Here is a 72,089-nt window from a genome sequence, read left to right as displayed (position 1 = left end):
GGTAAAGTCCCTGGGGAGCTGATCTAGGGGATCCTTTGAGAAAAGTCACACTGAATATTGCCTCTTTGACCAAGTGCGCCTCCTTGACTTCCATCACCCAGAGACACGTTCCTTTCCTTGAATCTCCTGGAACACTCATGAAAACAGATGCTTGGGGTGCTGGCCCCATATTCCTCTAAAGGAGCCTGGGCACATCGGACCCCAGAACATGCACATTTGGGGTCCTGCTCCAGAACACCTACTGCATGAAGTATATACGCAGAGGAAATCTATGCAGTACAGAAGGGCAATACATAAGTGGTAAAACTGAACGGAAATTTTTACAGAACACTTATCATGTATCCTGGCTCGAATGCTTCGCCTGTATTTGATCATGCAATACTCACAACTTCCCTACATGAGAGATACGGTTGCTCTGATCCACAAAAGGCAAAAATGAAGGGGAGATATGGTACCCAGCTCATCCAAAGGGAACGGCAAAACCAGCTTTCATACTCAGGCTTGTTGATTATGGAGGCTACGCTCTTAACCTGCACATTGTGCTTGGCATGGGTTAAAGATTTATTTTGAGAAGTTCAATAGAATAAGAAACTGGTGTTTCTTACGGTAATGATCTGTTGAGGAGATACAACTTAAAACGGCCCTTAAAGGAGGGGTCAAGTACTAAGATACAGAGACTTAAGATAAAGTATGAAGGCTTAGAGAAGATTCAGATTAAAATCCTTGAAGAAGATGGGATTCCAAGGGATTTTCTAAGTGATGTTAAAGGAACTGAGAACTTCCAGTTTTGTGAACAAGAAGTTGATACAATCACATTATAAAGGTATTCTTTCATGAAGGGCACTTCCCCAGAGGGTGAGAAACAGCAAAGTACATAAGCTAACACATTAGAGATTTCAGACTTCCATAGTGATGAAATGAAGTGTTGAAGTAACAAAATGTTTTACCAAGAAAGATGACCATGTTGTTTTCAAGGGTCTAAGCAGAACAGGCATTCTCTAATCTCGTGGAGACCTGGAAAGTCTCTCCACTGCGATGGTGGGGTTGTCCAACCCCACTTTCTAGCTGAGCAAGTGGTATGCAGGTCTAATTCTGTCCGTATAGGCAGATATGCTTCCTCATTAAAAGTGGAGATGTAAAACGGGCGAGTCTGTTCTAAAAAGGTCTCTTTGGAGTATCATGCACCTGAAATCTTCAAGTGATGTTAACAGTATATTTTTGTGTATGTATACAAGTGTGTATGCTGCATGCTTGTATATATGTATTTATGTGTATGTGTGTGCAATTGAAAAAAATCACAAATTTCTCTTTTCACATTCTTTTACGTGGATAGCATGGTTTAAAGATGATAGGAGCTAGGTAGGCGCTAGTCACTGGCAAAGGCGTCTCTCTCCTTGGAAGTGCATGACTGAGGTAGGGAATGGTGAGCAGTACGAGACAGCAGTTGACCTTTCTACCTGGCTCTGCATTCGAAAGGAGGACAAGAAAGGCTGTTGAACACATTCATCTCCCTGCCTCTGTTACTTGAAGTGGGTAATCAGCTTAACACTACAAGGATGGTGTTGAATGCATGCTGATTTTCCTTTGGTATTGATTGCTGTGCTTTGCCATCCTGTTCTCATTACTGTGCACCAAGGCACCACCTGGCACCATTGTCTATTTTAACTACGCACACATCAGGTGATCATTCTTTTTGCAGGTTTTCTTTTCATTGTATATAGTTGCCAATACATATGCCTAGAACATAAGACATGGCTTATTGGCTTAAGTAACATAGTTCATATTTTAAAGTACTGTTTGATAACAATGATACAGTTTCAGACAGAAGTTTTCTCTGAAATTCAAGAGCTGATTTTTCTAGACTGCATTTTTTTTTCAAGTTTCTTCTAAGAAAAGTGTTGTTTCTCATTTTAGGTGACACTTCGGTTCCTCGACAGATAAAGGTAAAAATATAAGTTGTAGGTGCATCGTGGCTCATGTTATTTGCATAAATATCTGTATATGAGCAACCAGAATATGTATATATGCTTCTTGAATAACAATTATAATGAGAATTATCATTGTCAGTTTTCATAAAGAAACATTTGCATAAATGGGACCCCTGTGTCCACTCACCCACTAGTCTACAGGCACCAGGCAGGCGACAGGTGGCTCCCGGGTAATCAGCAAAGCTTGGCTCCCGGGTAATCAGCAAAGCTTGTTCCCTGCCTTTGGGGCACCCGCGATCCAGGCATCCCTTTTGCAGCTCCAGCACCTGAATTACTCACACAGAGAGTGTCTACCAGCCTTGTCACTATCCTTGTGAGCAGTGCCCATCAAGTCAATCCAATCAAAGCTCTACCCCAAACAATTCCCTGCCTTCGGTGTTAAGTGCAGGAGGGCAGCAGCCTTCTCTGCTCCTCTAGCTCAGATTCTGTAAAAGGATCATCTGTGCTGCCTGCCCAGAGTCTGCTAGTCTGAGAAAGTCCATCGGTCCAACTTAGTATTTTTTTGGACAATGAACCAGTGAGAGCCAAGGCCCAGAGTATCCTGAGAGCCCCCAATCCCAACTTTTACTAAACATCAGGGCCCAAGGTTAGTCTATGTCTCCCTGCCTGCTATCTAATGTGCTTGGGACCACAGGCACAGACCTTCCACCTCTCCCCCAGTACACCCATGCTCATGTGAAGTCTGAAGGTTCACATCTACCTTGATGCTTCATAATTTGCCAGGTTGGTCCCCCAAGCAGCCTCACTGCACTGCCCTGGCTTAGCGCCCAGACCCCACCATGCTTTCCTCCCGTGACAATCCACCTTTTCCATGACAGTCACTTATGGTAAGTCCCCTCTTCGCCCAAGACCGCCAGCTCTTCAGCTGATGGCAGATGTCCTCACATGGAAACTGGTCTTCAGAAATTCCTCAACCAGAAAATGTGGCAATTGCTTCTTCAGAGAGAAACCGGAAGGTATGAACCTCTCCGGAGATGTGCACTTTACTTCAAGACTGAAAGGATGTCCAATTTAAAAACAGTGTCTGCAGGGATGAGTTACAGCTTGGGAACTATTGCTATGCCTTCTAAACTAGGTGAAATACACTCGTTGTTGATGTATCTAATCAATCTAAAACAGGGGGTGGCATATAGCTCCGTGGTAGGGTGTGTGCTTGGCAGACATGAGGTCCTGGGTTCAATCCCCAGCACCTCCACTGAAAAAAAAAAAAGAACTTTATTGAGATAAAAATGGAGATATTTAAGAAAGGACTCTCACTGGTTGGTGCTTACTGACTACAGTAATGCTTATTACCCTGGGCTCTCTTCCAACACGGTGTGACCTGCTGACTGCTCTAAAAGAATAATTTCTTATGCAAAGGAAGAAGCTAGTTTTAAAGGAAAAGTTTCACACTATACATCCCTTCCCCCAAAACACATCTACACGCAATTATTTCAATTCTCTTAGGATTTGGCCAGGACATGATATTTAGAGTTTCAAGTAAGCTAATACTATTATTCTCCATTGCTTTATGTTCAAGACTAGTACAGCCAATGAATTGAGTGATTTTTATTTTCAAAAAAAAATTGGGGCACCTTGGAGATTTGCAGACATTTATCATTTTTCTTCTCTCATAACACGGAAATGGATTTTTTAGTATTCAATTCTCTTATTTTTCTCTACATGACTTGTAGGCTTCCAACCAACCTATAACTACTAAAGAAGCAATGAGGAAGGTGAAGTTTCACAGAAGGCCCCATCTTGATCAGCAGGACCATGGCACTTTCTGAATTGTTGGTATTCATTTGGTGCTTCCAGTAGACCAAGAACTAGAAATTTGGGTTGCAAAGTGCGTTGAAAGAAAAAAATAATGACTAGAAGGCAGTGAAAAAGATGTTGCAATGGGCCTCCTCTCATTTGCCTTCTCTCCTCAAGGCAAAGAAGGAGATCTTTGGGTTTCCCTGTAGCTCTGACCTAGATTCGTCCTGCCCCTTTCCCATCAAATTACCACGGCACCGGGGCAGAGATTCACTGAGGTCAGCACTGCGCTTTTGCCCACGGTGAGTGGTGTGTGTTATCACATCAGCACAGTTAGCTGCAGAGGAGGCGCCGGGATACAGGAAGCCAAATCTTGAGATTTCTTTCTTCAAGAACCTCCCATCAGATACTATCACTTATTATCTGGTTAATTTATACTATTCATCTTGCTGAAACAAAACCATGGCCAGGGTTTATCACTGACATCTCTTTGACCAGCCTCGCTTCCACCATCAAATCAGTGTCAACGCACGGAGTGACAATGCACCCAGCCTCATCGGAAAGCCTTCTCTCACGTGGTCTTGTAGCTTTGGTTTATTTCCCTTTCCTCTCCCCACCTCCACATTTTTCCTCAGATTCAAGAGGTAGGTTCACGTCCTGGTTATGTCTCTTATTAGCCGTGTGAACTTGTACACATCACTTATAATACTGAGTTTCTGTTTTCGGGTGAGAAAAATGAAGAAAAAAATGCTTGCTTCACAGAGCTGTTATGGGAATCAAATAAGATATTTCTATGCGAAAGTACTTTGTGAAGCATACAGAATATGTACTCACCTCCTACAACCGGGGCTACTTCCTCAAATGTGTAGGCATCCTCTTTCCTGTCCTATATCAAAATACCCCTAGTAAACCACATCTTTAGTAGAATTCATGGGACCTGTATTTGTTCCCTGATAAATGAGCTGCCTGTTAGCATGTACCACGGGGGCCAAGTAGCTATTTTTCCTATGTTCAGAATTTTTTATACTCTCTACTTATTTTTATTAAGCAAGTCTCTCTCCCAGAATCAAAGTTAACATATTCAAAAGCAGTTACTATGTCTTACACTTTGGTCCTGTAGTAAACAGAGCTCTGGGTTCCATCATAACCAGATTAAGTCTTCACTTGGATTAGTAACAATGCCGTTGGAAGATGTAAAAAAAAAAAAAAAACTAGAAGCCAGGAGTTTGAAGAGGAATACTGTTATTGTGCTTTATAAAATGAGAGATGCATTTTGGAGAGTAAAGGGTCCAATCGTTCCCCGGCTGGCGTTACCATGCCAGCCCATCGCTGCCTCTTGTTGCTATTAGCCTCTCATAATGTAAAACATTTCTTCATTTCCAGCAGATAATACTTTCCGTGAAAAGGTAATTTTTGAAGTCTATTACTTGCATTCTTAGTGAAGAGCACGATGCGGCATTTTGTTCTAACATGGCATTGAAATTGTTTGAGTAGGTACACCACGGAATCAAATACAAAATGTCAAAATGGTTTCCATTAACTATGCACATTTGCACCGCTTCAGTTAATGGCCGTGTTTTTGTTCTTCCCCTTCATCTTTGCATCTGTAAGATGAAATGATTCAATTGATGTAACTGAAAAGTACATTGAAAAGGTAGAGAGCAAATCACAAAAGCATCAAGCCACAATTCCACCCACGTACTTTACTTTATAATGAAGTTTACTAATGGTAGGAACTGTCGCCAGACTTAAACATCAGTCATTTCAGCAATTGTAGTTAATGTGAATATCTCCTACCGAGCAATGTTTTACAAAAACATGGCAAGGATCGTGTATTATATTGAACTGAGATGTCATAATGAAATCTTAACTAGGAGCTATTATTGTAATATATATTATGTTAAGAGAAATTTACTTCAACTTGGAAAGATGAGCATTATTTCTTTCAACATCCTAAGTTCAGATAAAACCATTTTACTTGGAAGAAAGTTTTTTTTCCTTTCTAGACTTAGCAAGAGCACAAATAAACACCCACTACTCATTCCAAAAGGTGTTGTGTTTATGTATCTGGGGGATAAATACACAAAGAAAATAGAATTATTTTTCTTTGATGAAAAGTTAACGCTAGAAAGAAATTTGTGGTTCATACACAGTATATGTTTTTAAGCCCCGAATGTATTTGAGTTGTTGCTTTAATCTATCTTGGGAGAGAAGAGATCTTCCCAGTGGCAAAACCCTAAACCCAAACCTACGCAACTTCAGTCACAAGGTGGTAGAGCCCAGGGCAGTGAGACGCCTGGGCCAGGTGGCCCTGCCTGCTGAGTCATTAGCAGCAGCCTTACTGCCTTCCTTCCTGAAAGTACCAGTTCCCGTCGGTGACGGCAAATCAGGCACCGTAACATCAAATGAGATCAGCACCTGAAAACTCTCTCATTTTCCACTGCCCACCCCACTCACAGCAGCCTCTGCCCACATCAGAGGTGCTTAGCAAACCTCTGAGGGGACTGGGGGACATTTCACAACCTCGTACCCCCACGATGAGGGAAGAAGCGAGTTTTCATCGCTGAGCATCACGTCCTCTCTTCCCTCCTCTAACAGAAAAGATGAGATGAGAGGCAGTCGGCTTCCCATAGCACTGCCTCTGCCCAGAGTCCACAGCAGCGCCAGAGAGGTGAGGAGGAAAGAGTAACTGGCCACGGGATTCTTGTCCTCTGCACACATTCGGGTCGCGGTCCCCACATTCACCTCACAGAAGTTTTCCTTAGTAGTTCTGGTTCCCAGGAGTTCTCTGTGCTTATGTGTGCATTTTCATATTTTAACAGTTTCAAAAATGCTGCCAGATGAAGCCATCAGATTCCATGAAACATCCAGAACAATTAGTCTTTGCCACCAGATGGCAGTGTGATATCATCCATGTATTGAAAGAGGTGGAAGGGGGAATGGGCCTAAGGGAGTCTGGATTTGTACCATCAAGCCATCCCTGAAATTAGATATCATCTCCTTCAAATATTCAATACTGATACACTTAAGATAAAAGGATCCAGAACTTTGGCAAAAGAACGCTATTTTGCTTATCTATTGCTGTGCAATAAACCAACTTAATAAGACCTCCGGATAAGGACTGTACTATTTACCACGTGTCTGTGGGCTCGCTGCACTCAGCTGGGCTTATCTTCTGCTGCAGGGGTGGAGCTGAGGTCTCCAACGTTGCACTTCCAGCTGGGACCTGGGCTGGGGCTGGAATTTTCAAGAAGGTCTCTCACCCTCCAGAGCCTCTCCCCACCTGGCTTATCGCTCTTTGAATCTAGCTCAAGCTTCCCTACAGCCTGGTACCTGGCTTCCAAAGGCAGTTTTCCAAGACTTTTTCTTGAAAAGACAGTTAAAGTGTTTATAAAGGCCCGGCTTGCACCTCACTTGCCAATGTTCTATTGGCCAAATCAAGTCAAGAGGCCAGGCCCATTGTCAGCGTGAGAGGGGCTCCACGTGGGCATAAACACCAGCAAGGGGATGGTCTATTATAGACCCATGAAAGCATCCACAGCTCAGCCAGCACGAAGAATTGGAAAACTCCTCGATTCTGATTTGTCCTAAGTTGACCTCTTCTTTTTTCAGTAAATCATAGACAAGACCAATGGTGCTGACAAGCTTTCAAAATGTCAGAAAGATGGACCATCTGGCTGCTCCCTCCAGTGTTTTCCTCCTTGCCAGAAGGGCATAATTCCAGGCTCTGGCACTAGGATTACAGAGCCCCAAACTCAGCTTTTAAGGACATGCATTTTTTTTACCATTTTTTATTGATTTATAATCATTTTACAATGTTGTGTCAAATTCCAGTGTAGAGCACAATTTTTCAGTTATACATGAACACACATGTATTCATTGTCACGTCTTTTTCTCCATGAGCTACCATAAGATCTTGTATGTATTTCCCTGTGCTGTACAGCATAATCTTGTTTATCTATTCTACAATTTTGAAATCCCGTCTATCCCTTCCTACCCTCCGCCCCCTTGGCAACCACAAGTTTGTATTCTATGAAGGACATGCATTATTGATCAAGGTAAAAGGGGACACTAGGGCTCGGTAAACTCACAAAAGACAACATCACCAACCAGATGTGAATTCAGTAGTTTACAGAGACAGACCTACCTGGCCCGTGCGTGGAGGCTAACTGCAAACCCAGTCCTTGTGGGTAAATCCCCGCCGGGGAAACAAATTATAAAAGCAGAGACCATTCTGTGAACACAAATCTGGAACAAAGGGAGCTGGACAGTCTCATAGGATATTTCCATTAAGGCTGATGAATTGTCTTTCTCAGTCCTACAAACGTCTCTATTTTAAGAACTGGCTCTGTTCTGTTGAATTACAGCAACACTGCCTTGTAATAAGACTAGAAAACCACTGATAGAACATTATTTTCAAGAGCAAAGACTATGAACAGGATTAAGTATGAAAGTCAAAAACTTTTTCTCAACATTCCATGTTGCATAATACCAATCATTTTTTCACCCAAGACAATATTCATATTGATTGTACATGACCCAAAAAGCATTGTTGACACATAAGTTTAGTTCAGTAATGAGTGCACTTCCATTTGTAATCTGATAATCCCCCTGGCTAACAGGGTGCCATAGCCAAACAATGCTTGTATAGTTTGGTTAACATCTGCCAATGACTGAACCTAAGGACAGAATCCATCGACTGTTCTAAATTTGCTTCCCAGCATCAAGATTAAACTAAACAGCTAGGCCTTGCATCCTCTAAGACAGTCTATTAAATTCATTTACACATAAAGTTTATATACTTTACAAATATCACTGATTCACGCTGCTAATGTTCCTGACCTTCTGGTGAACTAGAAACAGAATGGGGAAAGGGACATTTACTGAAACTCTTCTGTAAGAGTTCATGTTTTCGTTTGGACATTAAGATGACATGCACAGTTTGAGAAATGGGATATGTGGATTTTATTGACAGCATTTCTTTATATGAATCCTTTAGGCCAACCTCTCAAAATTCAGTTTTCAGGAGGGGAATGCAATTTTTCTATGATGACTGCTCTTCCTCCCATGGCGAAATATTCTTCGTGGTGTTAAGCCTGGGATTACGTGATTCGTTAGATGAGGATGGAGAAATAGTCACTGTATCATATGTAAAAGAGCTTTGTCTCTTTAAATATTACATATCTCATATGTCAATATTCAAATGCCAGTTCTCGGGGCATTGCTATACAAGGCTCTCTCAAGAAATGCATTTATATGAGCATTTATTGAAGATTATGTTCACAGCAGTAAGAATCACATCAACTCTTTCAGGCACCCAGTTCTCAGACTTAGACAACTCGCAATAAAAACTCTCACCCTTGAGCGGTCTACCATCACCTCCAACTCCACATGTTGGGCTGGAATTAATCACTGATGTTCCTGATGTGCTTTGAGAAGCACCGGGGGGGTCTCAGAGCCAGCCAAGAAGCCACAGAGTCAAGAAGGAATCATGTAGAACTCGAGACTCTGCCATTTCCTTTCAAGCAGAGAAACCTGGTTTCTATAATGAGTTCCCCTTAAAACCTTATCACGATAAGTGGGATTAAATGTTGAGCCCACAGTAAGTGCTCAATAAACATTTCTTCTTTGTTTCCTTCCCTCCGTAACCCAGCCCAGGATCCAGTCTATGAACAGTAATATTTTTCCCTAGTCTTACAGTCTTGAGACCCTGAACTCCTCCCTAGCAGTTCCTTCCTTCACGCCCAATCGCCAGTCTCTACTAGGCCCACCGGTGCTGTTTGTCGCAGGTCTCAGACGCGTCCTTATCTCACCGCTTGCTCTAATGCCATCTTCCAATATTCTGGGGCTGCGAGCCCTGCAACAACAGCCTGAGGTCTGACGCTCCGGCCGTGGGTCTCTTCCCGTCCATCTGGGCGACGCGGCCGCGCTCCGCAGCCGGGCTGCGCCGGGGCCCTTGCAGCCGAGTCCGCCGCCGAGGCCTGCGGGGCTGCTTGCGGAGCTCCGGCGCGCGCGGGCGCTTCGAGGGAAATCCGGGGCCGTGCCTGCCTCGGCGCTGCTGGGAACTGCTGCAGGGGACCCAGCGGCGCCAAATTGCTAGCTGGTGCCCGCAGTTGCGGCTGCTGTGTTCAAATGTTCAACGCACACCTTAGTGGGGGTTCTCCGAGAATTACCTAAGACCCTTCTCTCAGGAGATCTTTCTAAAAAAGGGGGAGGGGGAGAGAGACGGAAACCTTCGTTTGTCAAATAGGTCTGAGAACCCCATATAATGTATTATGCTCTGAGTGTAAAGCTAGGTATTAACATCTCAAGTCTCTGATAAATATTATAGTTAAGAAACCTGCTTACCTTTTTTTAACCTCTCATTTTTTCGGTGGTTTTTATTCGTATCTTCAGCAAAGTTATTAAAATCCCGCAGGATTTGTGTCCTCGGAAAGCTTCGTAAACGCTGCCTTAGTAAGCACTGTGGTGGACACGAACACAGTATGTTAAAGGGTCATTGTCACTGTGTTACCACGATTCAGAACTTTCCGGTCGATTAAGTCTGAAGCTCCTCTTCTGTAATTCAAACTCCTTTACTATTTTCTGCTGTCTCATGCCCCTTCTTATACTGATGACAGTGAGAGCCACCAGTTGCTGAATCTGATACTTTGGGAAAACTAGGTGCATTTTCATTGTCCTCATAAATTTCATGGAAGTGGGGTTAGAGGAAAACACTGACTTAGAGGAGCTAAAGGCCATTTAGTGTATAAAGGGCAGCATCACCACTATTTCCAGTATTAGTAGGCGTCGTGTGCAAAGTCAGAGGACGCTTGCCTTGCCTCTGCCCAAAAGACAGAGCTAAGGTCCTGGTAAAAGTAAGAAGAGGTAAATTTGAGTTCAGTATAAAGAAGGTCTTTCCAACAACAGCAGCTGCGACAAGATTGTGCAGGCTTCCCTGGTGCCTGGGGCTATTTATTTTGTCATACTTTCTCAGAATATTCGAGAGGGTCCCCATGCACCTCTTGGAGTTCTTAGACTACATGAATCCTACGTTTACCCTGCAACCTTCCCTGTCATGATTGCGGGCGTTACATGACACTTGGAAGTAGACATTTAACAAGTAACGTTCATGCCCACACGCACTTAGCTCTTCCTCATCTTCACTCTGAGTATGCTTGTTCAAAGAGTCTTCTTCAAAGATTCTGGTATTTGGAGTGTTCTTTGGAAGAAAGAGTCAAATATTCTCAGCTCAGGACATTAAATCATGGGGGCTAAAAATGTTCTGAAAACATACATGGATTCCTATCTTAAAAAGAAACACATGAGTTTGGGATTAACAGATACACATTACTATATATATAAAATAGACAAACAGCAAGGACCGCTGTAGAGCACAGGGAACTATATTCAATTCCTTGTAATAACATATAATGGAAAAGAATCTGAAAAAAAAATAGATGCATGTGTATGTATATGTATAAGTGAATTGCTTCGCTGTACACCTGAAACTAACATTGTAAAGCAACTACACTTCAGTAAAGAATAAAATTTGTTTTTAAAAAAAGAAACACAAAAAGCAGCTCTGTCCCAGGGGACAGAACCCATTAGGGAGAAAATTTAGGAGCTCCCACTAGGTGCCCATGTCCACCAGCAACCGTTCCTTGAAGAGCTCAGCCAAGCCCCCAGAGGTCTTGTAAGGAATCCCTGACTCCTGAAGGAAGCACTCTGCCCCTTCTCACAGCTGCTGTGAGTCACATAAAACATCACCTTGGCTCTGAGACCAGACCTTAATCACATATCGGGACGGAAAACACAGCCTTAAACAGGCTTAAAATCCAAATTCTTTCCATGCCCCTGTGCAAGTATTAAAAAAAAATACCCGCACCCTTTTATAATATAGATTTGTGAAATGATGAATACGCTGCTATCATTTATGGTTTCCTTTCAGAAGGGACCCTTATTTATAAATGAATGGTTCTGTAATAACCCAATGGCACCTTCATAAATCTCTCCAATGTGCGGGACTCTGTAACACATCTGATGAGAAATGTGTTTACTCTTTCAGGATTAAAAATAGAAAAACACAATAGAACAAGTTCATTGGCAGGTTCAGGTGGCCACTTAGTTTATAATAGAATCAGGAAATGAAAGTGCCCTGTGGTTCAGTAAAAAACTCCACTAGAACCCATTTTTAGCTAACACAAGCAGGGCGTGTTACTGAGCTCCCTCAGTTGTCAGCATTAAAAAAAAAAAATTAACTGTATACCTCCTTTCAGCCAGCTAAATATTTATTCAAATCTTCAGCTTGTTATTTCTTCATTAACAAGGTTTCCCCTGCTGCTCAGCAGAATATGTGAGGAACTTTGCAAATGTCAGAAGCACTCGAGTTGAATCAACCAGGGGAAGTGATAAAAAAGACTCATAATCAAGTGGAACCACCGCAGTGGCACATTTCAAGCTGGGAAATAATAGATCAATACACAGGGCTCTCTCCCTCGGGATAAGGCCGCTGTTTGTTCTTATTTTGTGATTTGTTTTTACTCATCGGATCACAAGTACAACGCGTGTCTGTGTTAACCTGCAATTTGTAAATGATCATTTGTGTTCTAATCCCCAGAACGCTGCCGCGGAGGAAAGAGGGTGCAGGTTTTGAAAGGAAAGCGGAATCTTGGGAACAAAGGAGAGCAAAATAAAATAAACAAAGCGTTTTAGGCAGAGAATCAGTGCCTTGGGAGCTCCTGGTTAGCCTGCGAATATCTCGTTCTAATAGTAGATCAAGCTTAAGGACACAGGGTTTGTGAAACGTGGGCAAACACAGCAAAGATGCTCACAGAAAAGACAACTCTTTCTTTTTTAACATTTTTTAATGAGTTACAGTCAGTTTACAATGTTGTGTCAAATTCCAGCGTAGAGCACAATTTTTCAGTTACACGTGAACATACATGTATTCATTGTCACATTTTTTTTTTTGCCGTGAGCCAAGAAAAGACAATTCTTAAGCTTCAGTTTATTCTGACCTTAGAAAACTACCATGTTCATTTGCTTGGTGTTTTCTTTTTTAATTTTTTTATTATCTTGAATTTGTAGATGTTTTATGTTTACGTTTGTGGTTTGGTAAGGGTCTTGGTTTGTGTAAGCTTTCCTGCTGTTGTTGGTCTAATACAAAAATCGTATGAACTCATCTTTTTTACATGATTGCATCTTAGTTTTAGCACCATCGTCCAATAATAAAACACACCCTGGTCGATTTATCTTGAAACCAGTTTCCTTACATTATTTCAGATATTTATTACAACCTAATAGTTCCCAATTATTAAAAGCATCTGGTTTATAAACAAAACCACAGCAAAATATATGAAGACTGCTATTTCTTCATCCAAGATAGCAACATGATAGCAAAAGAGATGTTTCCAAAATCACAAAGAAGAAAAAGTTTCAATGCGGAGGTAAATAAATGAACCTGCAAAAATGTTGCAGTGAGGGTGCACATCTTCCTAGATTATGGAAACTCCGAGCATCTATTTGGCTCTTTCCAAATATAAACAGACTTTTCTAAACTAGAAAGGTGTCATTTGCAAAATAAGACCCACCATGAAATGAAGCGAAGGGCTTGGCACCCAGGTGCCCTTCATGGCCAGCCGATGACAGTGATGATGATGTGAGAACTTCCACTGTGTATGTGAGACTGAAGCATGGGGGACACTCGGCTGCGCCCTGCCTGCCAAACCCAAAACTCACGGCGTCACTGTTCCAGCAGGTCTTTTAAGTCTTTCCGTCCAGGAAGAAAGGAGGCAGCCAGCAGCCAGGGCCCAGGGGAAGGTTACTTCTCAATCCACAGGGTCCACGTTCATCCACAGCCCCTGCAGGGGTTACCCCCACCCAGGCCTCAGAGCTCGCCTGGCCCCTCTGGAGAGGGTAGCACAACGTGGTAGACGATGGGTATAAAATGAGGGCAAGTTTTGCTTGTTCGTGTTTGTTTGAATTGAAGCACACTTGATGTCCCATTTTCTGTTAGTTTCAAGTGTCAACACAGTAATTCAGGATTGGTATCGTTTATGCCTCATGGAAAGTTGAAATACTGCCATCTGAAGAGCCCGCCTGCAGATGGGACACACCAGCTCCAGCTCCCCAGGCCAGGGTGACTGCTGATGAAGTTATAATGTAGACTGGAAGGTCGGGGGTCTGGGTGAGGAGGGGAGAAGTAGCTCGTTTAATGAAAAGGGAAAGGGTCATTCAAGGGGCGGAGTTTGGTCGCTCCTCTACATCACAGGGATTCATTCTGCATATTAAATAAATGAAATCTTAACACCACTTACGAACAAAACTCTTGCAAAGTCGTCTTAGGACAAGGTCTGTGTCTGAGATTCTCCGGGGCTGTGGCTAAAATCAGACCATGCTTGACTTCACATCATCCCGTCCTTTGCATTCACACTTTCCTCAGTTCTACAGGAAAGATCTCTAGGTCTGTAGTTTTTGCCCACCAAAAAGCAAAGATGTTTTCCTGGACTCCAGCGTCCGGGGAAGCTCTGCCTTTACGCGATGTTGTGAGTGACTTTGTAGAATAAGCTGGTTTCTTTTTGTCAAATAAGCTCTCTTTCAAGCTGGCCGAGAGTTTATTTTTTACTTTTTATGAAGATTCTACAGTGAGCCTAATGGCACAGAATGGGGCCCAGAAATCATTTGTAATACTCAACCGCAACATGGATTTTATTTTCTGCCTCCTTCGAAATAAGTCTTTTCTAAATATATTGTTGAGGACTGACGGCACATAAAAGGGAGCTATTAAGGAGAACCACGGGGTGTCCGTGATGGGAAGGGCTGATTATCCCTGACAGCCTCCAACCCTGGAATTCATGGAAAGGGAAACCGCACATATTTCAGCGAGACTAGCCGGCAGATAAATTTTATGCCACGTTGCCCTTCTCCCCTCTTTCTCTTCATTCCTCTCTCTAAAATGGCACATCTGTTATGAGGTGTTCTTGGAAGCTTGCTGATGTCATCCGAAGCAACGTAGTATCAGACGCATCAGCATCTTCTTAAAAGATAAGCTTGCTCTGTGCTACAGCAGCTTCCTCATCAGAGCAGGTGGATTTATTCACATGCTCCTTTGCATGGCGTTACTAAGTATTATTCTGTAGCAGGACAATCTGGGAAAAGCTCCGTGCCTTCCAAACACTGAAATGCAGGGAGGTCATCGGCAAAACCCCATAAACGAATGTGAATCTCATCCTTCCTTCAGGTTTCATTCTGTGACCTTGCACCCAGATTCCATGAATAGAACATTGTCCTCACAGGGCAGAGGCTCAATAACTGGACATTTTCTGGGTCCCTGAATTCATACAATGAGATATCAACTCCAATCTGCGAGCACGATGCTCCAGTGACTGCCGGGAATGGCTGCAGTATTGATGCCTTTCAATGGAGTTCACATCATTCACCCAGCAGCGCTCAATAAAACGATACTGTAGTTAACAAGTTTTATAACACAAAGTTACTTTAAAACATGGAACTAATCAGAGGGAAGCCTGTTTATGCATGTCACCACCACATTTAATTGTCAATAAATAAACAAAGATTTGCTTCACCTATTGTCATGTATATCAAGTAAGTCATTAATCTAAACTAATGAAGCTTAAGATATATGACAGACAGTTTTTATGGAGCGCCTTCATAATGATATGTTTGCTTTTCATTTCAATGCCAAGAGCCCATTATCAAGAAAGCAGCACATTATGGTCCAAAACGCACTGAAATCTACAGCACGACTCTTTGTTCGGGGTTCGCAACAAGCGGCGCCTGCACTTACGTTGTCATGTACTCTTTGCAGTGAAAAGCATTAGAGACGAATAAAGGGAGGTGGGGGGTGGCGATGCATCTGATGCTCCTGCTCTGGTGTGGGTGCCCCTCATTCTGCCATCAGATTTTTAAGCTTACCTGGAAGGAAAAAGGAAACTCAATCCAGCCCGATTCATACACACACCCATTTTGAAAAACATGAGTGAATATGTATCAGAAACACAATGAGTCCTAATCACTGCAGAACTCCCTGAATCTCCAAAGGGCACACACCCGGGATGCCACGCCGCAAATAGTTGCTGGGTGATAGAAGCAGGCATTCGACAATTATTTCAATATTCATGTTCATCCTAAACCCTTGATGGTTTCCAAAGATGAAGAAATCATTTCTTATTCTGCTTCTAGTGGAGAAGAACCATGTAGATGAATTAAACATCTGTCAGACCATAAAGATTCCTTTACCCAGTGACAAAACATTCAAAATAGACCCTTTGGGCCAGTGCCACTAAGAGACTATGGCAGGTACCAAAGACCCAACGAAAGGCTCTGTCCTGTCCCACTTTGGTTTACATAAATCTGGAGAAATATGCCTTAAATGGGACCAGACTATAAGAAGACGCAGCAGATCTGTGAGCAGGGCAGGTCAAACGGCCGCAGTCTGTGGCTCAGGATCTTGACCATCTTTTTTCCTCAGTGCACTCCCAGAACCTTCCATGGTTCCTGGCCCATGGTGGGTATTCGGCGAATATTTGCCAAGTCTATAAAAGCAACCATGATATAAGGAATGAAAGGATATTTTAAAGCTTTTCTGGAAACATCTTTTTCTCCTCTCCCATCCCCTTTTATCTATTCTTCGAGTGAAAAATGCCTCCACAGTCAAGTGCTTTCCCTTCTCTGTCTTCAGGGTCAGGCCTGAAGGGCCTCGATGAAGTTGTAAGTCCATTCCTTCTTGAATTTTCTACCTGCTCAAATCAAACCAAAATTCAGTTCATTCCTTCAAGAGAAGCTTACGGAGCATCACAGGGCACGTGGGTCCTCATGGCGCTCAGAGACGTACACACAGAGAAATGGCAAGCATTGTCCGCGGCTTTTAGAGCTCTGTGCTCACAGGTGCACAGGGGAGCGTGATCATGAGCAGAGGGTTCAGGGAAGTCTTCCCAGGACACACGCCAAAGAGGTCAAATTACCACTTTTTGAAGAAGACATGATAGTGAACTTTCAAAAGTCTTGATAGGTTTTGATAGTGAACTTTAAAAACTTCGAGAACCAATGATAAAACTAACACAAACATTAAAGAAATTAAATAATCTCTCGGGATATAAAATTAGCTCACCAAAGTAAATAGCCTTCACAAACACAAAATGACACCAGTCAGAAGATACACTGAAAGAGAAAAACCCACTTACAGCAACAAAAATAAAAGGTACTTTGAAATAAACTTTAAAGAAAAACTTCAAAACTGTCCTGAAGCAGAGAGAGAGAGAGAGAGAGAAACCTCAAAACAAGAAGAGATTAGCTCTTCTTGGATAGAGCGATTTAGCATCCTAAATATATGCCACTTCTCTCCCAAGTTAATATACTAATTCAGGGCAATCCTAAGAAAATTACCAACTTTTCTTTTCTGGAGCCACATGAATTAGTTCCAGAGTGCATAAGGAAAAACATCCCCTAGTGCCTAGGAAAATCCTGAACAGTAAGAATAAGAAGAGGAACTACTGTTACTAGATATTAAAACTATGAAGATCAGTCATTAAAACAGCACGGGTCAGGTATGTAAACAGACAGATAAACCAATGGGGAAGGGAGTTTACAAATTTAAACTGGAACGTCTTGTGACAAAGCAAGGAAGCACTCAAAAACAAACAGGACAGATCCAAACAGACACCAGCTTAAAAGGGCTTCCACTGGCCAATTTTTTTTAATGATTTGAATATAATAAAGAATAATGATTCTAATGGATGGATCCTAATATCCATAAGGATAGTAAAAGGACAAGGGAGAAGCTAAGGAAAGATCTCCTTTATATAAGAATACAACTAATGAACTCAGAGAAATGACAGTGTGGGAAAGCGGCCACTTTCCATCTCAACTGTAATAATTTATTTAGGTAAGGCAAAGGATAACTTCGTGGGTGCTAAGCCATTACGTGACATATGATCGAGGAACATGACATTGACATGTTCTCAATGTGTTATCTCACAATTTAACCATTACAAACGAAAAAAATACTTTTACACTGGAAAGCTCTGAGAGATGTCACTTCAACCAAGTGATCAAACTTAGTATCACCAGTAATTAGGTGACCAGTAACCAGAGTTCCCAGTTTTTCTGGAATATGCCTAGTTTTCACCTGATGTCTCCGAATACTTATTAACTATACCATTTTCTCCTCTCAAAGGAGTCCCAGTTTATGGCAAGAAAACAGACACACAGATCAATGGAACAGGATAGAAAGCCTGGAAATAAACCCAAGTATTGTGGTCAATTCATCTACAACAAAGGAGGTGAGAATATACAATGGAGAGAAGACAGTCTCTTCAGCAAGTGGTGCTGGGAAAGCTGGACAGCTGCCTGCACAAGAGTGAAATTAGAACACGCCCTAACGCCATATACAGAAATAAACTCCAAGTGGGTTTGTTAGGCAGTTAGATAAGTGGGGGCACCGGGCAGATAAGGAGGAGAGGGAAGATGGTCCGGAAGATAGTGCTATGCCTGCCCACAGCATAAGGGGCTCTACTTCTCTAAATGAGTGCCAGCAAGAAACTGGTTGGGACCTGATGGCCACAAACATGCAGTAGTGACAAGGACCTAAAGTTCTACCTTTAATATAATTAGCATCGTGGTTTAGGGCCCCCCATGGGTTTTCTGTGTGCATCATGGGTAAGGACATGTGCAAAAAGGGACGAGCACAACTAAGCACTCCAGGGGCAAGGGCTGTCAATCAATCAAGAGATCACTTCTAAGTGAGGGTATAAGACAGACAGACAAAGACCAAGGCTGCCATCCATTCTTGGAGGTGCACTTTTGCTTTGCTAATAAAATCTTAACTACACAATGCTTTTACCTCCTGTCTGAATTCTTCTTTTGAGTGAGACAAAAACCCAGGTCTTCCCCTTTGAGGGTAACAGATTAAGACCTAAACGTAAAGCCAGATACTGTAAAACTCCTAGAGGAAAACATATGCAGAACCGCCTTTGACACAAATCACAGCAATTTTTTTGGATCCATCTCCTAGAGCAATGGAAATAAGAGCAAAAATAAACAAATGAGACCTAATTAAACTTACAAGCTTTTGCACAGCAAAGGAAACCATAAACAAAACAAAAAGCAACCTACAGACTGAGAGAAAATATTTGCAATCGATAAGACCGACAAGGGATTAATTTCCAAAATATACAAACTCAGACAGCTCAATATCAAAAAAAAAAAAAACCCAATCAAAAAATGGGCAGAAGACCCAAACAGACATTTCTCCAAAGAAGACATTACAGATGGCCAACAGGCACATGAAAAAGATGCTCAACATTGCTAATTGTTTGAGAAACGCAAATCAAACTGCAACACAGTATCACCTCACACCCATCAGAATGGCCATCATCAAAAAGTCTATGGGCACTAAATGTTAGAGGGGGTGTGGATGAAAGGAAATCCTCCCACACTGTTTGGGGGACTGTATATTAGTGCAGCCACTGTGGAGAACAGTGAGGACGTTTCTTAAGAAACTAAAAATAAAGTTACCATATAATCCAGCAATCCAATCCCACTCCTGGGCACAGCCAAAAACTCTGAGTCGAAAAAATACATGCACACCAAAGTTCATAGCAGCACTATTTACAGTAGCCAACACATGGAAGCAACCTGTGTCCACTGACGAATGAATGGATAAAGAAGTTGCGCCATATATATATATATATATATATATATATATATATATATAATTCAGCCATAAAAATGAATTAAATAATGCCATTTGCAGCAACATGGCTGGACCCAGAGACTACATTCTAAGTGAAGTAAGTCAAACAGAGAAAGACAAATATATGTGGAATCTTTAAAAAAAAAAAGATACAAATAAACATACTTACAAAACAGAAATAAACTCAGAGACATAGAAAACAAACTTATGGTTACAAAAGGGGAAAAGTAAGGGAGGGATAAATTAAGAATTTGGGATTAACAGATTCATACTGCTATGTATAAAATAGATAAACAGCAAGGACCTACTGTACAGCACAGGGAACTATATTCAATATATTGTAATAACCTATAATGAAAAGAATCTGAAAGTAAATAAATATATATGTATATATATATATTATATATATATATATAATATATATAACTGAATCTCTTTGCTGTATACCTAAAACATAGTAAATCAACTATACTTCAATAAAAAAGTATAAACAGTGTCCCAGATTAAATGATAAATTATATGGTCAGTCTTCTGATAATGCCTCCTGATGTGATGTAATCAAAGTCACACAGACCACTTATATAGTATTCTTGCCAAAATGTTTAACTCTTATTTAATCAGAAGAAAACAATCAGATTAATAAATAATATGGAGAATTTTGCAAGACAACTGCTTTGGAGTCTTAAGAAGTGTCAGCATTATCAAAGAAAAGAATCTTCGGGCATGCTAATTGTGTTATGGGTGGGTAGGAGAATACCTTCTTTCTTAGGAGATAAAAGCTCATATATTTAGACAGCAAATACTTGGGTTTTGCTCTTTTTAATCCAGTTCAACAAGTTCTATCTTTATTTTTATTTTTAAACAAGTTCTATCTTTAAATTGGAGTATTTGGACCATTTATATTTAATATAATTATCAATGTATTTGGATTTAAATCTATCATCTAGCTACATATTTTCTATTTGCCCCCTCTATTATTTGTTCTCTTACTCCCCTTTCTTTCTTGATTTTTTGACTGAATACTTTTTTTCCATGTTCTATTTTATCCCTTGTCTTGATTTAATAGTTAAATGTCTTCGTTTACTTGTTTTACCGATTGCTCTGGGTTTTATGATATGCATGTTTAACTTATCACAGACTGCCTTCAAATATTACATCATTTTGTGTATAACGTATACTTCCATCTCTCCCATTTCATCTTTTGTCCTATTGTAATTAATCTTTCAATATGTGATTATTTTTTTGCTTCAAACAGCTAAGAACATTTTAAATAGATGAAAAAAGGGAGAAAAAAGCCTTTTACATTTTTCTCTTCATTTATGCTATTTCTGCTGCTCTTTATTCCTTTATAAAAATATGTTTCCACTTGGTATCATTTTCCTTTAATCTGAAAAACGTTAACACTTTTTGTAGTGCAATCTTCTTGGCAATGAATTCTCTCAGGTTTAATTTTATTGAAATTAAAAAAGTTTTAGAAGGCTATTTTTAAGAAATACAGAATTCTCATTTGACAGGTTTTTTTTCTCCTTTCAACGCTTTAAAGATGTTGTTCCATACCCAACAGCACTGAGAGTCTCCCATCAGATCTGTGGCTTGCTCTGGACGTCTGAGATACATCAGTTCTCAAGGATGCAGCAGTCCCTGATATAATGAAGCTCACTTTCTAAGTAAGGGGAGACAGGAGATAAACAATACATCTAAATAAATAGTCTTTTAGAAGATAATGGACAAAATACAGCAGGAGGGGAGGGACCTGGAGGATGGCAGAGGTGGTTACAGAGAATAGTGTGTTTGGAGGGGGCCTAACTGGGGAGATGCCATTTGAGCAAAGGCTTGAAGGAGGTGAGCCACATGGATACACAGGGGAAGAGGGCTGCCCCAGAGGAAATAGTCAGAACAAAGGCCCTGAGGCAGGGACAAATTTGGTGTGTTCCAGAAACAAGAGGCTCAGGGTAGCTGCAGGGTAGGGAGCAAGAGGGCCAGCAGTAAGAGATAAGGTCTCAGTGCAGGAGGGAGACAGACTGGGGTCAGAGGGTGTCTTTAGGCCTTTGTAAGACTCTTGCCTTTTACTTTCAGAGAAATAAGGAACCACCAGACAGTTCTGAGCTGGGGAGGATGTGATCTGGCCTCCACTTTAAAAAGATAATTCTGGCTTCTCTACCAACTGTGGAAGGCAGGGTGGGAACAGTGATGCCGTGGGGGAGGCCGGAGGAGTTTTCCAAGGAGAGATGGCAGCGGACTGGAACAGGACGGTAGGGAAAGGTGCTGAGATCTTGTGTACCAATAGGAGGACTGGCTTAAAATAAAACATGGATATTTCATCTCTAGCGTCAGTTGACAGTGCTCCTAGGTGGTAGGTGTGTGTGGTGGGTTATCCACACACAATAGGTAATAAACTTGTGCTTTAAATTTTTTCATAAATAGCATAGTCTGAATCCATTTGTCACTTTTTTTAATCCTAACCTGAAGTTTGGGGGATTCATGCACACTTAGTCTGTTCACTTTATGTTCACTACTATGCTTCCCTACCCAAGCTGCAAATCGATGCACTGGTCCATGGCATAAATAGACCCCAACATATTATATAACACCACATTGACAGAACAATTAGCTGTTATAAATGGTGCAGCAATGGACACTTTCCCTTCTACAACACATAGGCAAGAGTTTCTCTCAAGCACGTAAGTAAAATTACATTGCAAAGATATAACATAGGCACGGCTACAATTCTGTTAAGTATTGCCAAAACTGCCGCTAAAATACAAACTGGAGCATCATTTTATACATCAAATAATTATAAATCATGTAAGTTTCCCGAAACAACATTATTAAATAAAGTTTTGTACATTCATAGGACATAAAATCATGTAACCATAACAAATCTTTTTAGACAACAGTTAACTAGGAGAAATGTTTATTATACAACTTCATATTTAAACAGCGAAAAGGAGAAATAACACCATAATTGATGTTATTAAAAGACTGACATTTTAATGGGCCTCTGTGTAGAAAAATGACTGGAAGTAAATATTGTCAATATATTAACAGTCATTATTTCTGAAGGTTGAGATAATGTGTAATAATTTTTTTCATATGTTTACTTTTCTGTGTATTTTAAATTTTGTACCCAAATGTGTATCCCTTTAAGTAAATTACAATGTTTGTATTGTTATTGAAAGAACTTCACGATAAATATTAATATTTCTTAAAGAAATACAAACTAAGGCTTATGTACAGTAAGGCAAGTTTCAAGAAAAGTTTTTTTTGTAAAGTCTCATTGGTTTCTTCACCCACTGGCGTCCACTGCCTTAGAGCCCCTACATCGTATGTGAGTACAGTCAGCTTCATGATTTGACAGTATTAGAGAATATCTATTATATCTAAGAATAAAAATGCAGTTTTCTCTTCCAGGATATAAACACCATCTACCTCTTTCACCCACAGCTGTACTGTATTCTGCTGCTAATTCTTTCTGGAGAACCGATTCCCTACCCTGTCAAAAGATTCAGGGGGACAAAAATTATGTCACCTGGTTGAACACCCCAGTGCTTCACTAGAAAACGGAAGCCGGTCAAAATTGTGGACTTGGTGGAATACCCCGATGCTGATGCGTCCCATTTGACATGAGGCGGACTCTCTTCTTCCGAATGGAAGCAATGGGATATTCATTCTGTCCTCAAGAACAGAATAACACCTAAAGATGAAATGACACCAGGGAATAGGTGTGTTTCAGCTGTCTGAACCTCTCTCTTTGGAAGTGTTCTATCCTTTAGTTTTGTTATGGAAATGTCATACAAATGCACCATCTACAAAAAACAAAAAGCAAGAAAAAAAAAAAACCAGATAGTACTACTGGCCTTTCAGTTCTGTCTTCAATACATAGAATTTAAACTATTTTTAAAATCGTCCTTGCTTTGTCCAGCAATTTACTCCCTTCGCCTTTACTTCTCAACTTTCATAAGATAATGGAAAGAAACCTCCCTATTTTTATAGGAACATTTATATACAATCTTGAAGTCAACAAGAGGGCCACAAAATCTATTTCCATTAGTGTGAGAAACAAAGAAGGGCTTTCAACCTAGAAATGTCAGGCACCATTACTTTCTGTACGGTGCGAAAATGCTACATCTGTTGATGTCAAAGATAGCAATGTGTTCATCTACATAGGGACATTGATGATTGTGGGATGGTTCATCAGACTCCTGGCAGGTCCACAGATGGTCACTCTCATAAGTAGCCAGCAGGAAAAAAAAAACATGCAAGATGGAATTTTTGCAACAAAAATCATCTAAACTGATTTTTAAAAATTTACCAGTTGTGGGGAGGGCTAGATGAGGAGTTTGAGATTAATAGATACACATTACTATATATGAAGTAGATAAACAACAAGGACCTACTGTAGAACACAGGGAACTATATTCAATTTCTTGTAAAGCAGTAATGGAAAAGAATCTGAAAAAATATATATATATATATATATATACACACACACACACAAATACACATGCATATATGTATGTATATGTATAACTGAATTGCTTTGCTATACACATGGAAACTAAAATTGTAAATCAACTATACTTCAATTAAAAAATAAGAATTAAAAAAATTTACCAATGAGCTTACATTTATCATTAGAATATTTTGCAAAGAGCCTATGGTAAGTGGAGGTGATCTTCGTTTCAGTAAAATGGCAAATTGCATCATTATGGGTTTCATTGAAGGTGTGTGTGTGGGTGATAATGTGTATTTCATGTTTCTACATGACAAAAGATACATGTAGCACAGTAAAATGCCCCGATGCAGGACTGAATCCTTGCTGGCTATCAAAGCAAGAATTCTCTTTATAAAGATAAAACTATATTGAATGAGAACTAACAACACAAAAATACACACTGAAAAATTTAAAGGTCATATTTTTAGCTGCCTTCCATACAGCCTGTTGGTAATTTCAGCTTTTGCCCAAAATGTCTGCTATGTTTGAAGCATGTTAGTTGTATCTGGATTAAGGACAAACATAAACAAGGTGTTTGAAAGCATTGTCAATACACACAAATAAACACTTGAAGTATTGTGCTCCGTCTGAGAGAGAAGCTTACCTTTGGGTTTTCCAAGATTTCTAAATAGGTAGGAAAAATACTGTCCAGCCTCTGTGCCATCAGAGATACAATGCGATCTTTTTTCAAAGATCCGAATACCAGGCCTCGGTCTTTCCTAAGCTCAGCCACAAAGAGTGTCTAACACCAAAGACATGACCGGGTCTCTGGGACAGTGGGACCCGGGAGCTAGTTCCAGACTGGGACTCCCACTCTGCTTTTCGACTCTCCTGGCAATTCATTAACTCTACAGAGCCCACTTGTCCCACACAAGACACGTGGCTTCTCATAATTCCAAGCCTTCAAAAAGGATTACTATACCTTCATTAAGTCCAATTTAAAAAAAAAATGGGGGAAGACTGATTTGCATCAGTTTGGTTCATATATATCCATTCCCAAACCAATGCCTGCAGCCGTGGGATTAGGTCCTAAGGCTGTCTCAGCCTCACCCAGTTGCCTGCTCTTCACACAGTCACTGCGGCTGGGAAGAAACCATTCTAGAAAAAGATAAATCCACTAAATCTCATGGTAAAGAATTCGGGGACGACCCTTTCCTAACAACAGGTGAACGCTTTTCTCAGAGGCTGGAAGGGGCGCTGGCAAACCTAATAACATATTTCAATAGACAAATAAATGCATTCCTGCCAACTTCAACTCATCAAAAGAAATGTTCATACAATACACTGAATTATATTTCCTTCCAATTAGTCAGGCTTTTAAGAAAGTAAGGAAATTGGAAAATAGCTAAAATTCTTTGAACACAAATTAGTCTTGCCTAGGCAACTCTTATAGGACCCATTTTCATGGACTCCAATTTAAACTGAGTCAGATCATAATTATCTGGTCTAGAAAAATAGAAATCTCATGTCTGCCCTGCTCTTTAATCTTATTTACTTCAATTTTCTTCTTTACCAATCTATTTCAACAAATCTCATTCTCACAGTTGCCTTGAAAATGTAAAAATCACAGACGCATTAGATACTCTATAGGATGTTTCATAGATGTTACTAATAAATGTGTCTATTTTGAAAAAAGTAAACTGTCTGTGATTTCAGGGATGTTTACTCCCATCCACTGCAAGCGCATTTGATGAGCATGATTGCCACCATGACCGTAAGTCACATCATAAACAGATTGTTTATAGATGTGAAGTTCATCCTCTTCAACTAAATTGTGGATTCTTCATTTTAAATATACTCTACACTCTGAAAAATTTTGCAGCATAGTTGTGACCAAAAAGTCAATGGGTCTTATTGTTTTGCAGACAAAGAAGATGGTGAGATAAAAATGCGTGCTAAGAAAAATATATATATATGGTACTGATGGACATGCTACTAAGTAAAACTAAATTCGGTTCCTGTTTAGTAGCTTAAACAGCCTTCTACCAGCAAGATTCAGAACTAGCAAGTGTTGGCCAAGGCCTTTCTCAAACAAATAAAAGGGAAAACAAGAAGGTCACATTTTATTTTGCAGCTGGTTGTTTCTGTTGGCTCACTGTATCATGGGAGTTTTCTAAATTACTGTTTCGAAGAGCAAGTGCTCATTTGTGCACATCGCTCACCTTAATCTTCTGATTTTCTCAGAGACGAGTAGAGCTACATAGGAACATCTGTGAACGCAGAGGGGGTGGAAACCTCACTTCCAACATTCTGGGCCAACTTCCCTCCCGTTACAATTCTATCTCAGGATCAAGGTCATACAGGAAACCCAGCAGGTGTGACTCTTCCCCTCTGATCAACTCACTTTGTTTTTCTATTTTTATGCTCTCTTGAGCGCTGTCGAATTAACTTCCCTAATGGTTCTAAAACTACTGAGTGAATATATTCAATGAGCTCCCATCCATGTTGATGGAGAGGAAATACGATGACCGTTGGAACTGCTCCTAAGAAATGAACCAATACTAACAGCTTATTGGTAAGAATATGAGTCTATTGCGCTGTAGATGTTCTGACCATCCCCTCCAGCCTTTTAAAGAAATGATGGTGATGGAGGAGCAGCAAGCTGCGGCAGGCGTTCCCGGGAAATCCAGAGGCACCTCTTCCTCCATGTAAAGGCTGTGGCACAACGTGCCCATGGTCCCAACCTTACAAGCTCCTGCTTAAAGGGCATGCAGATAGATAAGATCACACCAAGTCCTGGCTAATAGAAAACATTTCTTGAACACCTGCCTTGTGCCAGAACAGATCTGCACTTTCAAGAAAATTGCTGCAAAACCCTTCAACAGTCTTCCATCTCATTCAAATGAAACCCTAAGTCCTGGCAGGGTTCTTCCTCCGCTTCATCCCCACCCCAGCTGCAGTGATGTACTTCCACATGCCTGCATGCTTCGACCTTAGAATTTGGGTGCCCACGGTTTCCTCCACTTGGAAAGCTCTTACCCCAGATATCTACGTGGGTTGGCCCTTCCTTCCTTCCTTCTGGTCTTTGCCCAAATGTAGCCTCAGTGAGGTCTTCTCCAACCATATTTCCAAACTTGTAGCACCCTCTGTACGTCCCAATCCGTCTCTCCACTGCAGTTTCTTCTTTAGTGCTTGTCAGCCTCTCACATAGCATATATTCTACCCCTTGTGGCCTGTTGCTGTCAGTAGGACAATAAGCTTCAGGCAACTGGAGGTTTTGGTTTGTTTTGTTCACTGCCAGCTCCCAAAGGAGTGCCTTGCATATGACAGCCACTCAATAAATAGTTTTGAATTAACCAACTTATGAATATATGTTCGTTTCATAATGACTTTACGAGGTTAGTATTATTTCTTTATACCAATGAACAAAGAGGCCCAGAGATTACTCTAAGGTTCCAGAATGCGTAAATGGGAAAGCCCCTCGGTATCTCCAGATTTCTGGTGTAGGACACAGTCCTTTCTGGTACAGCTACCTGGGAAGCACAGCCCAAAGTCAAGGTGAGGTGGGGTGAAGACAGGAAATGGACATTGGAAGGCGCATCCATGTCCCGAGGAGTCGGGGCGGGGCACGCACGTGGCAAGCTGGGTGAGTGAGGCTCAAATCCTGTGCTCATTGGCAAGTGGCTGGAAAATGTTTTGGGTTGCAATCTTATAAATTTAAAATATTTCTAAATTATAAATATGCCCCTCTCTGATCAGCACTTATCTACTTACAATCTAGGGTTGCTTCCATGGAAAAGAAACTGCTCGCCTCTCATCTGACTTATGTAGCATGAACTTCACTATTGGTATGAAATGAATGCTTATTTGAGTGACATACTGGCTGCATTATAACTCTCGTGATTGCCTGGCACATAACTATCTTCTGAGTTTCATACCAATTGAATAGTTCCATGTGGCAGGATGGGGGAGAGAAAACCCGAAATGAATAAAATATTAATCTCACATATGCGGCAGCTTTTTACAGTTCATCCTGTTTTCTAGATTCTGTACAACAGATTCATGCAGACATTGATCAGATTTTAATCACACTCTACTTGCGTATCTGATCTTTGCAGAGAAGCACTCCACTCAAACAGGTGGGCCAACTTTTTTTTAGTAAAGCAAGCTTATTTGGTTTAACAGAAACAACTGACTTTTTTCTGGTCCCTAAATCCTACTTCTGCCTGGTTTACGTTCATCAGGTTACTGAGTCAAGGCTCTTTGGCTTGAAAGTGGCAGAAACCCAGTGGGGCCATGTTGAGCAAAAGAGGAATGTAGCGGCAGACACGTAGGATAAAAAGATCAGAGCGCGGGCAGGCTTTAGGTACAACTGCAAAGAGAAATACGGACCCTCCGAGGCTCTGCATCTCCTGCCTTGCTTTGCTTCCCCTGGATACGTGGTTGTCTCTGGGCTACTTCTTCCACGTATTGAAAATATGGCCACCAGCTGCTCCAAGGCCTGATACCTCACCGCTTCGCCACCATCTGGGGACTCTGTCTTTCCCTGTTTATGTTTGCAAGGCTTCCAGGAAAGGATTCAGATGGGGCTGGTTTGGAAGCCCACTCCTGGATCTCAATCTTCTATGACCACATTGGAGTCAATAACAAAATGGCCACGCCATGCAGACTCCACGAGTGGAAAGGGGTGTGGAAAGGAGGGTTTCTCAGAGGAAGGGGGGTGCTGTTCCCTCAGACCCCAGGAGAGGGAGGATGGACAGGGAAGCTTTCTGGGTGACAAAACAATCCATATCACCCACACAGGCCCATGTTTCCAAGTTCCATCATGTACTACGCACTCTATCTTGCTAAATTCTCCCCACAAATTTCCTACAGTCCACTAAATCCATTAAATTCCATTAAAGTACCAGAAAAAGCTTTTGTCAGATGCTGCAGCAGAGCCCGAAGCCATCAATAAGTTGGGCTCCTGTGAAGATCTTCGACAGCTGGCATTCAAATATGTCGGTTTTACTTTGAGCCCTTTGACTCCATTGTTGCCAACCCTTACCACAAGTTAACGAGAGTGGAGGGCATACAACTGAGTCTAAACTGCTTCCTGAAACAAGCCTTTATGTAACTATTTCTCTAGGATGTCTATATGCACGTGCTCCCTCATGCTCCGTGCTTCTCTGTGCACACGCAGGCAGACCCAGCAGTTCTCCCGACATCTCACATTGCAAGATGTCAGTATCATTGTGCCATACATTCATTCTTCTGGTCTACCCACAGTGGACTGCTAGTCACCACTGTTGAGGTTAATAATCATGACATCTGCGGAACATCACAGACTTGTGAATATTAGCCCCGGCCTTAGCATCATTTTCTTTTATGACCTACATGGAAAATATTCGATCCAGAAAAACTGAAGAGACATGCAAAGTTCTATTTCTCTTTCACCAGAAATAAGTCACAAAGTAAACTACATTCACACGTACTTACACACACACACACACACACACCTCTCTGTGCTTCATAGTAACTACGTTAAGGAATTTCAGATCAGCTTGAAAGAAAATTACTGTTTCTAAACAAAAGCTTCGAGACTTTTTTTTTCAGATTAAAAAAAAGTCCATGAACATGCTCAGCATCTGACAAAGTTAATGTTGATTTTGTTCAGTTACATGCTTCACCTTACCCAGTACATATTGGAAAAACTGAAGCCCAGTAAGAACTACAGATTTATAGAAGTGGGTGGAATGCACCAACCGAAAAACTGCACTTGCTGTGCGACAAATGACTGCTCTTCAGAATACAAAAACTTTCCAAATAACAGCTACAAACAAAGCAAGAAAAATGCCATCGGTTAATCAATACCCAAAGAATGTATTCCATTTCCATCTCAACCACAGAAATTCCTCTAATAAAAGGAGACACAGACATAGACACAGACACTGGTAAGTGCATCATTATTCACCCAGTTTTCATTATTTGTCATTCATTAACCTCCGGATGTGACACATTTGCTAGGAACTGTACAAAAGAAAGTCTGACCCAGTTTCCACACCTTGGGCTTACAATCAAAAAGAAACAGTGAGGAGATATTCAATGAGACCAAAAAAAAGAGAGAGAGAGGTAAAAAATGACACAGGGAGAAGAGAAATTCAAAGAGAAAATTTAAGCCATGGAGAAAGGGGCTGTTAAAATATGAATTCCTTTTTGGGTTTAAATCACCATCAAATATTAGAAAGCAGCTCAAATGTTCAGGAAATATAATATTCCAGTGAATCAAAAAAAAAGGAGGAAAAATAAAAGAAACTGTAAATCCCTTCAGATCAGAGGCAATGGTTTATTCCTTTTTTAATTCTCCACAGCCCCTAATAGAGGAACACAAAATACATAGTAGGTTCACAGTAATTATTAAATAAAAGAATGAATGAAATCATTCTTTAAAGCAGTGTGGCTGAAAGACTTTTGTGAGGCACACCACACCTGCGAGGTGGTCTGTACACAAAGGTTTTCATGGTCAAATGCATTCACCAGTGCTGTGTAATATCATATACAAAATGCATAAGGTCCACAGGTGAAACTCTTAAAGAAAACATAGTGAAGCGTATCTTTGACATTGATCTTAGCAACGATTTTTGGGTATGACACCAAAAGCACAAACAATAATAGCTAAAATAAACCAGTGAGGCAACATCAAACTAAAAAGCTCCTGTACACCAAAGGAAACAATCAATAAGTTGAAAAAGCAACCTGTAGAATGGGAGAAAATATTTGCAAACATGTATCAAATAAGGGGTTAATACCTAACATATGTAAAGAACTCATACAAATCAATAGCAAAAAGGAAATAATGCAGTTAAGGACCTACATAGACATTTTTCCAAAGAAAACACATAGATGGCCAACAGACACATGAAAAGATGCTCAACATCACACATCATCAGGAAAATGCAGATCAAAACCACAGTGGGATAACATCTCACACTTGTTAGGATGACTATTATCAAAAAGATAAGAAACAACAAATGCTGGTGAGGATGTGGAGAAAAGGGAACCCTATATACTGTTGGTGGAAATGTAAATTGGTGCAGCCATTATGAAAAACAATATGGTGGTTCCACCAAAGAAAAAAAAATTGAATCACTGTAACATTGAGCAACCCCTCCTGGGTATCTGTGCAAAGTAATCAGAATCAGTATCTCAAAGAGACAGCTGCACTCCCCTGTTCATTGCAGCATTGTTCACAATAGCCAAGATATGGAAACAACCGATAGATACCTGAATAAGATAAACTGTAATTTACATCATATCCCCCACAGAAGAAAACTGAAGATAAGTAACTTTACTCAGATCACACACCAATAAGATTCAGGAATAGAAACAAGGGAACTGTTTGTTGTCTCTTTCAGAATGAATCAACAGATACTCATTTAGCACTTCTATCATAGAAACCAAAGAAATGAGATCAAATCAAAGAAATGTGAGTCCTAACCACTTTTGAATGCTGAATCCCTGATAATATCAACAAACCAACTTGAGGATAAGGCCGTAGAGAGGACCGCTCGCCACAGCACGGCAGAACTACCTTGACAAAGTTTAAGTAGCGTCCTTGAGGGGACAGGCAGAGTCAGGAGATGTACGGGGTTTTAGAACCTAGTTTAAGACAGACCTTTCAATGTGCAGGCTTGGCAGGGATTAGGTAGAGGTCACAGTATAATAGTTAGGATTGGTAGACAAAGCAACGAAAGGACATTAGTGCACAAGTGGAAGAGTTTTGGGGAGTAATCAGTTATCTGATGTTCTCTGTTCAATAGTTGAACAATGTGATATTCATTTAAATGGAGTTTTCAGAAACAAACTCATAGACATAGAAACCAAACATGATTACGAAAGGGAAAAGAGGGGAGGGGTAAATTAGGAGTTGGGGATTTACAGATACGTATTACTATGTATAAAAGAGATAAACAACAAGGACCTGCTGTAGAGTACAGGGAACTATATTCGACCTCTTGTAATAACCTATAGTGGAAAATAATCTGAAAAAGAGTGGGTACACATATATGTGTAACTGAATCATTTTGCTGTGCATCTGAAACTAGCCATGTTGTAAACGAACTATACGTCAATAAAACGACAAAAATTAAAACATGAAGTTTTCCACAAAGTTCCTGATACGACCTGTAAAATTATTTTATATCCCTGGGCCAGAGTTTCCTAGAATAGTGAAGTTATGTTGAAAAAAACACTGGAACAATAAAGTTAAGTTAGTGAAGACAGCCAAATAGTATAATCATGTTAATATAAGTGACAACCTGTGTGAGTACAGATGGTTTTGACTCTTACCACAAAGCAGTATTATACATACAGTAGAAGGAACAAATATTTCGGAGTCATCCAGGCTCAGGTCTGGGGAAAAAAAAAACTTTCCACAGATTAGGTCTGTGGGCTCAGCCAAGTCACAAAACCTCTTTCAGTACCGCCACACAGTATAATCTTATTTAAGATGCTTTGTAGAAAGACACAACCCATCAGACCCAAGGAAAGGAAGAAAACAGCAAAAGCCAGGAGCATTTTGAGACGAAGCTGGAATACAGAAGTAGATCTAATTGCACATTTTGGTGAAGAAAGCATGACAAAGGAACATCTTTATCATTAGCTACAAACCCCCAAGTAGCCATACCTTTCATTTTTGTTCTCTTTAAGTACTATTTTTTAATGAAATAAGGTACAAAATAATCTTGTAATTATGATTAAAATGAAAGAGAGGGTGAGATAACCCATCACAATTTGTTGGTTAATAATTTTTACCCTGCTTAGCAAGATGAATATTTTACATCAAACATTAGAGTCAATTGCAATCACAAGTACTACTAAAATTCTGTTAGAGTACTGACCCTCCAAGCTGTCGTGATGTCAGCTAGCCCCAGGCGTTAAAGAATATGCACTAACTCCATCTCCTTTAAAGTGTTCGTTGAGCTAAAACAAAATCCCCTTACGCATAAGTACAGACTTCCTTATTGCTTCAAATGTGGAAAATACAGGGAAAATCAAATACAAGTGCCATGGTCACCAACTGAAACGTGAGATGCTTAGAAATATAAGATGACCAACCTAATGAAAAGTGTGCAAGAAAGGAAGACATTTCCTTCTGAGGGGCAAAAATTATGTAAAGAAAAATATAAGGAAGCTAGTTATTTGATCATTGAAATGGTATAATTTTTTCACACACACACACACACACACACACACACACACACAAAATTGGACCAAAAAATTCCTGTCTTACTCTGGAGAGGGGAGAAAAAGCAATAAATAAAGCAATTTTGCACCGTGCAAAATTGCAGCCTATTGCCAAATTTAAATCAGAAAGCAAGAGGGAATAGGGACTTTGGAACATTAAGCTCTAATACCATTGAGAAAACTAAAAGGTCAGACACAGAGACTCACTAGATTGACTTTGGCAAAACTCACAAACTTTGTCACGACAATAAAGTTATTAAAATTGAAACTGAAATTGGAATGGAAATAGTGCAGACACCAAGAACCAGAAAAACATCACAGAAACTAAGGAGCCAAACTTTTCCCTAGAGAAAGTGGAATTAAAAGTCATTGCTGTAATGAAACATGAAGAGGTTATGTTTGGAAATATGTCAAAGAACCTTTTTTATTTAAAAAAAAAGTTTTAAAGGCTATTTAGTAAAAATATCAATTTACTGAAAACGGATATTCCCTAGATAACCAAAATGTGGGTTTCGTGGCAATCAAGTGTTGATCAGGCCTGAAGAGTTAGAGGTGAGCATGCAATTACCAATCCTGAAGAAAGTGTTTAAAAAATGAAGTCAGACCACATTTCAAGGGGCCTCAGAGTGTTAATTCACTTCACACACTGGGCTGTTTAAAAGAAAACACAATCGTTTCCTCCCCATGGCATTGGTTTTGTCCAAGGCTAGCTCTAAAGAAGCAGAATTGCTGCCGATCCATGTGATCTGATTCAAAGAAATACCAAAATCCACCCTGCAAAATACAGCGCCACTATCTGCCATCACCTCATTCTCTCCTTTCCTTTGGTCCACAAGTATTTCCTTGAGATTCACTGCATACGTTCATTCGCTTTATGGCTTTTGGAGGACATCAGAGATCATCTTGCATATAGATCTCCAGCAAAAGAGTTGACAGTAGAAACTGAGGGATGTTGAAAGTAAGACCAATTATCTCAGTGTGTAGTTGTTCTGAGCATTTTATGTCTTGCGACAAAATATGCTTCTCTGTCCTTCCCATGATACTAGCCTCCCATACGCTAGCAACCTCTCTTCTCAGGATGACTGTCACTGTCTCCTCTCTCCCCAAATCCCCAACACAGAACACGCTTCCAAGCATTTCTAGGTATTTTAATTGGCTGTGGTCAAGTTCTAGCTAATGCAATGAAAAATACTTTTCTGCCCTGACTTTTCTATCCAGGCAAATTTATGGAAGGCAGTTTGACCACCTCCATTATGTCATCAGACAGCGGCGATGTTTTATAGTTCCTCTGGAGAAAGCAATCTGCAAGAACTCTATCACTGTTGCTTGGAAGGTAGCATCTTCACAGTGCTTTTAACAGCTGTATCACTTTTTACTGGGCTTACCTAGAAATAGTTTGAAGGTCCAATCATCACCGGCTAATAGCAGGGAACACAGTGGTAGTCAAATTGAGATCTCAGACGTCTCTATAAACACACCTGAAAGCGCTGGTCACCTCTCAGGGTACCATCGTAATACATTTACTTCTACAGAAGAATCATGAGAATTAGTTGTAGTAAATCAAATCTGTAGCATCAGATTGTAAGGACTCCTATATTCGATAAATCTCTAAGTCCTTAATTAGAACAAAGTAGGAATTATTTTAAATTGCCATGTCTTTGGCAAGATTTTAAAATTAATTACAGGTGTAAGAATATAATACATATACATATATACACATTTATACAGATATATATATATATATATATATATATATATATATGAAACCATAGATATGCCAAGAGAAGCTATTTTCTTGGCAACTGAACATAAAGAATTCATTCTGAAAATTGTATCTGTAGAAAGTAAGATTGTGTCCAATATAGACAGCATAAGTGAAATCTTGTGAATTGCTTTGTAAATTGTACACACAGGAGAATGAAGGGGACAGGCATAAGATTATTTCCTAGCAAGCTAAATGTACAAGCATCAGGAATAAATGAAGATACGAATAGAAATATAGCACATAAATACATACAATAAAGCCATACGAAAAATAGCTTTAGGTAAGCCAGATTCCATGGCCATAAAACTGAATTCTCCTGTTAATAAAAAGTTCTCCCCTAAATTGGCAGCAATAAATTCAAGAAGAAGAAGAAACTCCAAGTGGAAGTAGCTAAAATCAGATCTTTGATAAATGTAAGTGATTCAATTAAAAATACTTAATATTTACTGACTAGTCCCAATTTCAGTCACTTGGGAAGGGGAACAAGGATACCACTTTAAAATGCAGGTTTCCAGCCCGCAGGGCTTTATTCACAGGGAAATACTTAAAAGTCTCTGCATCAGGAGATGGAATTGGCTTTACTTATTTTCACCTTTATTTGTAACTTATTCTCAAGCGGTTCTTTTCTCCCATATTGAAAAGAAATTCCTAGAAACAAACCTACTGACAATGTGAGCAAGTCAACATTCCAAATAGATCTCATCTTTAGCACCTTTTACAATGTGCAGTATATCAGAATATACTGGCTAACAACACTCAAACCAGTATTTTTGATGACAACATTGGAGAAACTGTAGTGTGAGTCTTCAGGAGCTTGGCCCAGTGTCACAGCCATCACCACGTGTGCGCTCTGACAACACAGTCAAATGTTTCAACACGCTTAACACTCCACAAAGCCTATCACCTTAGACATGTCGACGACTAACATGCACTGAGTGGTTTCTTCACCCTGAGGTTAAAGGAACGTCTCTTTTTTAATTGCAAGTTCGGGGGTTTTTATTTATTTTTTGATATTCTCCCCATTAGGTTGCAAGTCAGTGAAAAGTATAAAATGTAAAACAAGAACAGCAAAGTTGGTGCCATGAAACAAATAGCCACTCACTCTGCTCCTTGATGGAAGCAGGATGTGAATACAGAGTCATCCAGACAACTACTGCTGTGAAAGCAACCAATTAGAAGGGAAAACATAAACTCAGAGAAAACTCCCAATTGCTGTTCTCATTCACATCCACTAGGGTGAAGGTCCACTAGGCAAATGGACCATTGTTCTTCTCTGCTTCTGGAAATAGCCTCCTGGGAACCAAGGAGAAAGAGAGACCCTTGGAGTAGCCGATGGCTCATAACAAGTGCCTCCTCAGCCCAGACAGTGACTTCTCAGGCTTTTTGGATGAGTTTTGCAGAGTAGGGAACCAACAGCAGTAGGTGGGAGCAACTTTAGAGACTGAGAGGGACCTAGAGGCTGGGATATGGAGCCTGAGCCCGTCACTGAGGGATGCTGGAGCAGTAGCCAACTCGGATGGGAAGCAATTCATCTGACCAAGATGCAAACTAACAAGTAAACAACACACATTCATGTCATTTTTGTAACAGACTGATAAACACAAGAGAATCTATACCTTTGCGAGAAGAAGCAAAGGAACACTTTCTGTAAGTGAACACGAGATGTTGAAAGCAATACCACCCAGAGCAGTAGCCAAGAGGAAAAATAATGTGTAACCAGATCAAATGCAATGAATGGATGAAAGCATTTCTTACAGTCACCTCGAACCTAGTAGATAATTAGCAAATGCTGTTAACGCTCTCCACAGCAAGGTGAGAGATGCACTTGAAAGTTGACATCAGCAGAAAGACAGTTTTTCCACCCTTACTCATGGGTTACTACTGTTCTAACCATCTAAATCTTGCTTTTAAATCAAAATCCTGGAAGAACTGTACGCTTCCCTCATGACTCTTTCACGACTCACTTTGTATCAGATTAAAAACTCACTGCCAAGTACGATGAAGTTCTACAAAGTAAGCCAGTCCTCCCGAAGATGATGCAAACCAAGTGAGACTCTGGATCACCGTGGATGTAACATTATGATGATCATTCCCTCGCTCACTCATTCATTTATTCAACAGCGTACCTTCAGTGCATACTCATGGCATGGCTAGCGGAAACCGAAAAGTAGGAGCGTGGAGCACATGATGAGATAATATATGTTAAAATCCTTTGAAAAGAATAAAATGCCATAGAAATGACACAGGTGATGATGATGGTGGTGATGATGATGATGCTACAATCATAGCCCATTGGGGAAAAGGCAACATAGTCTCTTTAAATAAAGGAAAATCATGTCTGTCTATTAATATAAAAAGTGTTCATTTATTCGCATAACTTATTTGGATTTTCCAATAGCTAGCTTTTCAGGCTCTGTAGACAGTCAATTTTTCAGGCTCAAATCAGTTGACATAGTATTATGGGGAATGCTTTGTTTGGATGAGACACAGGTAAAAAGAATCTATGTCTTGGTATAGAGAAGCACTAATTAGAATAATCTTACTTAGCAATGTTATAAATCACTCAGAAGAATTCAGGGTGAAGTCTTCCTGTTTGCAGCAACTCTCAGCTTCCAAACAATGACATAACAAGCTGGCTGGCATCAGTTAGATCTTGTGAGGCTGTGGCGTGAAAATTGACAATTAAATTTAATTATTAGGAATAAAAGGGGGCATAGAAGGAGAAAATCATGGAACAATCATTTTGAGAGGATGGGTTCCAGCGAAAAAACAGAGAAGAACCTGGAGTGACACTACCGTCATCGCCTGCTTGTGCATTAACGTGGCCTTTGCTCTCAGACGCTCCTTTCTTCAATTGAGTTGTGCGCGTCCTTGTTTTGACAGGCATTGTCAAAATGTTCTAACACGTTTTTGGTTTGCCATCAAAATGAAAGGTTACTATGAACACAGAATGATGTGAAAACAAAAGAAGATTTCCAGGTTGTGTATTAGTGGAGCAAATATTTCCTGTTGGAGGAATGACTACAATTGCATATTTTCTTTGAAAGCGACGACAAAAAGCATTTTGCAATGTAAGCAAGCGAGGTGCTCACAAATGGCTGAAGCTGGGGTCCATCTTGCTCCTGAGGAACATGCACAAAGTTGGCTGGTCACACACCAAGTAATGTGACCAAGGGCAGCCGATGTCACTTGATCCCTTCAAATACAAGAAAGAAATTTTAAAGTAAAAATAGGTTAAGGAGAGCTGATTTTGCATTCTCTGAGTCATAAATAAGACACCAAGTCTTCTTTTAATTGTCAGCTCTTCTCAAAGCTTTCTTGGGGAAGAAGATGGTATTTCTTACCATCAGTGGTGTATTAGAACTAGTAAAATACAGTCGGTGAATGTCTGGGGGGACCTCGTGTGAAAAGTGTTGCAAATGCACAGAGAGAAGAGCAAGGTGGGGGGGCAGAGGCTGCAGGGTTGAACCAGCAAAGGGTGAGATGTATATCCAGACAGGCAGGGCCACACGGCAGTTTTGTTGCTGTTGTAAGAGCGATGAGAGCATTTCCAGCAGAAACAGGGGTGAGGGTGGAGGTAGAGGGAAGAGAATCACATGTTTAAAGCTCACTCTGGCTGCAGTGCAGAGAAATGGCCCCAGTGGGTCCTGAGTGGATGGGGGACAGAGGTCAGCCACAGTGCTCCAAGCCAGAGGTGGAACAGCTATCACTTGGGAGGTGGCAGTGAGCAGAGAAGTAGACATTGTCCCGACTGCGGTATTTTAATAAGTATGTGTAATAGAGTATTTTAAGCTTTTCTACCTTGACTCAGTTGTGAGGCTCCAACTAGAGGCTGGTCAGTTCTTCCTGAGCAGCTGATTAAGTCCATCTCCCCAGCCCCCTCCCTTAGCGCCATGAGTGCACCCGCCCTGATCACCCCAAGGCAGGTACCGGACCACCGTGGACAGCTCCCACTCCGCAAAGCCCACCGAAATGATTCAAACCAGCCAGTCCTAAGCCTGCTGACGCTGCCGGGCCTGTTTCTTGCTGTGGACACCACAGGAAGGGCTCTTGCCCCCCTCCCCTCGTTTCCCCTCGCTCCCTCTGCCTCCTCAGTGCATCCGCCATGTGGCCCCGCACGTGTGCTGCATTCTCCCTGGGGAAACTTGAGCATAACCAACTGTGAAACTCTAATTTCCTCTCTCTCTATGTACATCTGGCCTCACCACACCTCACTCAAGGTAATATGGTTAAAACCATATAACCCTGTTAAATCCAAAAGGTAAATATTTAGGCAAGTCTCATATAGTCAAAATATTAGATAATGGGGGGAAAGGACAGTAGAAATTCACGGTACAAACAAATGTGACTCAGAGACCAAATTTATTGAAAAACTTCTAAAGAGAGATGCCCCGTCTCCAAAAAACCAGTTACAATCTCCGTTCCTACCAGATTTGCAGACAAGTAGCAGAATTACTTGGTCTAATTTTTTTATTTCATTTTATTTCTCCTGTCCATCAACCAGCAAAGATGCTAAAGAACAGTGAACATTTACATGTTCCAAAAGCAAGCAGAGAGGCAAGGAGGAAGAATAAAAGACCTGTTTCATCTTAAAATTAGATTAGTAATATTTGAATAATTGTGCTTTGACTAGAATAATAGCATGGCTCCTGTCCATAACAGACCTTTGATAAAAGTTTGCTTGAGTGGATAAAAGAACCAGCAGATTCTTTAAACACAAAAAAGTCATTAAATTAATATTAATTATGGGATGGAAAGTTCATATAAAATATATAACTCAAAAATACATTACATTCAAGAAAATGAGACATGTCCCTTTGACATGTGTTCATCTGTTAAGATCCCTAGAGTTGTGTTCACAGTTTAACCCAACTATCTTTATAGATCTACATATATGCATATTCATACACTTGAATAATTTTGCACATATTCAGTTTGGGATGTATTTATTCAGGCTGATCACACTGCAAAGTCTGAGGTATCTGATGAGTATAAACCCAACTACAACACATGGAGGATAAAGCCCACGTTTCTAAATCTGTTTGCAATTCTGAGAAATTCTGCTTAGTTCAAAAGAGTTACTTCTGTTGGCAGGGATCCAACTGGGGTTTAAGATATTATGACATATACACTCGGAACAGATAAAAGCAAGAAGAAAGATACCAGCACTAAATAAGAGTGTCAGGATGAATTGCACACCGTTCTTCGGGATAGAATTTGGTTTTACCTGTGGGGAATCATCCCTAATATATAAGGCAAGAAAGGTGTAATTTAATATCTTAAACCAGCATTTCTGTACCTACAAGAAAAATAAAGTTAAAAATGAAGATCCTCTTGCTTATTCTTCGGGCTTCATATGAAATGTCATCTCCTTCAGGGACGCCTTCTTGGACAACCCAAGGTCCCTTTTAGCTGCCTCTGTACCATGCACTTACACTTGTTTTATCACTTTTCAAATATTGTATACAAGAGTTTATTTACAAGTATACTTTCAGCTACTTTAGTGCTAGAAATGTATCTTATTTTCTGTAGCAGTGCATGGTAACCTTTCAATATATAAACAGTTCAATAAAATTCTTTTAAAAATATATCACAAGTATGTTCTCATAACCTATTAATACTAAAATATAAAATACATTCTATAACGTAACATAAAATTTAAACCACTGACTCCGACTGGCTCTATTTCTAATGGTATTTGACTCCATTTGTGAAGACATAATAGAAAGACGCTACATGGCCATTAACACAGCCAGTCGCACTCAGTCAGTCTCACTGAAATCCAGCAGGTGTCAAGATCATTTGTCAATTGCTATTCGGTCATCAAAATTTTACTTCAGTCAGTAAAGATCCAAATGGTTTCCTTCATGTCTGCAAAAAGCACATCAGAAATGCCACTGTGACACACAAACTGGCACACACCGATAAATAAATATCCAAGCCAGTCACTTCTCAAGTGATATTTTGGGGTGTCTTATTAAGTACACATAGGCATGATGTGAAGTAACAGTTTGCATAGCCTTCCATTAAAACATGAAGAATGATGCTCAAATTTCTGATTATTAGGCCAATTAAAAATGTTGGGATACTGGGTGGGGCGTATAGCTCAGCGGTAGAGTGCATGCCCAGCGTGCATTAGGTTCTGGGTTCAATCCCCAGTACCTCCATTAAAAAATAAGTGCTGGTGTACAACAAAAGTTAAGGTTACAGCAGAAGTGTTCGTCCACTCCAGGGAGTGTTATATATTTTTCCAAAATGAATGGATTTCAGAAGAGTCTAAAAGAAAGTGTTGCTACAACAGCTCAAAATTGTTACTAATAAAAATAGAATTATAGTTACCACAGATGTGGGCGGGGCCGCTTTCATCCTGAGGGCCTCCTGGGTCATCCAGGTTACAGCCTTTAGCATAAGAGGACTCAACACTGACAGGACAAATGAGTGAGTTACAAGGAGTGCAAACAACAGCTCAGGTCCAGCTAATGGAAAAATCATCCTGCTTCCTTGGCTTACAACTCTTCCTGTCATAGATGTTCCCATTATTTCTGTCCTCACTGCCACTTACTGCTACACTAGGAGAATAGAAGCTTCAGAACAAGTCAGAAAATTAAAAACAACAATCATGTCTAAATAGTGTCTGAAGGTGACAGATGTCAACTAAATCTATTGTGGTAATCACTTCATAAGATACACATTTATCAACTCACTATGCTGTATGCCTCAAATTTCACAATACTATGTGAATTATATCTTAATAAAATTGGAAAAACTTGAGTCCTACAAATAGCAATAAAATGGTTAAACTAACAAATTTGAAGTCAAATATAATAAGAAAAAATAGTTTCTAAAAATTAATAAAATATTTTAAAATAGTGAAACCAAATTTAAAGTGCTTATAGATATTAAGATGAGTGAATTTAAAAATAAGTAGCATCATGTAAGAAAATAAGTGGCAGACACAGCTGCCTGGACCAGCATTCCTTCTCCCCTTACCGCTTAGTCACAGAGCCCTGATTTTGCACCGGGCACATCATCCATCCAGAAGCCAGGTGCAATCAAGTGTCCATATTCTGACCGAGGAGTGTAAGCACCAGAGCTGCATGGGTTTATGGAGGGCTGCTTAAAATAGTTCAGCTGCTGGGAGGGCACCTTTTTGATTTTCTAATTTTACTCCTTTTCCAGGCTAGAGTTACAGCAGCCATCTTGGACCCCGAGTTGACCAGGAGTGTGGGAAGTACGTACTAGGAGGAGCATCAGAAAAACTGGACCCTGATCCTTGATGGTGGTTGGTTACCCCGCCAGCCCGCCAGTGCTGCCTGCGGACATCTTTTATGCAAAGGGGAAAATCAGGTCAGTTTCTAGCTTCTTTCAGACACTGTTAAGTGAGATTTCCTGTTGTGTGTCCTTGAACATAAAATCCTAACTAAAACAGAGGGAAAGTTCAGAGACACTGTAAGTAATCTGGAAAAACTAAAGCTAAAAATGAGCAAAAGTCTAAAACTAGAGGGCAATCACATGCACTAACATGATAAAGACTAAGAGCCATTAAGATGCAGAAGGCAACACAAAGAACCAATAATAGTGGACGAAAACTGTTGATGAATGTGAAGCAAAACGTTAGACAAACTAAGACAAAGACAAAATTTAACAAAAGGCAATAGCTTAAGACAAATGTGTTGAGTAAACAGGACTGAAACCAACCTAAGATACCCAACAGGTGTCGTATTTCTCATGCCAAGATTCTTTTATAGGTGTCTCTGTTAACTGAGATTCCCATAGATAATCTTAAAGTAAAGGCTTATTGTATCAATTCATGCAACTGGTGTCTAAGCGTAGTTTTATTTTCCCTTCAGAGCAAAGTCACCCCACTATCTAAGAGATAAGGGGGTGTGGTCGTAAGCACAATTGCTCCAACCAAGAATATATCGGTATAAAAATCTCACATCTCTAACCAGCAGCCATGGGGCAAGCACTGGGAAAGCCTTCCAGGCACATTTTCTTTCAAGGATGCTAATGTTAGTAGCTGTAATGTTTTAATATAATAAGTAATATTTGCTGCTTAAGAAACTCAAAATCCAACTTATTCTTTATTTGGAAGTAAAATAATACATTTCTTAAAGGTCCCATATAGCATAGTTGATTTTTTTTTTCTCTAGCCTTAGTTTGTTCCGCAACTTTGGGTTTAAAAAATGTTTAAGTAAAATGCAGCCTTTGGTGTGACTTTTCTTTCAATTTCTAAGTCTAAAGACTCCAAGGTTTTAGAAAAAATTGCCTTTTCATGGGAGTAAAACTTGATGGATTCTAAACCAAGATTGAGCTGGCCGTGCTGAGAGAGGACTAATGCATATATCTGAGGGCAGAGGGCTCACAGCCCAGAGGGTGCAGTTCCCTTCCCCCAGCCCCATGGGATGTGATAGGCAACATTTTCCAAAACTTTAGGTTCTATTAAAATATGTAATTTGTCGTCTCTAAGTATCTCAGAGACATGATACAAAGAACAAATAAATGACTAAATCCAGCTGATTAGCCTATTTCAAGTCGAGATAATTATTTGTAGAAAAATACACAATAATTTCTGTATAATGACTCTCTTAGTTAAGATTATCATAGTGATTTTCCCAACAGTTCATTATTAAATGTGCAAACCCTTACGGGCAGTTGAGAAGAAAAATGTAACAATGTGGACATAAGATTTCATTCCCCATCCTTTCACTTCTTAATGCAATCTTTAACTCACACAATATTCATGGTGCTGAAGGCTAAGTATTTCTGAAGAGGGAAAATAAAGCCATAAAATGAAAATGCTAATGTTCGTTTAAGCTACCTGAAGCCTTGACCCAGTGTCTTTAGCTCTGGCTCTGGCTGGTTTTCTCCACTGCACCTTCCCTCCTGCAGCTCCTTCCCTCTCTGCCTCCCCTAAGCCCACTGGCCGGGACTCCCGGGTGCCAGTGCCCATCTTATCCCATAGAATCAAACCATTGTGACATGGAATAATGGCGCTTCCCACCAACACCTCTGGGCAGACAGCATCCCAGGACCCAGCCAGGTGGCCTTCATGTGGGACTGGGATAAAAAGGACAGGATGAAGGGACTGCCGGAGCACAAACAGGTGGCAGCTAGAAGTTACAGAGAATGACTAGAAACTTGGTAGACTGGAAGTCAAAGTTGTATAATCCCCAAGATCCATGGAGCTGATCCTCATGAAACGCTCAAGATGCAGCAGTTGCATTTCCGGGCTGAATACAGATTGATGTGCGCGCTCCATGCCTGCAGGTGCACCGGTGCGTCTAGCATTTTTAGGGAATGATCTGTTCTAAATGAGTAACTATCCTAAATAATACGTTTTCCCTCTTTTAGCAGCAAAGCTTTTGTGTTAACCATGTACAATTAAGCCTTAAAAAAAATAGTATTGCACTTCGTTGCCTTTTCAAACCAAGTGCATTGAAATACAACTTCATCTTTTTTGAGGATGTGGGGTAATTGTTATTAATATGGCTGGACGTCTCCCTACAGTATTAATATAACCGTGTAGCTATTGAACCTGCCACGTAGTGCGCCCCACGCACAAGGAGCCCAGCCGCCCTGCCTCTTCCGTCTCCCGGGCCTCCCATCCGCTTGGCTCTGCTCTTATTTCGGCCTGACTGCTGCTACTCTACTCCGTCATTGTGTCCCTGAACCTACAGCCCTGATTCTGAAAGTGATTCTTTGCCTGATACAGAAAAAAGAACAAGATGATTTTGACAGATTTTTCTCACTGTTGCTCAGCTTTTTCTCAGATCTCTGAGATCACTGCTGTGATCAAGAGACTCAGAGCTAATGAAATCCCCACCCCTCCAGATCCATCTGTCTGTAAACTGGTAGTTCCACTGTACCAAGCGGCCAACAGTTTGATGTTAATTTAAGAGAATACATGTAGCCTTTGTTTATGTTTTATAAAAATTTTTTCCAGTGGCGGAAAAATTCCATCTTTACAGCCGCTCATTTTGTCATCACGTGATCTCCTGCAGGCTGTCAGTTCTGCGACTCCCCACCATCAGAGAAGGAATGACATTTAGAAGGAGAGAAGACAGGACAGCTGAATTCTGGCAGACGAGCCAATGATATTCTGCAAGAAAGGACAGCCAGAGAGGAAGAATCTGTATGCGAGCCTTTGGAGGTCAAGGGCGAGGCTGGCAAACACTGAGTGTCTGCGAGGAAGATCAGCAAGAAGGTGACAGGCAAGGAACCCATGAGGTTGCCTCTCCCCGTCTCCCCACACCATGTGGGGTCAGTCCTGGTTAGGCGGGGCACACACAGGGAGGGGATGTCAGAGGAAGCCAGACCATACTCCACACAGGAGCTCTGAAATAGACACAGAGAGATTCTGTCGTGAAGGTGTATCCAAGATGGGTTTTTAAATGATGGAGTTGCTTACTCTTATGCCTGTGTTACCCCAGATGGACTGGCGGCAGGTGCAATGAGAACTTAATGGCTGAAAACATCACTAATGGATCTCTTTAGAAGGAATTATTGCTTCATTTCAACCAGAGCTTATTATTTTAAAAATTCAATTCACTCATGACATATAAAGTCATATTTTTGGCCCCATAAACAGCGATCCTGGTAAATGTAGGGGGAGTACTAGGAGCAAGAACCTACCTTCAATATTTTGATTAGTTTCGCTTGGTTTGTGCAAAATTGCGCACATTAAATAGAGCGGTACCTTTACAATGACTTAGCAATTATGCTGCCATCATATTGGCCCCCTGGACCTGCAAGTTTTACCAAATAAATGTTTTAAAGAGATCATCATTAGATCTTAACAATTTCATCCCCAATAAATGCTGTGAATGCACTGCTGTGAATACACCTCTAAAAACATTGCATTGCTAGAACCCATAAGCAATATAATTGTTCTTAGGCTCTCTGAGTAGAAATTTTCCCCCAAAGATCCCACTAATTCAAGCAGACATGAAACAAAAATCAATCTAGACTGAAAATTAGGGATTTATGTGTTCAAAAATAAGCGCAGATATGGGAATAATCCTGTTAGATGCAGACTAAAATTAAAATCTGATATACAAGTGGAACAAAGATAACATTGAGGATATGAGAGAAAGCCTGTCTTCAGAAAATTCTACATAGTTTCTTATCAACTATGGTCTGCCAATAAATAACATGCAAACACGACTCAAGTGTACCAGTTATCCATTGCTGTGTAACAAGCCTCCCCAAAACACAGTGGCTTAAAACAATGAATGATAATTGAACTGGATTCTGAAAGTGGCCTCTGTTTCTTCTGTTCCATGTGATGAAGTCTGGCATCAGCCATGGACTGGGAGTCCAAGGAGGCTGGGGTCTCCTCCACGTGGACTCTGTTCCTCCACAGCCTCTTCAAGTGGCCTGTCTCTCCAGCAGGATAGTCTGAACTTCCCAACAATCTGGCAGCTGGGGTCCTGAAGCACAAAAGCAGGAGGTTCTAGACCTTTAAAGGCCCAGGTCCAGAACTGCACAGCATCACCTCTTCCATAATATGGAACTTCCAGATTAGAATGCAGACTAATTAACAAATCCCAAAAAAAGGCCTTACTCAGCTTACCTCTGGTATCTGAGAAAGCAGACAGTTAGGAAGCAAGAATCTACAACAACATCAAAAACAAAGAGTGACCAATGAGCTTGACCTCAGAATGAAGGAAAGGTACAGGTTGTCAGAGGGGAGAGGAAAAGCAATTCATGGCTGACATGCGTTCTACCTCCCGAGTCAAAATGATGAAACAGGGAAATGAAAGATACCAATTCCTACTGCCGACCCCTGGCACGAGGGCAAGAAAGCTGCACTGACCCAGACACAGTAAGTACAAACACAGAAGAGAGAGAGAGAATATGGAATTTTACTTATTCTAAAATGTGTGTGTATAGCCTGTCCTCAATGGCACCAATTCCTATTAAATTTAAGATGGGCCACAATAAATCAGAAGCCTCCTTTTCCAACCTTAATATGTATCAGCTATTGCCAACATGAGTGCCCTGCTACGGAGAACCAGGGCTTCCCAGTGGTTCCTAAATCCAGCTCTGGCCTTTCCTCTTCCCCCTTGCTCATGTGGTCCTCCACCCTGTGTCTTTCCTGGCCTCACCTTATCTCTGCCTGTAACAGCCTGAATGTTGCCTAAGGTCCAGCTCAGAAGTCACCAACGCTGTAAAGCCTCTCCTGGTTCCTCACCTGGTTGTGATGACCTTACTTTTCGCTTTGGCAGAACCGCTTGTGCTACAGTGACTGTGAGGACCTAGATGAAGCGGGCCTTGAAGCAAACGGCAATGGTCATCTGCTTGGTCCAACTCTCAACGAGCCAGGTTTGCAAGGGCGGGGCGCAGGAGCTGCTCTTGTCGTCAGGCGATGCTGTGGGCATGTTACTTACTTCAGAATCATTTTTAGTTTAAAAAAATCTGACAATGTCCATTTCAATACATTGTTTCAATACAGTGTCCCCACGATACAATTTCTGAGCCTAAAATTCCTGTTTACCTAAATTGTACGGTGTTTACAAACTGTAGCTGCTTACATCAAACACAAAGCAGGAACACATTTATGGAGAAAAGCTGGGTGCTTTCACTCTCCAGTTACTCTGGGAGGATGTTTGTTCACGTTGGGAGGCCAATGGTGTTTTGCAGCATTTACGCATGAGAGGATATCCCTGAGGGGCGACAGAGGGAGCTGTAGGGTGCAAAACTGCCACTGTGTCTTGTCTAACTAACTTCCCCTCCCACCGCCCCTCCTCCATTCTCCTTTTTTACCGCCCTTTCCCATCTCTTGTTGATGAGCACAAGGGCTGTGTCTGAGTGTCTAGCACACAGTGACTTACACATAGGAGGTACTCGGTGTTGACTTGCATTTTTAATAAACTAAGCTGGGTATAGATCACTAGCAAGTTCCAACTCTTAGCAAAGCAGAGGTCCACTAAGGCCGTCACTAGAATGCCTACACTGCAATCTTTAAAAAAATAATCTAAAATGTGTTATTGTATATTTGTCTGAGACATCACACAGATCTTTGCTAAAGTATGCAATTCCAAACAAATGCTTTGGTCAAAAACGTTTGATCAACTTCCCCTTTCTTAATTTTAATTCTTTTTGGTATGTTCACTGAATTGAAAAGGATTCCACAAAGAATCAAGAGGGCCAGGAAAACTGCCGTAGAAAAACTGGTCGGGGTAGAAGACCCTATTTCTCTAACTGAGCCACATTGCATGAGGGTAAGGTCTGTCTAGTGTCCCAGAGAATCCAACTCTCCCAACCCAATCTGCCATCAGCCTAATTCATATTCAGGATTCTCAAAAATGGCAGTTTTCAGTTTCTCAGGAATCTAAGCATCTGCAATGTACTTTGTGCAATGAAATAAAACAAATTTTTAATATTTGGCCGAGACTTAAATCCTCAAGAGCCAAGACTCAGAGCAAATATTTCCACATTAATTGAAAATTTTATTGTCAAATATATTTCATGGTTTATTCATGCACAGTAGTGCCACTTGTCTCCTACCATTCACTCCAATGATTTCACGGAGAAGCCAGGGGCTATTTTCAAAATTGGGGTGACATTTAGAATCAGGGTGACATTGTTTTTCTCACATGCAAAAATAATTATTTCTTCCTTTATGCTGAATATCTTCTCCACTGGGTGATTTCGCTGATAATAATATCTTTCCTGCGTAGCTCAAAGGACAGTTATAAGGATCCAAAAAGAGAGAAACTCATGTGAATCTGCTACATAAACTGCAGAGGGTTTTCTAAATATTGTAGATTATTATCATCATTATTATTACTCATCCAAAGTGAGACTCAAGCACCAGGGCTCAAGGGGATGTGGAACCCAATTGAGGAAATTAATTTGGAAATGTACACGGAGAGGAGAGAGACAGCCCTCTGATGAAGGCGCCGGCGGAACAAGACTGCGTTCAGTTCTGTCTCCGCCCATTAATCTTATGCAAGTTACTTAACTGACCTAAAACCCAATATTTTTCATTTGTTGCGCAGGGATAATAAGAGCATTCTATCAGATTTCTATATTAGTAAGTTAGACCATGTGTCTGAAATATCTGCTCGCCAGTAAGTGCTCACTTGTTAGCTATCACTGCTGCACTAGAACATAAGCACCGCAAAAGCAGGGCCACAGCCCTTTCGTGCATTTATTTATTCATTTTTTTTAAACAAACGTTTATTACCAGACTCTGCTCTTGGCACTGAGTCTGCAGCAGTGAGGGAGACAAGGCCCCTGCTCACAACATTAAACAAGTAACTGAGGTCATTTCACAGGGTGACGAGTACCGCTAAGAAGCTGATTTGGGTACATCACACAGAGTTACAGGAGTGCAGGGCGGGAAGCAGCGGCTAAAGGCAGGAGTCCTAAGGCCGCCCAGAAGGATCACGTTCAACTTAACCTCTTGCCACCTTTCTGGTGTTAGGTCCCACATGCCAGCCGTGCAAAGATCTGAGGGACGAGATCTTCACCCTGTGGAAACAGTATTTGCCACGTGTCTAGATTGAAAACTGGCTTATTGTGTTCAGAAGACAGAAGGGGCCCCGATCTGTCTTGAGCTGGATGAATGAGAGGAGGAGCTGATGGGAGAAACATGATGAAGGTGGAGAAACAGAGCGCCCGCATCACCTGGCGCTCAGTGGGCCACGTGAGAAAGCGGGGCTGTGTTCCAGTGGCACTGCAGCTTGCCACTCCATAGCCACTTGCTTATCTTTTTTGAATAATGTAACTAATATATTCACAAAGTATTTTTAATAGCAACACTAAGAAGGCATTCAGGATACTTTAGAGACTTGGAGACTCTTAAAGAGATGCCTTCTCTCAAGGAAAAATCAGAAACTAGCCATGCATCCCACTTTTTTAAGTGGTATGTATTTAATTTAGCAGTGACTCTTAAGGCAACATCTCTCCTTTGTTCATCACATTCAATAAAAATGGCTCTTCTGACCATACATCACTGGGCAAAGGCGAGGCTCTGCTTTTAACCTGGAGCGAAGATGGTCACATCTGGGATTATAGCAGAGATGGTTTACATCTGAGATGTTGTGAATGTTCTTGTTTGCGCTCTCCAAAATGTGGCTACTGAATCCTTAATGTGCGGCTAGTGTGACCGAGGAATGAAGTCTCTAATTTTGCTTCATTTTAATTAACTCCAATGCAAAGAGCTTCAGGTGGCAGGAGCCCTGGGCGGCTACTGTGCTGAGTAGTGCAGATTGTATTTTCCTTTGCCTTTGCCATTTGCCTTCCTGAAGTGGCTCGTCAGCCTCCCCCATCTCATCCCCACTGGTATTTCCTCCCTCTCACTCGGGCATGTGCTGTGGCCCGTTGACTGAGCTGTTTGCAATGCTAGTCATGGAGACGGTTCCTGGGTGAGCCGCTTACCCTCACTCTGCTGGCTGGTCTTGACTCCACCCCAACCCACAGCCATCTCTGCATCTGTGCTGAGATGATGAGATGGACCTCGTGCAACCACATGGACACAGAAAGCGTGCCCATCTCTGCAGGCCAACAAGTAACACGAAATTGGTGAGTAGGAGACAATTCCCCCGTTTGCCAAGGGTGGCTTCATCCATCTTAAGTGAATCACCCGTGTGGTACTTTTGCCAGATGCAGAAGGCACACCTGTATCAGGTCAAAAGAAGATGAGAGACGTTCCAGAATTAACCTAAACTTAGTTACTCCCAAATTCAAGGAATTATTATATTCTTTTCTATTAGTTAAATCTTCCAAATCTGTCTTATTCACAGTATCGATGATACTGAATCTAATGGATAAACATTTTTTAAAGAAATGCAACAGCTGTTCGAATTTAACTGCACATAAAACATTCCACTTTTGAATACAGCACTCATTTGTATCTTCAAGGGGGAGGCAGGCAGAGAATGCAGGTTTTTGGCTTTTCTTCTCAAGTTTGCCACTATCCAAGGAGCGAGTCAGTCACAAGGATGATTACAAGGAACCTCACAGCAGATTATCAGAGCAATATTTATGGCAATTCAAACTGGCTGCTTCATGTTTTATTTTCTGCTGCAAACACAATTTCCAGACTTAAACATTTTTTTTACAAGTGTTATTTAGGTTCCTTGGACATCAAAGAACCCTTTAAAAACAGATTTTGATGAGTCAGGAGTAGATAAATCAGAAGCATGCAGATTAAATGTCTACGAGGGGAAAAACCTAGAGGAAATGTGCTTAAGGAGAAATTCATTTGGGATCATCCTGAAACCAAACCATTTTTAAACCATTTTTAACCATGTTTTAAATGTTTATTTTTCAAAACTCACTTATTGGAGGATCTAAAGTTAAAGCCTTCTTTAAGTGCTTAGATAACAGATTCCATTGTTTCCCTGTTTCAGGCACAGTAACCTCAAGGCACCCTGTCCTGGCAAAGTTCTTAATGATACGTATAGAAACCCTCATGTCTAAGTCAATAACACAGACTTTCAGGATTTCTAGGTCAGATGTGATTACTTTACTTCATTCAACAGCACTGAGAGCCACTTCCACCCAGCTAATCTCAATAGCCACATCTCACAGCATCCGTCATATTAACAGTTTAAGTTTCTTTTAATTAATCCTTTTCCTACCAGAGTAAGGAGTGTATAGTATTTCTCTGACCTAAGGATTGTGGAGTTCTTGGCAGGTATTCTATACTACAGTAATATTTTTCAAATTCAGATATCTGGGACCCAGGAGTATATGTCATTGGATCCCAAGAGGGGCAAGGATATCAGTGTGAAATTTTTGGTGTTGTCTCAGAAGTGAATATAACCACACACACTGAAAGTACGTGGCAAGGCTTGATTGTGAAGTGGTCACCTACAAGACCCGAAGAATCCTTCCATGATTTTTGTGGTTCTATTTTAAGCATCTTCATATTACAAACACAAAATAAGGAATGTTCTTAGAGGAGTATTGGACTTTAGAAAAGAGAACCAACAACTCTAGTTTAAGAAACACCCTTCCAGAAACTACACATTTAGTCAATTACAATTTAGGGAAACCCTTCCTTACTTTAGGTATATCTCCAGAACGTAGATTCATCATTGCTGTGTCCTCCCTAGTTATCATAGAGAATGTCAAATAAATAGCAACAAATATGTCTGTGTAAACTCATAAGTTAAGGAGGGAATTAATTTCTAATTCGAGTTAGGGATAAGCCCAGTGTACATCTGCCCATCATTCCCCAGCTTGCAACGCCACAATACTCCACGCATCACTTTGTTCTTCATCCTGGACATGGATTTGCTCGCTGAGTTTCCTAACTTATGAATGTGTCCATTATTTCTTTCTGTTAACCAAGGAACAGAAGACAATGTTAGTCTATCAGAAAATGTTTTGCCCAAGAGTAGATTTTGTTGGAAATTCCAGGTCTGTATGGTCCAATCTGATTCTCCACAGTTCTCACCACTGAGATTAATGGACTGACCCTGAGGTCAACTGGAAAGGTTGATGGAATAAAGAGGCTCACGTATTTCTGGAAACTTGGTCTTAAGTCAGGTCTTCGAGGTAGGACAATGAATCCATTCAAAAAGTATTTGTTTAGCATTTATATATCTGTTGAGTATTTACTATATTTATATCCGTAAAAACCTTCTAAGTAATCATGAATGGACAGAATTTTAGGCTAAGCAATTGGACAGAATACCTTCAGAACATCTTCTAGATGCCTCTTAGTAAATTTGTGCCCTTTGGAACAGGTAACTATGTAATTATAGAATTAATGATTGATGAGATTTTTCCAGAGGAAAAAAATTAACTATATTGAATACAGCCTCCGGAAAGTTGTCCTTCAACAGGCATAATTTTCTTTTTGCTCAGTCCTGCAGGATAAGCTGCATATTAAAATAGTTCAACAGCAGCTAGCACTGTATTTGGGGTAATTAATTCAACAGCTTTGTGCTACTGAATACCGTTGTTCCATAATGACACAGATACTGTGAAACTATTCAAATTCTACACTGTAGTCCGGTAGAAGCTACTTATCTGGAACTATCTATTAACCAGGACTTGTGTACCTGTACAATACAATGGAAACTGATGTTTATAGTCATGTCTTAAAGGCACCTGGAGATCTCAAAATGCCTCCTAAAAAATGTCACCTAGAGCATAAGGCAGTTAAGCTCGATCAATCCGCAACCATGTCTCTATTACTCCATGTAGAGATGATTAAAAAAATGTGTTAAAATGTGGTTTCTGCTTACAAGACACTGACAGCCATAGAGAGAATTATAACCCACCTAATAAATCTTTAATCTCTGAAAAAAAAAGAGATGACCTTGATGGACATTCCCTAACAACTACCTCGCTCTCCATATTTTTGAAGTGGAAATGTACAGGTATTTATTTTGGATCATGGTTGCTAAATTGGGGAAATAGACATGTCACCCAAATCACACTAATTGAATTTCAGTCCATGTTCAAGATCAGCCTCTAATTCCACCTGCTATGCATACCCAGAGTCCACATCTGTTCTTAGGTAAAAGATGGACAGTGGTTCTATTTCGACAACTTCTAAAATGTGAGCATATTCCACAATCATTTTGACAAATTTGCTTCAGGGAAAATTTGAGCATTGGAAACAGGCCCAAAATGAAGGGTCACCTGCTTGAGCATCTGGCCAAGTTTTGCCAACAGCAACAATTTAATTGGTAGGCGATATTCAAATACAAGTGTGGGGCTATTCAGGATATTGTTGATAACTGAGGGGGAGAAAATTATACTCATTTCTTTTTCTCTGTAAGTTTCTGTTTTGACTTAAATTTAAACTTACAGAAAAGTTGCTGGTGTGTTGTCTACATTTTCTCACCTCGAATCATTGTTTACACTTGTTTTATCCATTTGCTCTATCATTCCCTCTGTCTCTTCTTTCTCTCTTTCTGTCTGTCTGCCTTCTCTCTCTCTCTCTGTGTCTCTCTCTCCAGTGTCCCAGTGAATTTATCCATCTGTCTCACTCTACTGGACCCTACATTTCTTGAGGTAGAGACTGTCTTACCGGTTTTGGACCCTTGTGCTCAGTGGTTCTGAACTGTAGGCCCATGTTGATTACTTTGCCCATATGCTGATGGGCTCATGCAAGGAGGCCAGAAGATCAGTGGCAGGCATTCTAACTGAGAATAACTGATGGCCGAGGGAAAAGCCAATGAGGAGAGAGAGACCACAGTTACAGAAGAGAGAGAATAACCCAGTCGACAAAAGAGGAGGCAATAGAAGCAAGAGCCTACGACTTGTCGGAGAAGAACATCTAGACTTGGAAATGAGAATGGAGAGGCAGTGGAGGGCATTCCAGAGCAATGCTGAAGCAGAGAGACAGCAGGTTGAGGTTACTTGCTGTATGTATACAACCATAAATCAAGAAGCCATGCACCAAATTCCTTTCAAATGTATGTGTTTATGTTTTTAAAAAGTTAGCTTTTAAATTTGACTTCTCCCAAAATACACTTCAACAAAGTAATGTCTGTCTTCAATTTGAGACCCAAATTCTTTTTACCCATAGCATTTTTATTGGAAATTTGACCTTCACATAGAGTTCTGGTAAAATCCAGCAACTCTTGTTTACAGTGTCTTTTATAGAACTAGCATAATTTTAAGAAACAAACTGAAGAGGAATGTGAAGTAAAGGCTTGATAAAAATGCATTTGTTTCTGACAAGCAGTGATAAGGTTCTGATATTTTTCCCCTGATATTTTTTTGAATTCTTTTTCAGAAAACTGAGCTGTTCAATAACAGTCAATATCAACATCAGTCTGGTTCATTACCAGACTCACACTGGGCGGAGGGGAAGGGTTTCTCAATCTCTTCCTTCCACCTGACCCCTCCTTTCACTCCCAGCGAGAACTCTGTCACTTGGCACAAGTTTTCCCAAAACCAGCAGCTCCTAGGTGACCCCCGGCAAGCCTATTTTATTGCCGTCGGTGCCCTCACGAGCCCGAATAAACCACGAATCACTGCTATTAAGGTCACTTCTGATAAAGACGTGTTAATACCCCTTTGATAAAAATCAGTGGAACCAGAATCATCACAGTGGTAACAGTGAAATGATGCAGTCAGTGAGGTGTCCTCCAGGAGGGAACCCAGAAGGGCCTCTCGTGGGACTTTCTATTTCAGGCGACTCCTCAAGCTTTCTGACGATGAGAGTTTCTGTTTTCCTTCCAAGCTCAATAGAGTTTGGCTCTGAATGTGGTCTTCTTATGGTACAGCTATGGCTGGAGAAACAGAAATAATGAAAAAATAATGGCTGAGATTTATTCAGTGCCTACTAGGGGCCAGGCACTGGCTACGCACACTACATTTGTTACTGCCTTCCATTTTCACAATACTCCTGTGAGCTGCTACAGTGTCCCCGCTGTCTGGATGGCCTGTGTTCACAGAACAAGCAGGTGGGCAGGAGGTAACCAGGGTGGCAGTGGAACTCCAGACACTAGATTCTAGGAAGAAGCCATTTGCAAGTCTCTTCAAGTCCCAGGGGACTGCAACCAACACCTTGACTTGTACACCAAGTCTGCCTCCCTACTGGAATCCGTGCCCAGAGGGGTTCAGGTGCCAAATTTTTCGCTATAAGTTGGCAAAATAGAACCACTGTCCATCTTTTATCTTGTAACTGTCACTACAATTTATTTGAGATATCTCATTATTTTACTATGAGGATCTTATAAAAAATAAATCAAAACCTTATAATAATAAATGCAGTTCAGCTCTGTTCACAATAGCCAAGATGTGGGATTAACCTAAAGGTGAATCGATGGATGAATGGAGAAAGAAAATGTGGCGCATACCTACAATGGAATACTCGTCAGCCTCAGAAAGAAGGAAATCCTGCCATCTGTGACAACATAGATGAACGTTGAGGACAGTATGCTAAGGGAAACAGATGAGATAAGCAAAGAAGGACAAATACTGCATGATTCCATGTACCTGGAGTAGTCAGACTCATAGAAGCACAGAGGAGAATGGTGGGGTCAAGGTCTGGGGGAGGGGAGATGGGGACTTGCTAACCAAATGGGCATAAACTTTCAGTTATTCAAGATGAGGAAGTTCCAGAGATCTGCTGTACAATATTGTGCCCGTAGGTAACACTGTAGTCTGCACTTTAAAACCTGTTAAGAGGATAAATCTCATGTTATATATTCTTAAATAAATAAATAAGTACCCCTTTTTTATTAAAAGCAGAGAATGTCTTTTAAAATATGTATTATATTAAAACCCATGCCCTTAAACTCCAAAAAACATTTTCTGTGCTTTTCATTGATGCGTGTACACACACACGCACATACACACATGTACACACACACACACATATGCAGATGTACACACACCAATGATTTACCTCTAATAACATTTCAGTATACATCACATCTTCTCAAGTGTTCATGCAGCATGCGCCAAGGGGGATCAATTCCATAATGAGGTGAAACCGATGGGAAACAGGTTGCTTTTCGGCTTAACTACGTCTCCTTCCGAGCTGACAGGAGATTCAACCTCTAAGTTGTTTTTGACATTTGACATTTGATAACCGACCTGGCTATACGATGTCAGTTTTGAAAGCTCTTATCGGTAACAGGTGCTCTCCCTACTCTTTCGATAGCATTTTACAGCTTATTTGGAGGGTAAATGTAGGGCCGATTTTCCTATCTTTCCCCTTCCTGAGCTAAAGAACACTGCACTAAAATTCCCCTAAAATATTCCCCTCTATTCTCTTCTCCTGTGTCTCTTCCTCGTCTCCCTGCAAGGATTTATTTTTTTTTAATCTAATAACCAAAATGGCTGCTTGCCCAAAACTGAAGAACTGTCATGGGGGTAGCCTGGCTATTTTCTCTATTAACCATGCAGTCGAGGACTAAATCTGACAGATTTCTCAGAAATAGCTTTGCTTGTCAGTATCACAGTAATGATTCAAGAACAGTTAGGCTAAACGCCTCAGACTTTTCTAAACACACAGCTGATACCATGTTCTTTTCCATTTTATGAGCGGCTGTTGACATTGAGATTTTCCACATCCTCAGAGCCGCTCTGCTACCTCTGTTGGAAGGACTGGCTATTTCAGTCAATGCGAGTTGCTCCGACAAAAAATGTGCCTAGAACATCCCCTGGTGGTGACAGCAGGAATCAGCAGTTTCAACACAACTAAAGGTTCATTGTCCGGCCCCTCTCTGCACAGCCAACACGTCCCAGGACATACACTTAATAATAGAGAATTCTGATGCTTGCAAGACATTTCAACTCCGCAGCCACTGACGTTAGTCACTCTGCTGTCGAAGTTCTCGACACGCGGGAGCATCATCACATCACGGGACTTCTCCACTTTTTTCTGTTCCAGGCGTAAATCTGAACGTGAAGAGCAAAGACACCTGACAGGTCTGTTTTTTGAAAGGCAAGATCTCGTATGATACTTTCTTTTGTAAATTTCCACAAAGGTAAATAAAATATTATTCCATAAAGATAAGTATTAAAAATTATTACACAGGAAAAAAAAAGTTAAAATCATGGAAACAGAAGAGGGGAGGGTGTGTTCAGCGGTAGAGCGCATGCTTAGCATGCACGAGGTTCTGGGTTCAATCCCCACTCCCTCCTTTAAAAAAAAAAAAGCAAATAAACAAACCTAATTACCTCCTCCCTAAAAAATAAAAAATAAATAAATAAATAAAAATAAATAAATAAAAATTAAACATTTTTTATAAATAAATAAATAAATAAATAAATAAACTCATGGAAAGAGAGAATAGATTGGTAGTTGCCAAGGCATGAGGGGATGGGAGAAATGAGGACATACTGGTCAAAGGGTACGAATTTTGAGTTATAAGAGCAATACGTTCTGGTAATCTAATGTACAGAACGGCAGCTGTGGTTAATAATGCTACATTGTCTGCTTGAAATCTGTTGAACAAGTCATCTACCTGAAGTGAAGCATTCTCACCACACACACACGCACACACAACATGGTAACTGTGATTAACTTCATTCTGGTAATCATTTCACTATATATATATATATATATATATATATATATATATATATCTCAAATCATGAAGTTGTACATTTTATATACAAACCATTTTATTTGTCAGTTATACCTCAATGAAGCTGGAAAATATACATTTCTATAAATAAAAATGAAAAGTTACTCGATAAATGAAATGCATGGCTTAGATTCCTCAGTCATGAAAATCAAAGTGCAAGCTGTCCAGTTACAACAGCTTGAGACGCGGAAACCACTGAGGGACGTCTCCTCACCTGATGGCTGTGGTCTTCAGGGCTTCAAAACTGCAAACCCCACAGACACTGTTTTGTTTTGTTTTGGTTTTTCTCTGCAGTGAATTATAGAAATTGGTAAACAATGACAGTCTTTCTGGGAAACAAGGGCTAAGGTGTCAATTATGAATTAACTAAGCTTATTGGCCATCAAAACCTGTGAATTAGGTGAGAATCAGCATTCATTTAAGCCAGTGGTGAGAGCTACTGAGAGCATCCTGCCTCCTGATCCAGGCACGTGATCTTTGTATTTCGTGACACATCACAGAATGGATTAAAACTAATGAGGCTGGCTCGTGCGGCTAACTTCTTTAATGATTTTGATTAATGTACAGTTTAAGAATGTGGCACGTGACTCTCTGTTGAATGTCAGGGGACTGACGTTTCATAGCTCACCTGGCTCCCAGAGAGGTCGTCATCCACGGGGATTACTTTGTAAATGTCTCTTTGTAAATTCTTTAGGATGTAAACAGGTACGTGTGAACATGTTTGCCTGATTCACGGGCTAGAACATTAAACCTAAGGAATCATAGGCTGAAAATAAGGATACCACAGTAGCAAAGATGGGAGGGTCCCCTGCCCCATTTGGAACAAAACAGACACCCAGCAGCACTTTCCAGACAGCAACATGCTCCCTAACACTTACCCTTTTCACTGAGTGAGGATTCTTCAGTTTTGAGCAACAACAGCCAAACCAAACTCTGGCTGGATGAAGCAAAAGGTGATTTATCAGGAAACTCTAGGAAAGCTCCCAAGACTGGAGGGCAGACTGAAGAACCCAGCTTAGAAAAGTGAAAAAAAGGCAGCTCCATGGTTTCCATGGTTTCACCTTGGCCAGCACAGGGTGGTGATAACAGGACTGGAGGAAGGACATACAGACACCCCTCCAGCATCCCTCACAACAGGGCAGGCACCTGACTTTACCACCCCACCCAGACTAGCCACAGCGGAGCAGAACCATCTCTCCAAAAAGAAGTCCCGCAGAGAGGGGGTGACGCATGCTGGGTGAGCAGAAAAGACAGCAACTGCCCAGCACACGAGCCGTGGTCACTGGCCCCAGCCTGTGCCTTTCCCCCTTGAGTCTGGATCACGTGAGCTAGTAACTTAAATCTTTTTGTATACACTTCAAAGGTTTGCCTTTTAAATTGCAGATTTTAATTTTTTATTTTCTTTTTAATCGTAATATGGCAAAAATCTTCTAAGAAAGGGGTGAATAAAATTTTCAACCAAGGCTTGCTTCACAGTTCAGGGTGTCAGGCAGAAGTGGGTGGGACAGAGATGGCCTCTCTCGATTGACAAAGACTACAGTCAAGTCTACGGCCCCTGCTGACCACGCTCTGGCTGAATCACTAGCATAGTGCAAATCTAAGTAAGGCGTTGAATCTAGAGAGCGGTAAAGCCGAGGGTCTCAGCCAAGAAAGATGGGGTTCTCAGAAAGACTCCTCGTCTACCAGAAAGCCAGAGTCTCCACCAGAGCAAAGTCTAGGGACTGAGCAAGCACAGGGAGCCAGGGAGGAAGGATGCACCTCACGTACCAGATGCTGAGACCAAAGGCAGGACACCCCGAAAAGACAGAGCACCCCTGTAGGGAGGACTCGGCTTGAACACACTTCCTAGCATGACCTGCCGTGGTTGAACAGGACTGCACGGGGCGGCGCTCGTGGAAAGCAATTCCCTAATGCGGCTGGCTGACAAGTATTAAGTTTACGAAGCAGTAATCCCCTCTGTGATACTACTCCCAGGAGGCGGGCGACCTATCAAAGGGCGATCTTGTCCCTTCCTAGATAGGTGTGTGGCCTGGATCGAGGACGTCAGAGAAAACACAACCACGCTTCTCTTCAGTCCTGCTCCCCGCCCCTGCCTCTGCTCTGTCCCCAGACCCAAGGGACAGGAAAAGCATTCTGAGTTTGCTGAGGGGATGCAGGGAAGATCTCAGAGTTTTCTAGCAAGTAAGAGACGGAAGACTGAAATCAACACCTACGCATCTGTTATCACAAGGTTGGGACGAATTGCGCGTCTTCAATACATTTTCTGTGTTACTTTTATTATTATTACCTAAATAATCATGAATACATTTGTAAGAGTCAGTATATATTTAATCAAAACATTGGTTCCCCTGTGCCCAAGGAACATGACGACGGGAGCCGGGAAATGTCCCTCGAGGCTGGGAAGAAGCTGTTACGTATGTGTAAAGCAAAATGACGGCAGAGGTTTGCCCTGGAAAAAGCGAGGGAGATGTTAGGGGATGATCGGGAAAACTGAGTGCATCGCTCTCAGTGGGCAGAAACTATGTCCATGGTTTGCAGTATCATTTATCATGATTTGCCATTGGACCTGGTAACAATACAAATGTTCAGCCAACTCTTTATCTCAGTCTCATTAGCTGACTGTTTTCCTAATTCAGATCATCAAATACTCCTGTGCCCCCAGTCAAATAGGTGTTATCAGGAGGTGGAGATGACCCACATGCTCCTGCCCTCAGGGAGGTTACACCTAGTACTGCAGAGACACTGGGTAGCCACGAGGCGGAGTGCGACACTGTCAATTGCCCCACAGGGTTAAAGGAGCAAAGAGAAGACAAGCTACACGGAAAATGAGAGCCTCGGAAACACAAAACTGCCTGTCACAGACATTTATCTGGCAGGAAGTCCTTTCTAATTGAGAACTTCGTGCATTCACTCTTATTCTCCCACACATATTTATAAATAAAACAGCGCCCTTCCTACCAGTGGACCTTGACTTTAGTTTGCATACGGATACCCAAAGAGATGGCAAGCATGCAGATGCCTGTCCAATTCCTCAGCATATGATTCAGCAGGTCTGCATCTTAATGTGCACTCAAGGTGATTTTGATACAGATCCTTGGCCCCTACTTTAAGAAATATCCTTTAGACATTGATACTTTACTCAACGTCTTTCAAAGGTTTTACTCCTTCAGCGTTGCAGAAGTGAAAAACAAGTGTTTGGTAAAGTTTTGTAAGATAATTTATAAAGACGCTGCCCTTCCCTCCAGATGACGCCCATGAACTAAGACGCACTGACATAACCCTGCTGACACTGCCTACTCTGGACTTGAGGTTAAAATGTGGCTGCATTTCATCAGCACTACTGAAGAGTTCTCAGACGGGTTAATCAACAGGAGAGCAGAATTCACACACCATAAGGTCTACGTATCATTTGCCCGCAAACCAGTATTTGGAAAAAAGTAGACGTATTTGACATGACAGGATTCTGAAGAGACAGAGATAGACGTTTTTCACTCCTTTGCGTTGCAAACTTTATGTGACGCCTTACCATTATCTCCGAAAAATGTTATCAGGTTTATATGACATTGATTTGTTCTTAATAAACCCATGCTGCCAATGTCTTAATTCATTTGACTGTAGAATTCTGAATAGACTATAAAAACAAATTTCTAGAGTTAATGACCTAAAAAATTGCCATTAATTGAAGTACAAGCATTTATTTCAATTAAAGTATGTCACAATATTTAGTTTACATCTCAGAGCTACCACCGTAAATCTAATCAAAGGCATAATTTATACCAAAGAGCAATTTGAATAATTTAATACACTGTACTTAATGTTGGTCATTAGACATAATTGCAAATTTATATTATTATAAATGCAAAATGCACTGTACTATTCTTTATTCTGTTTATTTCCTGTCATGTTGATTACTATTAAAAAACAAACACAGGAAACCATTCCTTTTAACCAAATAGCCTCAGAGAAAGTTTAACCAGGGTAATCTCTTGGGCAAAATCTATCTTTCATAAATAAACTCATAAAAACAACAGACTTTATAAATATTTAACATGCAGTTACTCGAGATAATTCAATAAACTCAATTACCCATATTCTGATTTCGTTTTTTGTGCCAATTAGCTCTTATTAAAGCAATATAGAAATATTTCAATTTCTAAAGAAAAAAATAAAAAGCAAATGTATGATTGCAAGTCTGTGATTCACCTAGGACTTCCTACTTCACACATCCCCTTCCCCGGGAGGTTAGGGTCAACATCATTAGGGGTAAATCAGGAAGAGAGCATGGACCCTTGTATAATATGGCGAGACAACACTTCCCCTCTCTCATCTTCTTCTGCAAACCACAATCCCAAGCAAACTATGAAAAAAACATCAGACCAACAAAATTCAATTTTGTAAAATTGAAGGACAAAATACGTGACCAGTACTCAAAACTGTCAAGGTCATTAAAAAAAAAAAAAGGAAAGTCTGAGAACACATTACAATGCAGAGGAGGCTAAGGGGACATGACAACTAATGGAACCTGGTGTCCTGAACAGAATCATGGGGCAGAAAAACAGCACTGGGGGAAATTAACAAAGTGTGAGTTAAGGATAGACTTTAGCCACTAAAAAAGGTATCAGTATTGGTTCCTCAGTTGTGACAAATGAACTATCGTAATTAGAAGCATTAACAATAAGGGAAACTGGGTGAGGGGTGTACAGGAACATTCTGTTTGACCTTTGCAACTTTTCTGTAAATTGGACACTAACTGAAAATGAAAAGATTAGTTAAAGTTGAAAAAAAAAAGTACTATTTAAGGACAATGGCAGAAAACACATGTAACAAAATAACACACACATGATTAGTATCCAGATTATGGCTCACAAATTGATTAGGAAAAAAGACCAAAAAGTAGAAAAATAAGGAATGCATCAGGTGTTCCCCTACAAATACCCAATAAACAGGAAATTACGTTAAATGTAAGTAGTGATCAAGGAAACACACATTAAAATGACCACTTTTTATTCATTATGTTGACAAATGTAAATTGACTAAATCCAGGTCAAAGTTAGAGAAACTGCAATGCCATGGACTGCTGGCAGAGCTGTGAATTATTACAGCCTCTTTGGGAAAAAAATCGACAATTTATTTAAAAATTATAAATGCTCATACCCTTCAACTCAGAAATTCCAAATGTCATTATTTATCCTAGACACACCGGGACCAGAAAAACCAGTGCAGAGACATCTGTCACTGCAGTGTTTGTAGTGGTAAAAACTTTAAACTTGGACATAGTCATAAACTACGCACAGTTGTTAAATAGGTTACACAATGTATGTATATTTGTGCTCCATATATAATACATGATATCTTACAGCATAAAAAATGACGGAGACCTGTGCAAGTCTCCGTCATGGACAGACTGCCAAGATTTTGCTGAGGGGAAAAAAATAACCAAGCTAAGAAGAGTAAACTGATTATGACACATTAAAAAATAAATAGAAAAAATGCTAACAAAATTAGACATTTTTGAGAAGGCTAATGAAAAAGTGATATGGTTATCTCTGCTTCCCCCCACCCCCCAAAAAAGGCTAAAAAAACCCACTGAAGTGAGAAATTACTATTCTATTCAACAAATAAGAAAACACAAATCAAAGAAAAGTGAAATTACTTTGTTCCCAGAGTAGACCAAAATACAGACGTTTCTTATATGTGTAGGAAAGAAAACGTCATTTGTGCATCTGATTTCATTTTTGTTTCGCGTTGTTTTGTTTCAGTACAGAGTCTATGAGGAGAGCGAAGTATGATGAAGAAAAGAGATATGGGCAGAAAGGAAGGCAACAGACTCAAATGATGTTAATTCCCACATGTGCGCATATTTTTCTCCTGTATCTAAAGTCTGGGCATGATTCTGTCCTCTGCAGAAAAGGGAAAATTTATCTGGTGACCCAGTTATAAATAGACCAACATTTTATTCTTGTGTTACAAAAGAAATAAATTTTAAGTAAACCTATACTCGTATGACTTGTTTGAATAATGTGTTTCTAATCCTGGAAGCATTTGGAAAAACAGTATAATGCAAAGCCTCGTTTTTCCCAAAGGAACAGTGTTATAATCAGAGGGATGACTGTAAGACACTTAGGTTTAGATGTACTAAAGCTGAAGAAAGAGTTAAAATAAAAGAATAGTCTGGTAAGAAGTGTGAGCAAGAAAAGGAATTTTTATGACTTGCTGCAATTTGGTTTTATCTTTTTGTTGGAATGAATATTGAATTCAAGAAGGCACAATTACTGGCAGCTCCTAGAAAAGAATGAGTCCCATGCTTAATAATTAATAAGCTTAAATTATATCAAAGTTACTTTTAAAACATATTTCTTTTGTCTACAGCATTCTGTAATATCAGGCAGGTAGCTGTTGGATATAGTCTTCGGGGTGCCGTATCATTATGATTAAAATCTCATAGATTCTGTAAGAAGCCATCAATATAATCAGGACAAATTACAGTGCAATATTTGTATGACTGTTCCTGTGCAAAGGCATTGTTACTATCCCACTATTTGAACTCATATCTTTTAAAGTAGTAGGAACAAAAAGAAATCATGTATAGAAATTAATTTTTTTTTAAAAAACAGGATTTTTAAATTCAGCCAATATAAATACATGTTTTAATCAATTAAAAACTCTAAAAGCCATGTGGCTCAGAATGTTATATCTGGAATAATTTATTTTACTGTTCATAGTACACAACAGGAAGCTTAAAAGGGAAACCAGAACATTAGTCAAAAACAGTTCTAATAAAATATTCAAAAATCAGGACTCTAAATGCCTGGTCCAGAGTTAGGTATTAGGTCAGGTTAGCATCCCCAGATGAAGGCATTTAATGATAAGAATAAATAGATTAAGGTAAGTACACACATATATTTCTCAACAATATAATGGAATCTTGTTAATTTGTAGGTCACTAGTCAACTTAGACAGATATGACAAAATTTTATAATTTATAGAGACTCTAAAGATATTCAAGAGAAGTTTGTATCACCTGGGAACCCAAATTACAATTTCAGGTATTCAACAAGGTCTAAGATAACTAAATACTTGAAAAAATAAGATCCTATGAACTTGAATCAGCAGAAACAACAGAAAACTGAAATAGACCCACAGGAACTCCTTGGCAGTGGAATTATCAGACAACAGAGTATGAAACTATTATTATTATAAGCCAAGCTTAAAATTATCAGCAGCAAAATGGAAACTATCACACAGTGATACAGATGATTTGGAGAAAAACCAAGTACACAGTTTAAAGCTGAAAATACAATACTGGAATTAAGACTCAGTGGAAGAGTTTATCAGATTACACCCAGCTGAAGAGTTAGTGACACAGAAAATAGGTTTGAAGAAATCAGCTGAATGAAACATGGAGTAACAAAAGACTAAAAATATTTTTTAAGTGTAGGAAACATAACACATATCACAAGAAGAAGGTCTACCATATGCCTAATTGGAGACCCAGAAGGAAGGAATGAAAAGAAAGACACATAAGCAATATTTGAAGAAATAATAACTAAAAACTTTCCAGAAATGATGAATTTCCAGAAATGAAACTGTCCACATATTTGTGAAACCTAACAAATACCAACTAGGAAAATATAAAAGAAAAGCACTAAGTTAATTAACATAGTGAAACTGAAAAAACATATATATATATATATATGTATATATTTATGTATAATTTTAAAAGAAGCCAGTGAAAAAAAGATAGACTTTTTTAATGACACATACAAAGAAACAAAGAATTACTCTCAGCATTTTGGGGTGTGAAAAAGTATTTCGCCTCCATTTTTGTCTCTCTCTTCTTTAATTATTGAAGTATAGGCAGCTTATAATGTTGCATTAATTTCTGGTGTACAGCATAATGTTTCAGTCATACATATACATACATGTATCTGTCTTTATGTTCTTTTTCATTTTAGGTGACTACAAGATACTGAATATAGTTCCCTGTGCTCTACAGTAGAAACTTGTTTATCTATTTTATATATAGTAGTTGTTATCTGCAAATGTCAATCCCCCAATTTCCCTTCCCACTCCCCTCCCCCCCAGTAACCATAAGTTTGTTTTCTCTGTCGGTGAGTCTGTTTCTGTTTTGTAAATAAGTTCATTTGTGTCCCTTTTTTAGATTCCACATATGAGGGATATCCTTCCAAACCATTACACTGTCTACACTGAGTGCCCCGTTCATGGCAACACTGCAATGACATTGAGCCCTTACCCCGGAAGTGAAGTATTGATTTGCTGGGACCACTGCTTCACTGTCTGAGCTATGGTCCTCAAAACTGCACAGTGGAGAGAGCACTGAACTTGCAGCAGCTGACATGTGTTCAAATACCAACTTGCCACTGGTAAGAAGTGTAGCCTCCATCCAAGCTTCTGTTTCCTCTTCACAAACCATATATAAACAGAGCAGTAAAATTTAAAAGTTCATGTGTGAAAATACAATATCTTACCTATGTGTGTCTGAGTGTTTTTAATCCAGTCTAAATCTAGGAAAAAAGTGTTAGCACCCAAGGTTTTCCTCCTCCTCCTCACCCTGTCATTTAACTTTATTATGTCCTTTTTGCTCTTTCAAATATTTGCTTAAATACCTGGCTCCCATTATGAAATATTCCGTGATGAGGCCTGACATACAAAGGGATGGATATGAATTGCACTGGGTTGGCTGCCTGCTACCCTCATTTAGGGAGTACCAAGAGACTCTTCCCTGCGATGATCTGGGTGATCAAGGGTTAAGGATTAGCAATTTCTGTTTCAAAAATGACAATACATTACTTGTCACTTCCTGAATCTGAGTCATTCATATCAGCCTGATAGCTGGCATTATAAAGAATAGATCTTTCTCTGTGATTTTTTCCCATCAGATTTATTTTTGCTATTTCTGAAGCAAGTGTCACAGGAAAGCAATATATATGTACATTCTCTGAGCCGCTACACCGAGTAAAGCATTAATAGGATGGGATGCTGGCTTATAAGTGGAGCTATGAGGAGGGGCAGGAGACGTGTGGAAGGCAGGGGGAATCGAGGGGAAAGATGGTGAAAGGGATTTGGGACACTTTGCAAATCAAAACGCTACTGTCAATGCTGGAAACGGGAAGAGAATTTTAGCATCAATGTAACTGTACCACCAGAGGATCTCTAAGGTTTTAAACACTGTATCATAATCTTTCCCAGTACCAAATGTTTAAATGGTACATGTTAGAAAAGTTCTGAAGCAGAAACAAAGATGGATACTTATGAGATCTTTGAATGGAAGCAACCTAAATGACCACTAAGTAGGGAAAGAATAAATAAAATAAAGCCATAAAATAGGGTACTCTACATCAAGAGACAATAAAAACATAATATTGGGTGAGAAAAGCAAGATTAAAAAGATACTTACAATAAGTGAATGAATTAAAACATGCAAAGCAACATTATGTAGTCAATACGTATACATTTAGATGAACTAGAAAGCTGCACACTAATTACACTGATTGACTCTGAAAAATGGGTAGGTGAGACTAGTAATGATGCTTAAAGGGGGCTTTGGCTTCGTGCTATGTTTTGCATCTTTGACAAACAGGCTGAGCAAATGTGATAGGTCTTCTTGATGGTTAATTCTTGGTGGCGAGAAAAAAGGTATTCTTAATTTTATTTTAACTGTCTCTAAATTTTATAATTACAAAAGGAAAGTAAAAAAAGATCCTCAAAGCCTGAAAATTTAGCAATGATTTCAGTAGTTTGGCATGGTGATGGAGAGAGGATACTGGGATCACACATGGATGAGGGCTGAGGGAGTGTGACTGTATGTGAAATTGGTAGCATGAGTTCAGTCGAGTCTTCCGAGGACTTAGAAATGGATTAAGCACCTGTTTGCCAAGTGCTAAGTGGCAGAGACGGGACTCCCATTAATCCGTCTGACTCCAGAGCCTTCTCTCCTTCCGCGAGACGCCCCTCATTGCTCTCTGCACATTGACCGCGTTTTGTTCACAGCGCTAGAATGAATAAAAGGCAGGGGAAGCCCAACTCAACACAAGCCCCAAAGTGAAGATTTAAACTTCAGATAAATCCGCTGATGTGTAACACTGGGCGAGGGCTCTTTTTCATTATTCCAAACGAGATCCCTCCTGGAAGCGTGAGGCTGAGCAAACACTCCTGATACGTCTGACGGGGCAGTCTGGCAGGGGGGTGGGAACTGCCGAACGGGCAAAATTCATAGCTGTCTTACTGCGTCTGCCTCCTCTGTGGTGCCTCATTCACGGACCCTGAGATCATCTGCAAATCCATCTTCCCATTTTGCCAAAATTTGTTGAAGTGTAGTTGATTTACAGTGTGTGAGTTTCAGGTGTACAGCATAGTGATTCAGTTATGCACACACATATATATTCTTTTTCATACTCTTTTTCATGATAGGTTATTACAAGCTACCCAATAGAGTTCCCCGTGCTCTACGGTAGGACCTTGTTGTTTATTTTGTGGATAGTAGTTTGTATCTGCTAATCCCCCTATTTTGCCAAGTTTAATGCAAAGAAAATCAGGGCAGATCTTGGTCAGAAATACATGTAAGTAACTGAAGAAACGAATCAAATAACCTGGTGTTTAACCTCCTCATGCTCCCCCCAGGGACAGGGGCGGCTAAGCCATGAAACTGGAATTCTTAGTCGTGTCTCCAGGACCCGCATGCTGACCCGAGCCCTATTTGGAGTATGTTTCTGTGCACAGGCCGGCGTCTGTGCTGAAATGAAGCCCCGTGGGGGAAGCTGATTTGCCACATCCCCACTGCTACAACCCCAGCGCCTAGAACAGCGCCGGATACGCAGAGGCGCGCGTGAATATTTGTTGACTAAATGGACACCAGTGGCCGTGGGGCTTTTATTCCTTTCCTGTTAGTATAAGCGCAATTCACTTGGAGCAACGGCGCCTTAAAGCAGAAAACCAAGGTTCATCTCAGAACTGACGGCTTCCCTAGAGAACACGAGGACCTTAGCGCAGCGCTCACGGCCTTGCCTCCCTCAGCTCAAAGGCAGCGGAGTCGCTCCAAGTGCTTCACCTGCCGTCGCAAGAAACGACCTCCCGGAAGTAGCGTGTGCAGCTCCCTTTCACCCACATCATCTCACTCCACCATCACAGCGGACCTTTTAGGGGAAAAGCGTTGGCATTCCAGTTCTGCCAATGAATAACCAAAATACTCTTGTCAGGACTCCAATTGGTCTAAACAAAATGAAGCCAAAAAAAAAGAGCTTGAAAATTCTCCTCTGCACTTCTAAGTCCTTTTAGCCGAGCTAATCATTAAATTGACATGAGACAGATCAACAGGAGAAAAGCAACTGTAATCACATGCACATAGCGGGGTCACACAAACACTGAAGGGGTCAAAGGCAGGCAGGCAGTTGAGGCTTATGTGCCGTCCTGAGCTCAGGAGGAGGTGGCAGAGGTCTGGGACTTGGAAGAGAAGGAAGATAATTCACAGGAAGCAGGGAAGAGCGAACGTCTGGTAAACAAACGTTCACCTCCGTCCACAGAGACAATAGGACACAGAGAGGGCTCTGATGCCCGGACCCTGCCAGCTGCCCCCAGCTCACCACACCTACCCACACTCTTTGTAGGGGTCTCTGGGGATGGTTCTCTTCTTAGACCAGGCCCTCCCTCTCAATTCTCTTAGGTAGTTAAGGGAGAGGTCAAAAGCTCTTCCTGAGTCTTTTGGGCCTTAATGGAATTCAGCTCAAAATACTCCACATCCTGTGGGTGCCTTCCACACTGATCACCGTGGCCATCAGGGCTGAGGGTGTGGCCCGCCCTGTCAGTCACCTCACAGAGGAGGTAAGACCTTGGCAGCCTTGTTAGGTGAGAGAGTGGTAGCTCTTGAAAGAAAGTGCTGAGCAGACGAAATGTGATCAGCGTCGTGTCCACAAGATCAAAAGAACTAAGCTAAACCCACAAAATTCCATAATCCCTACGAGGCTGAGCAAAGGCGTGAAGAGGATTTACTGGCCAAATCAACTTGTGTCTGCGTTCAAAGCCCCAAACCCATGCCCTTTTCACTACATGTGCAGTCTCCCATTTTTGGAGCCAAATACTAAACTTCCTTCAAATTCACAAAATGAATAGGCTTCAATGTGTAGAACTGACATAGAAAAACTGAAACGTAAAGTGGTAATTCTTAGAAGAACGACGCTACGTGATACTGCTCTACTGTCCAATGCAGTTTTACTACTCTCGGTTGTGAGGATTTGCTAACTGATCCCTGCTAATGCTTTGAAAATGAAGCACACTCAGCCCCCAGCATCAGAGGTAGTTCAGCTCAATGAGCATGAAGGAACAGGCTCCCTAAAGGGCCGAGGAACAGGGCCGTTAGGCTGCCACTGTTCCTGTCCGCGTCTTCCATCTATTGTGTTTTCGCTCCTCTCTTTTTCTCAGATTCTATCGTAAGAGCGCTTGATTTGAATGAAGGGGAAAACGGGTGATGAGTGTCTGTTAAACGTTTTTAAAAATCTGTTTTATCTTTTAAAAATCGAAATGATTTTTATTTTCCCTTCAAAGTGGAAAAGAGACAGAAAGAAACCTGAAAAGTACCAAGCACAGAGGGAGACATCTGCATTTATGCCCTGACACTAAGGTATTTTTCTAGTGTCAACAAGTGGGGAGCTCTATTTTAAATGCTGTGAGAGAGGGTAGAGCTCGGCGGTAGAGCGCGTGCTCAGCAAGCATGAGGTCCTGGGTTCAATCTCCAGTCCCTCCATTTAAATAAATAAATAAAATAAAAATCTAATTACCTCCCCCTTCCCACTAAAAAAAAAATGTATAAATGCTGCCAGCGTCTGCCTGAGCGCCATCATTCCATTCTGCTCCACTACAAAGAGAAAAGAAGTTACAGACACTCTTCCTTCATAATCTAGGATTCCTGGGGAAAGACTGAGGCATCCTGTCTGGCTTGAAGGTAAAATGCGTGACTTTCACTAACTTTAACTGGAGCGCTTTGTGCTGAAAGAACAGATTCCGCGTCTTTAAATGCTTGAGTGATGATTCACACAAAGCTGGAAAAAGCCCTTTTGTCTTATGCAGCTATGCCCACTACGGCAGCACCAGGATGACGCATCACAGAAGGCTGTCCTTTTAAGACAGGTTACCCACCCACAGTCATTTCAGAAGGCTCGTGCAGAAGAAGACGTCACTGCAGCGATGCAGGGTACCAGGCAGGATCCATCGCTCCAGCACCAAGGGAGAAGGCTTCCGGGCAGCCCACTTGTCAGGCCACTGGAAACAGAATGACTCAGCTAATCGAAAAATGGCTTAAGGCTCTCCGTTTCTCTGGTAGGTTTAAGGTAAAAGAAAAATACTAGCACTGTTTTTGTATTTGCAAAGGCTGAAGAAAACCCACCAACATGTGGACACCACAAACTCATCCTGGGCATTTTTTTTTTCCCTGTATTTACCATGTAAACAGAAGGACACTTTTTTTTTTATGTTCACGTCTGAGTAAGAAAAAAGTATAACTTTATAACCTTTTAAGTAATAATTATGGAATAGGAAGAGACATAATGGTTTCTTAAAGATCCAGTACATCATATCAACTAGTGTCTCCATGTAATGTTTGTGAGTTGCTAAGATACGAAGAGAAGAAATGACTGAAATCAATTCTAAAGACAAATCCTCATCAAAATGCGAAATCGCACCAGCTTCCGTGAAATGAAAAGTCTCTCGGGTGGCCCAGAGCAGGGAGACTAAATCAATCTTTAAAGGAATACAAGTATTCAAAAGGAGGACTGTTTGCAAACAGAAATGGGCGTTAGAAAACGCTGACGCTGACGAGGTAAGGCACGGCCCAGGGCCAGAGCCCCGGCTGGGCTTCCCCGCTCTCCCGGCTCTGCCCTGAGTCTCCCCAGGCACAGGTACCCCCAGCTCTGCATGCGTGGGCGGAGCAACACAGAGCACATCTCAGCGTGGCCTCGCAGATGTCCTTCTAGATCTGTCTTATGCTGCACGGACCAGACGTGGCGGACCTGGAAGGAAACAGAGCCCGGCAGGATTCCCGGATGCCGAGGCCGCACTGCAGGCCCTGGGTGCGTCAGAGCTGACCCAGGCATCCTCTCAGAAAACGCGAACAGGCTCAGGAGCTGCAGGGACAACCACCCGCCCGTCAGTTTTTATCAAGAAGACACACCCAGCGGGAGTGCAGGACCCCGGAACAGCTGCGACGTCCGCA

At 40.8% G+C, this 72,089-nt stretch overlaps 2 long non-coding RNA genes across 2 annotated transcripts; one reads left to right on the top strand and one right to left on the bottom strand.

Annotated features, from left to right (window-relative positions):
* Positions 1 to 37,812: 37,812 nt before the first annotated feature.
* On the bottom strand, positions 37,813 to 43,771 carry LOC140690181 (uncharacterized). The gene is made up of 3 exons (XR_012065357.1): positions 43,666 to 43,771; positions 41,184 to 41,266; positions 37,813 to 38,040 (listed from the first exon to the last, which is right to left on the bottom strand). It is a non-coding gene; the product is annotated as an uncharacterized lncRNA (long non-coding RNA).
* Positions 43,772 to 50,160: 6,389 nt separating this feature from the next.
* LOC140690223 (uncharacterized) lies at positions 50,161 to 63,773 on the top strand. Its single transcript, XR_012065406.1, has 3 exons — positions 50,161 to 50,378; positions 56,821 to 57,206; positions 63,633 to 63,773. It is a non-coding gene; the product is annotated as an uncharacterized lncRNA (long non-coding RNA).
* The last annotated feature ends 8,316 nt before the right edge of the window (positions 63,774 to 72,089 follow it).

This window comes from Vicugna pacos, chromosome 29, assembly GCF_048564905.1.
Source record: "Vicugna pacos chromosome 29, VicPac4, whole genome shotgun sequence".
NCBI classification, from domain to species: Eukaryota; Metazoa; Chordata; class Mammalia; order Artiodactyla; family Camelidae; genus Vicugna; species Vicugna pacos.
The sequence above is the reverse complement of the archived record's forward strand: the minus strand, read 5'-3'. Positions and strand labels throughout refer to the sequence as shown.